Source organism: Tachysurus fulvidraco, chromosome 8 (assembly GCF_022655615.1).
Source record: "Tachysurus fulvidraco isolate hzauxx_2018 chromosome 8, HZAU_PFXX_2.0, whole genome shotgun sequence".
NCBI lineage: Eukaryota > Metazoa > Chordata > Actinopteri > Siluriformes > Bagridae > Tachysurus > Tachysurus fulvidraco.
The window spans coordinates 23,494,900-23,565,379 of record NC_062525.1 but is presented as its reverse complement, the minus strand read 5'-3'; the positions used below and the strand labels follow the sequence as shown (position 1 = coordinate 23,565,379).

The window sequence follows — 70,480 nt, the reverse complement described above, 5'->3', positions numbered from 1 at the left end:
TCGATTCCCGCCTCCCCGTGCCTCGGGGGTTTCCTCCGGGTACTCCAGTTTCCTGCCCCGGTCCAAAGACATGCATGGTAGGTTGATTGGCGTCTCTGAAAAAAATGTCTGTAGTGTGTGAATGTGTGTGTGTGTGAGTGAATGAGAGTGTGTGTGTGCCCTGCGATGGGTTGGCACTCCGTCCAGGGTGTATCCTGCCTCGATGCCCAATGCCGCCTGAGATAGGGACAGGCTTCCCGTGACCCGAGAAGTTCGGATAAAGCGGTAGAAAATGAATGAATGAATGGTTTCAAACATAATGGATGCTCTGTTAGCCTGCTCTCCACATTAGGGAGCAAATATCCCATAACAATAAGCATAAAGGAATTCCGATTAGCACCGTCCTGAATTTCCATATCACTGGTCAAATCCAAACAATTTTGATCAATGGAATGAATGGAATGTGGCGACAGGCTTTCACTCTTCACTCCGACGATTCATTCATTGTCAGTGATTTGAAGTAAGGGTCAGACGTCGGAGCGTCGCACCAATCGGGTCTCACAATAGCAAAATTCCAAGCGCATTCCATGGCTCAGTGGAAATGCCTTTTGACTGTTGTCCCATTCTGCCAATTGGAATCAGGTGGATGGGGAAAGTCGAGCGTCTTGGCCTGTGCTACTCAGGAAGGTTATGGGTGACGTCAAATAAGGACATGGTGGCTAAGTGGTTAACACATTTGCCCCACAATTTTGGTGTTGGGCTTTTGATTCCCATCCCTGCTTTGTGTGTGGAGTTTGCTCTTCATGTTCCTTACTTTTTTTTGTAGCTTTATTTCGTTTCTTAATCGAACTGGAGGTCCAGAATGATGAGCTCAAAATAATCTGACTAGAATCGTGGCTGTTTAGTCAGATTAATAATTTCATCTAACTGTGTAGTCGTATATGTATGTAATTCGTGTTTGTGCTCAAGTTTCCATCAGTGAATTTCCCGGTTTCCTTCCAGAATAATTTTCCTCTTGGTTCCTTTTTCCTTTCTCGCCACCTTCACCTCTGACTCGCTCGTTAGCCGTCGATCTACTGTATAACGTTCGTTATGAAAAGTGCTACACAAACAAAATGTAATAAAACAACACATACTAGTTTTAGCCCATTTATTTAATACTCGATGGCTTTATGATCCTTCATTACAGTGTTATAGATTTTCACAGTTACTCAGTACAATAGAAAAATTAGCACCTCTGACCTCCCTATAATAGTTTGTCTTGGCAGGACATCATGAAGTATGAAGCTACAAGAAGCTACAAAAATCAGTTAGTACACATGTGGAATACACTGTAGTGCTGTTTATTTTCCCCTTCAATCTCCGTCAAATCTCCTGGCGGTTCCCACAACGGGACTCCGACTTAAGAGATCAGGAAGCCTCCGTCTATCGGCAGGAACGCTCCGTTAGTCATGGCGCTCTTGTCACAGAGCAGAAACAGTATGGCGTGGACCACATCCTCCACTTCTGTAATAACAAAACAACATAAATTGCTTGATTTATCTTAATAGATATTATGTATAACAGAAAAAAAAACTTATTTATAATAAATAATATTAAGTGTTTTGTATATAACTACATGAACCTGACCCAAGTCATATAACCCACCAGCAAATTTGCCCATCGGGATACGCGAGATCATGGCGTTAGCTTTTACCGGGTCACTCCATCCTATTTTTGCCATGTCTGTCAACACCACAGTAGGGTTTACAGAGTTCACTCTGATCTGCACAAATTTTACCATAAAAAAACAACAACAAGAATTTAGAAACATACACACACACATACACACACACACACACACTATTTACAGAAACCCAACAGCATCCTTTCGCATTACAGCAGTAATACAGGTAATAAAATTCAGCAATCCAAAACACACACCACAAACGTATTACTGGGTTAACTAAGGGATTTTACTCTTTTTACCTAAAGCCAGAAAATTTCCTTCTGCTTTGGGCTTGAGTCAGCACTGAACTACATCGTGATTAATTTTCCCACTTCACAGTAGTGATTAACGGCTCATATGAAAGCAAAAACTTCTCTCTTTTCTTTTTACCTAACCTTCTCAGATTATATAGTATAATTTTATTGTGTGTCCTATTATAAAACAAACATATATATATATATATGGGTTTTTCGCAGTGGAGTAACTAACGAGATGTGAGTGTATTAATGAGGTAACGGCGACTCACCTTGTACGGCGCCAGCTCCAGAGCCATCACTTTTGTCAGCATGTCCAGTGCTCCTTTGGTTGCACCTTAATGAACAGTGAGAAAATATCCATGTCAGTATATTCAGATATATTTTAAGAACGAGGCAACAGAAAGTGACAAGTTTAAAAGTAAAACGAATAAACCTATTATTTCATTTGAATGTGCTGTTCCCTTTCCGTTTCGTTTCAGACTGCGCTGTTCCCTTTCCGTTTTGTTTCAGACTGCGCTGTTCCCTGTCCGTTTCGTTTCAGACTGCGCTGTTCCCTTTCCGTTTTGTTTGAGTGCGCTGTTCCCTGTCCGTTTTGTTTGAGTGCGCTGTTCCCTTTCCGTTTTGTTTCAGACTGCGCTGTTCCCTTTCCATTTTGTTTCAGACTGCGCTGTTCCCTGTCCGTTTTGTTTTAGTGTGCTGTTCCCTTTCCATTTTGTTTCAGACTGCGCTGTTCCCTTTCCATTTTGTTTCAGACTGCGCTGTTCCCTTTCCGTTTTGTTTCAGACTGCGCTGTTCCCTGTCCGTTTTGTTTCAGACTGCGCTGTTCCCTTTCCGTTTTGTTTGAGTGCGCTGTTCCCTTTCCGTTTTGTTTCAGACTGCGCTGTTCCCTTTCCGTTTTGTTTGAGTGCGCTGTTCCCTTTCCGTTTTGTTTCAGACTGCGCTGTTCCCTTTCCGTTTTGTTTGAGTGCGCTGTTCCCTTTCCGTTTTGTTTCAGACTGCGCTGTTCCCTTTCCATTTTGTTTCAGACTGCGCTGTTCCCTGTCCGTTTTGTTTGAGTGCGCTGTTCCCTTTCCGTTTTGTTTGAGTGCGCTGTTCCTTTTCCGTTTTGTTTCAGACTGCGCTGTTCCTTTTCCGTTTTGTTTCAGACTGCGCTGTTCCCTTTCCGTTTTGTTTGAGTGCGCTGTTCCCTTTCCGTTTTGTTTGAGTGCGCTGTTCCTTTTCCGTTTTGTTTCAGACTGCGCTGTTCCCTTTCCGTTTTGTTTCAGACTGCGCTGTTCCCTTTCCGTTTTGTTTCAGACTGCGCTGTTCCCTTTCCATTTTGTTTCAGACTGCACTGTTCCTTTTTCGGTTTTGTTTCTGAGTGCTCTGTTGTGTTTTCTGGTGTGCTGTTGTTTGTCTGGTTTCTGTTAATATGTTTCGAGACTTATCACAAGTTAAACTTCTCTGATAGTGAGCAGACACTTACTCAAACCCAAGGACCAGCACGGAGCCAAGCTTAAAATAAGTGTCTGTCTAAATAAATGTAAGTGACTGTGGTGTTGGTGTAAAGAGGCTAAAACACAGAGCCCCTCAAAGTTATTACTCAAAACCTGCCTGTTGCCTTAAATATCACTAACCTGAGTTGAGTATTAAATATGCTGAGTTGCCAGCGTATTAGACACACTAATATATTGCACCTAATAAAGCCCAGATAAAGAAATCATAAAATATAAGTAGAAGCCATAACACTCATAAAACTGCACTATAAACTCCAACGAGAACAGACACTATAGATTAAAGATACAAAGTCCTAACGATGTGAGGTGAAGCCTCCGGTTCTTCGTTCAAGACTTCATTAAATCTGCTGTATTTCTATTATATATTTTTATACATTTTTCTCCTTTCTTACCTGTATAGTTAAATCCTATTTTTATTGGAATTCTATTCTTATTCATTTATCACAGACAGAGGAAAAACCTTTTTTTTTACTCACAGTACACTGCATGGTCTTTAAAGGCACGTTGTGAAGCTTGGCTGGAGATGTTCACGATGGAGCCTCCACTTCCCCTGGCTTTCATTCCTTTGGCCACAATCTATATTTAAAGGCCAAGTACAGTCAAAATGCCATTTTTTATGAGAAAGTATTTCTTCTGTTTCTTTTTTCTTTTCTTATTTTCCCCCCTTACTTGAGCAACATGTAGGGCTGCTTTCACGTTCACACCAAAAGACCTGCAATTATAGATGAAGCACAAAAAAGGAGCAAGTGTGAGATTGTGGAATGGATATTTATGTGAAAGTATGGAAGTGACAATGTCTTTACACATCAAAGCTGTCCTGCGTGATCTCGAGGAAGGATTCCAGCCTGGCGCAGCCTGCGTTGTTCACCAGCAGGTCGACAGGACCCACGTCTTTCAGTGCACGCTCAGTAGCATCCCAATCCGCCAGGTCCACACACACAGGCTTAATGGAAGAACACTGCAGATTTGGGGATGAGGAGAAGATGAAGGTATCAAAAATCAGTGAAGATATTACAACAGGATTCACAAAGAGGTTTCCTGATGACTAGATAGATATATAGATAGATAGATAGACAGAATGATAGACAGACATATAGATAGACAGACATATAGATAGATAGATAGATAGATAGATAGATAGATAGATAGATAGATAGATAGATAGATAGATAGACATACAGATAGATGGATGGATAGATAGATAGACAGACAGACAGACAGATAGATAAATATACAGAATGATAGACAGAATGATAGATAGATAGAAACAGGGCATAAATATATCTCCTATATTTTTTTTATTTAAATGCGTACACTAACCTCTTATTTATTTATTAATTATTATTATTATTATTATTATTATTATTATTATTATTATTATTATTATTATGCAGAATATGAGGTTCTCGATTTTCTAAGTTTAAGTGCAGGAGGAGGAAAAGATTTCCGGATCCGTTTTTAATGAAATAAAATATTAATAATTAGCAGGTAAAAGTACCTCGTGCACGAGCGTATCCAGGTCGGCCTGTGTGCGCGTGACCGCTACAACTTCCGCGCCCCCGCGCGCTAAAGCCAGAGCTGTGGCTCGTCCTATTCCTGTCAGTGCGAGTCATTAAAGGGCATTAAAGCGGTTGTACACATGAAGGAAACGATTCGGTTTAGAAAACTCGTCGTCTGTATAACTGTCCCTGTCTTTAATAGGGGAAAAACATAAGTACCCTTTCCGGCTCCCGTGACGAGCGCGCGCTTGCCGGTGAACGTGATCTCCATGGCTACGGGGAAATCAGGGGGAAACAGAAGTTAGCATGCTAGCATTTATTAGCTGTTTAAAAAGCATGAAAGTGTCTCGGATGTACCTTCTTCCTCGTGGCAGTGGATTTCAGCTGAGAGCAAGGTTTATACAGGGGGGGAGGGGCGTTAGGAAGAGGGAGGGAGGAAGAAAACAGCAGGGTGGGGTGGGTCATGTCTAGGGGAAGTTCAAGGGTAACTTGAGGGTAAAAGTGCTTGTGCTTACAGTGGACTAAACCACTGAAATTCACTCCAGGTTAAAGGTTTACTCGGATTTCTAACCGACCTGTTATCAGGGTTGCTCTTTTTTTGTGCAGTGAATATACACAGGGTTTTACGGTGATCGTCAGGCACTTGGGTTAATCAGCCATAACATTCATGCCTTTGTGTAGGTTCTACTTGTGCCACCAAGTGATCCGACGAGTCCTTAAGATCTCTGAAGGTGTGGTGTGGGATCTGGTACCAAGATGTAAGCAGCAGATCCTTCAATCCTGCACATCACAAGGCAGGGGCGTCTGCGGATCAGACTTATTTGTCCAGCACAACAAACAGATGTTTGATTGGATTGAGATTTTTGGAATTTGGAGGCCACGTCAAACGCACATGCACATGAACTATATCCACATGATGGATATGATAATGATGATGTTGTTCATCAGACCAGACCACCATCTTCCATTGCTCCATGATCCAGTTCTGGGGTCAGCATGGACTTTATCGCAGCTACACTTCCCCATACACAGCAAGCTGTGGTGCACTTTATGTCCTGCACTTTTATATCATAGTCAGCATTAAAACTTTCAGTAGCTTTTCCGTGGGATCGGACTAGACATGCTAGCATTCTCTCGCCCTTTGCATCAGCAAGCCTGGGCTGCCTATGACCCTGTTACTGAATCACCCTTAATGCCCTTTTGGTAGGTAATCCTTGTCTCTGATCCTTACACTTCCCAATTTTACCTGCTTCCAAAATACATCAACCGTGAGAACTGACTCAATGCCTGAATCTCAATTCTATCCTTTCCATATAGTTTATATCTTTAACGATATACAACAGATGAGCTACACTGTATGGCCAAAAGTTCATGACACCCATCACACCTATAAGTGGTTCTTCTCCAAACAACAAAGGTGGAAGCATGCAGTTGTACAGATTGTCTTAGCATCACAACTGGGACTAAGAGGCCCAAACTAGTCCAGCATGACAATGCCCCTGTGCACAAAGCACAGAGCTCCATGAAGACACGATACACCCCATCCGGAATACCCAAGACTCCTCAACCCAGCACAAATGAATGACACAAATCCCTACGGCCATGTTGGAAACGCTCAGGTGTCCACAAACCTTCAGCGGTATAATGTATACTAACTGATCCCCCCAAAAAACCTGCAATAAATAAAGACTTTCAAAAAAAATTCATAACGGTTTATTTACACGAGAAGAGACAGACAAGATAAGAGGCAAACAGCAGCAGTATATGGCAGCAGCTTGGCATTGCTTAATCCTCTTCTGTTCACACATTTTTGTCATCACTAACTAAGAAAGTAAAATACCCCAGTCTTTTTTTTTTTTTTGGCAAGTTCACATGAATCACTGACCAGCAATGAAAAGCCATGTTTGTGCAGAAGCATCATTAAAAATGTAGAAAAAAAAATACATATATTTTGGCAGCTTTTTTTTTGGAATATGTTAGTGTTAAGGCATCATTTAGTGCAACCATTAAAATGCACAGTAGACATTTGTCTTTTTACCTTTAGGACAGCTGATGTGTATGAATCCGTACTTGGACTTAACCTTGCAAGTGACGACTCGATTCATTCGTGTTATCATCACAGTAAAAATCTATTTCAGATATCCTGTAGCTTTCTCTTCCAGGAGCCCGTGGATTAAAGTCCTGTCTAAACCGCAACTGTAATACAGTAAATTTTTTTGTTTCAGAGCCTTTCTGGAGGTGACACCTGATTCCCAAAGAGATTAAACTGATATTTCCTCTTGCATGGCATGCTTACAAGAACATCTCATTTCAGCAAATAAAAGCTTTGAGCCGGCACGAATTAAAAAAAAACAACAACAAAATAACAGATAGTGATAAGCTTGGGGGAAAAATACTAAAAATGTTAATGTATATTCTTTTGGCATTTCTTATACTCCTCAGATCAGACTTTAGGACATCGAAATAAGTGACCATTTTAAATATATATATATATATATATATAAACGGTCACTTATTTATTTTATCAGCCTGGTAGTCAGATGTATTAATGCATGAAAGTCGCATTTTAGGATCGAGAGTTCAGACAAGACCGGAGATATTTGCTTTGTCTCCAGAAGATTGCGTTGAGGTCAGCGATGACTGCTACGGTGACACCATTCAGTCTCAGGATAAAGTAAGCAGTGAACGGTTTTAAATCTGAAAAAGGGGAGAAAAAAAAAAAAAAAATCCGTAAGTGAAACGTAAATCAAGGAAGTGATGTTGATGCAAATTACACCACACCGTTTGTTGATACGGTGAACATTCTTCTTAGTGAACTTGTAGAATGTTACCGTGAAGGGTCTTCGGTCAAGGAGAACGCTCCGGCGACGGGTATCACGTTCCTCCTGTTCTCGAAACCGCCGTAGCTCAGGGTGACCTATGGAGGGGAGCGAACGCAGACGTGAGCAGACCGTAAAGAAACCCACAGTGAAAGATTACACGGCTTTGTGTCGAGTTCTGCAAGGTCACGCAAGATAACGTGCATTTATGGAAGGAGATAGAGCGAGATATAGTTCTGAGTATTGTATCTTTTACAACACAGTAAGGGATGTGATAGCTGTAAGTCTATATACGTAAAGGTTAATGGAACACCGAGTGCCATTGTGATACAAGGGCCACATACTGGACGTCATTAATCTTCTAGCATCTACTGTACTACTCTTGAAATCAGCTTCTATCATACGTCATTCCCTCGAGTCTCTGTGTGGTGTGAGAATAAGAAGAAAAGAGTAAGAGAGACCTGTTTGAGGATGTCCTCAGCAGGCATCCTCTGCAGGTTCTCCAGATGTGAGTGGAAGAGGTCGGTGTGTACCAGAGGAACCTCCAGCAGCGCTTCGATGATGTAACCGATCGTGCAGTCATCCGGGAGACGGATCTTCTCTGCTGTAGTGATGAAGTTCCCCAGACTGTGACAAAGAAACAACAGCGATGCTGATAATTACGCCTAGCTTCTTAAAAAGGAATGCCTGCTCATTCATGGGAGTTTGCGCAGAAGGTCAAAGAATCCATATAAGTGCCTGTGCCTGCTGTGGCCTGACAGGAGTGGAATCTGATGTGGTCTTCAGCTGAGCCTCGAACTGTGCAAAGGATTCAGCTTGATCCTGTCTAGTTGTCGTTCTTTGACCTCTTTCATCGACAAGGTGTTTCTGCGGCTCACTGGGTGCTTTTGGTCTTACAGCATTCTGTATAGACTCTAGTTGTGCTTCAAATTTGCAGCAGTTTCTAACTAACCCAGCTAGCAGTTCACCGACAACCATGCCACGGTTTTCCACATTCTGGTGTTACTTAACATTAACTGAAGCCATTCGACCTGCAGCTGTAAGATTTTTGTTAGCACTGTGCTGCTGCCACACGACTGACTGACAATGATGCGAATGAGCATGTGTTCCTAGTGGCCAGTGAGTGTTAATACACATACCTTGCCCATGGACTCATCTTGAGCGCGAGGCCTCGACTGATACAGAAACCGGCGCCACCGGTAGCAAACCAGAACTTGACAGAGGTCTGGAACAGAAAGCGTATGAATGTTGACAACTCGTTACTCATCAACAGCTCAATAACACCACTGATTCGAACACCACGTTTCCCTCGATCCCACAGAAACAAACCTGTCTACTTGTTACCCAGTTACACCCAGTACATAAAAACAAATAAAATCAATGAACTCGTATTTGTCCTGTGCTTCAGTTCAGGCTGAATATTTTAAGATTTGTGTGAATTCGTTCCAGAGATCTGGAAGAGAGTTGGAATTCCTCACCGATCCATCGCTCCTGACCCTCTCGGGAGCCTCTATGGGGTGATCGAGACTCGGCCGGCCCAGGTACACATCCTGCGTGTGGGAATAGGTTGAGAGCAGCTGCAGTAGACTCGGCAGGATGACGTAATTATCGTCGTCCACGTGACAGAACCATCTAGAAAGTGCAATAGAGGTTAGATATACGGTTATACATTTTTTTTTTTTACACCCAATAGGTGCAGTTTCGAACAGGCACAACGACCTCAGTGGGTCCTATGGATGGTCTAACTGGGCATTCACTAAATTCCAGGGGTTTTGTTACCACGATGTAAAGTGGGCGCGTTTCCAGAGGTCTTGGAAAAACGTCCTCTATAAAAAAAAAAAGAGCATACTACGAAGGACAAAACAGTCATACAGGTAGATTTATTTTAGAAAACAAATAAACAACCAAAAACTACGGTTATGTTTAGGGTTAGATTATCAAATAGGCCACGCCTACCCGATGATGCAATATCTGTTACGCTGTTCAGAAATCCCTGGAAATAAGTGCATCCCGGTCTAACTGCTCAGCAATATCCTGTCCTGGGGTCAGTTATTTTTAAACGTAGTTACTATTGCTAAATAAAAAGCCTTTATCTGTCACATATGCATTATCCCAGCTTGATAGGAAGTTGGGGTCAGAGTGCGTGACACAGCGCTTCTGTAGCAGTGAGGGTTAAGGACTCAGTGGTGGCAGATTGGTAGTGATGGGGCTGGAACCCCTGAATTTCTGCACGGTAACCCAGAGCCTTAACTGCTGAGCCACCAGTGCACAGGACAAAGACAAAAGAAGTACAGCTACAGAAATCGCATCCCACTGATGTCGCATGGACTCAGTTGTTATGCTTCTATAGTTCTAAGCCTATAATCAGACTTCTAAGTAACGGCAGAGGAGAGTTCATTTTGAGAAGCCTTGCTTTACTGTACAACACGTTAAGTCCGTTCTATTCGCCTCGAGTGGTCTTATTCCCAAAAAGTTTCCCAGTATCCATGAAGATCAGTATGTCATTCTTCTCCTGTTCTTATTTATACCCAGGACCAAGCCGCTACACCAAGCTAACTCTGACACCCAACCTGTTTATTACGGTGATTCCAAAAACCCAACTTTTTTTGTGACTCGATGAACTTGTCGTACTCCACAGACATCTTGCAGCACAGCGCCTGGCGTGTGTGAGCGGCTGAGCAGTTGGTGTTGATGACGTTGCCTCCTTCGATGGACGAACGAAAGAAAAAAGGGGAAAGAAAACACAGGGATGAATCCAGGAGAGGAGTAAAAATCATGACTGGATTCATTTGGGAGTTTAAAAAAGCAGCTCCGTGTGCTGTACTTTACCTGCTTTCTTCTTCAGCTCTTTATCCTCACCATCGGTGAAGATGAATGTCTGAAAAAGACAGAACGATAGAGTTTAAAAACACATGGACCTGGGAGATTGGAGCCACTGGTATAGTCACATTTACGGCATTTTTGGCACACGCCCTTATGCAGAGCGACTTACGTTTGATTGTGTATTATACATCTGAGCAGTGGCAGTTTGGTGGACTTTGGGATTCAAACTCACAACCTTCTGATTGGTAGTCGACTTATTGGTAGCCACGGAGCGACCACATCCCCATTATTATTCATTGATTATTGTCATGATAAACAGTACGTTGTTTATCGTTCATATTCCTCTTCGGATAGATCGTTTCGGTTCTAAAAACCAAAGCTGGCGTTGGTGTGGGTGTGAAACCTGGAACTGGAGACTCCTTCCATTCCATACACCTTACAGAAACTTATCTTCCCAGAAAATGTCTCTGCATCAACAAAGAATGAGCACAGTAATATGAAACTGGTGGTTCTCTGTGCTTCTGGAAGGTCAGGACAGCACTGTGGTGCGACACTGAGATACCCCACATCAAATGCTAGACTACACACTGCTTCAGACGCCGAAAGAAGAAAAGCTTCTTTCAGAGTGCCTCGTTTTGACACTTTTACACTCGACGTGATTCAGTTCCTGAAAATTAATGCCGTTATATAAATCTTGGATGCTTCTAACGTCGAGAGCTTCTTTGGATGAAAGCTGAGATTAAAGGATTTTTTTAAACCTGGATAGGTTCGTGTATGTGGCTTTATGCAGCCAAACGAACGCACCGACTCTCTGAGACGGGGGGAAAAATCTGTGAAAAGATCCTTTGTGTGATTTAACCGGGAGCCATAATCTGATTGCGAAACAGTTCTCTCTGGGTACTGCTGTTTCTCAATGCTTACGTCAATTTTATGTGGAGCCAAAGTAGAAACGGAGAATTAACTAAGGACTGGCAGATTGTGGAGTCGTCATTTAGGTGATTATGAATAGCGGGTTCAGTCTGCAGTAAATCAACCAGGTCAAACGTTCAGGAAAGCAGTGCCTCAGCTGGTGATTTGGACAAAAAACAAACACACCACCTTTTTTATAACTCCCCAGCAGGCATGTTGCCAAAGCTTTGCTTCTCATGCTCCCCTATGGCACTCCCTAACTGCACCTTTAAAACTGCAGGATTCATCGTGCTCCTGCCTCGCAGCCCCCGTTGAGTCATTTTATTAATTCAAATGAACAACAGAACGTGTGTTTTGAAAGCCCAGTGTTTTGCAAATCAGGAAAGGCATGCAGGGATACAAAGACAGGCGAAGGAATAACGTTTTGTTCCAGACTCCAAACGAACCCGACTCCTACTCTCGGCTCCTACCAGCTCATGGAAATGGAATGTCACATTGCAGACTCCACGGCTTTTGTAGGTTTTGTATTAACATCGGTCTAATTCTACCAGGTTTAAAATGGTAGTCGAGTGTGTCCTACCTGCTCGCTGGATTCTGACACCCAGGTCTGAAAAAGCAGCTCCAGACGTGATTTGTGATACTTCCTGGTGGTTTTGACTGCAATAAAAATGTCTTTCATTGCTAAAGGTTCCTTGGCTCGTGAACTGTGGAAGTCAGCACTGACTGAGTCTCTTTGGGATTTGTCACTGCTGGGCTTGGAGTTACTAGCACCTTTGTAGTACGTGGTGTTTTCTCCCCTTGTAGGCCTGGTATGGGGCAGAGGTCGAGGCAGCTTGCCCTGCCGCTGTGGCGTTTGGAGGGTTGGGATCAACAGCAGCACGACAGCACAGAAAGCCGAAGAGGCCAGGAAACAACGCCTGTTCGTGCCGACCGGAGGCAAATGCATTCTTCCTGAGCTCAGCCGCCTGGGCTCAGCCACCTCTCCTCTCCTACACCCATCTTCAGTGGAATGAGCTGCAGTCTGCTCAAAACGGAATGGAGAAAAAAGCAAAATGTTAAAAAAAATGACTATTACAGAGAAGTATGACGTCAAAAAACAGTAGCGTGTGCCATCCATGGGAGTGATTACTGGATTTCTGCTTCAACTGCTTACAGATGTGCACACTGGAAGCTGAACCAGCCTTGAGTTCTTATAAGCCAAGATATAGTGCCACGTTCATCTAAAAGGCGACTAGGACAGACTACTCCTTAACCCCAGGTACACAAGTGACATCAAACAACATGGCACATCTGGCCAAGAGCATCAAACAAAGCAGTTTAGTTTTGCTAACAAAAGATGGACATGGAGTTGTGCTTCTGGTGTAAATGCACAATACGGTGGTACTAAGTAGAGGTTAGGGTCCTTACTCGGGGGATCTTTAGTTTTCTACCAGATCTCTTCTCAGGAACTTTTATCTTGCCGTGGTTCTAAAAATGTCCCATGTTTGCCTTACACTCTGTATCTCAGATGTACGGCGGTCATTTTTATTCCTTTACTAAAGGACCTCGTAGATCGATATCTAAGCCGAGCTGAATCTCGACCTCATAAAGCACAAGACGTCTACATCTTGGAACTTCATTGTTTATCAGCTCCACAACTTCTACACTAGAAGCTTGCTTTTTGGAGCAAATAGGCGGAGCTTTAGGCAGTTTGTCATTTGAATAAACCCCGCCCATTTTTATAACGAAGCCCCACCCCCATGATCTTAGGTATGAAAGGACAGACGAGACGCTTATCTAAACATAAACAGGCATTCTGGACAGGAACTCGGTTTTCACTTAATACATCTTCCAACCTATTTGTTGTATTTTTTAAGATTTAATAATTTTCTACATATTTTTCATGTTATTTATAGAATAAAGCAATAATACTCTACTAAATATACCGAATAAACTCCATGCTAGCATACAACCCTGACATTCTGGGAAGAATATTGCAGAAGAATATAAATTATAGAAGAAATACATTATTATTATTATTTAATTAATTACGTTATAATAAGAGTCTAAGTTTAATGTTGAGCAACAAATTTCATCAACAGAGCCAAAAAAACCCACACAAAACCCCTCACTGTCCGTTTTTGGGCGAAGGTTCAATCCTAAATCGATATCTAGTGCACTAGATATAGAGCATAACTCCTCTAGTATCTACCCTACGAAGTGCACTAAAATAGGGAGAATGGATCGATTTGGAATTCAGCCAAAGTCAATAATCCTTTTCACTCCACAGACTTTCTTTTCGCTTAAACCAGCTAGCAACTAGCTTATATTTATAAACCATAGACTGACCAGATCAAAGTGAAGGAGAGGAAGAAAAACAGATATAAATAAATTTCTGAAAAGAGTTCAACTTACCGCGAAACGGTATATGTGTAGAAGCAGTTTTCTTCCTCAGGTCTGTCTTCATCCTGACGAAATAAAAACACTTGGAGAAGTGAAAGAAACCAGTAAACTTACTGTTTTTGTCCGCACCAAACAGTGAGAACAAACTTATATCTTTAACTTCAATTCACGCATCAACGAATAAACCCCTCAAGAGCTACACAAAGTCCGGGATTCATCTTTGTGGCTGTTAAATGCCCTATGTGTCGTGTAGCTCACTATGTGCGCCTTTACTAGATTGTAGCGGTAATACATTTACCGACGCTTTATTTACCGTATTTACTGCAAACACGACCGTAGAACCAGTAGGCGGGACAAACAGACACAGTGTCAATCATTCGATGCATCAGCCAATGATATAAGACTACATTTGGAATCAGGGTCAAGGTTAGCCAATCCTATTCCAGATACTAAACATCAATATACCACAAATATAATATTAATGATAATATTCATTATTATGTAGTATTCTAAAAATAGAAGAGGATATTTATTTATTTATTTATTTGTTTGTTTATAATTGAGCTGAAAAGAAATACTTATACATAAAATACATACTCATCAATTACTATAAATGATCAAAAATATAATATTAATGTTAATATTCATTATTATGTAGTAATCTACAAATAGAAGAGGATATTTATGTTTTTATTTATTTTTTATAAAAATATAAATAAATAAATAAATATATATATATATATATAAATATATATATATATATATATATATATATATATATATATATATATATAATAAATATAATCATTAATTATCATAAATAATGAATGGAAGCTTGAGGTGGGCTTAAATGCAGGTAGAAGCAGAATGATCATATTCAGTCATATTAAAATGTAAGTAAATCAAATGAAACACATGAAAGCAATGTTGCAAGTTCTTTCGTGTGAGTTGTTTTACCTTTAATGCTATCTATAAAAAACCTCATCTTTGTATCCAGCACCATAAAGCATACAAATACTAGTTTGTAATTAGAAGCAGCTCCGGCAGGGGGCGGTGTCGGACACGTTTGCTATATTTGATCAAGAGTCAAGAGAGAGTCAAGAAGCTTTTATTGTCATTTCAACCATATATAGCTGTTGCAGTACATAGCGAAATGAGACAACGTTTCTCCAGGATCATGGTGTTACATAAAAACAAAGACAGGGCTAAGGACTTAAGGACCACATAAAGTGCAGCTGTGCAACCTGGTGCAAACAGTGCAGGACAAGACAGACAAGACAGTGCAGGACAAAAGACAGTGCAGGACAAAGACAGTGCAGGCAAAACTTTACAAGACAATACAAAAAGTACAAAAAAGACAATACACAAAAGACAATAAACAGTAACAGAAACAGCGCCGACCGACCAGTGTAAATACTGTATGTGAATACTGAATGTTCAAACAATATTTCGTGCAGTAACATTAGAATGAACACAGTTTCTTAGCAGCAGGTCCTTGGGATAATATATAGAATTGTGCAAAAAACAGCAAATGACTGAAATATTGTATAGTATGTGCAAAATGGCTGAGATATTGTACAATATGTGTAAAAACGAACGGCTGAAATGTTGGACAGTTTGTGCAAAACAGCAGAAAAGTGTGCAAAGCAGCATGTAAACAGTTTGATGTGTCAGTGTGTGTGTTTTGTGAGGGTCTGTGCAGTCCGTACAGATGATGTGTAAAATGCAGTATAGAAACAAATATGACATGATTTCCACTCATTTTTGATAAGCTGTAATAGCTGCTGTGGACATAACAAATATACCCCCAAAAACAAATCACACGTAGAAAGAGAATAGATGCATTTTTACTTTTGTTGGGTTTTTACCTCTGTAGTGGTTCAAGATAATACCTTCAAATTTTAGAAGCTTATGATCAAGCATCATGGATGCACTGTTTACACTTTATTAGCTTTAATTCCAGGTATTTAGCAGCTGTGGAGTATTTTTAAACTAGTTGATCCTTCAGCATGAGTATTTGTTAGTGTTTGTTTTAGTTCACATTTAAAAAGTTATTATTATTCTTATTTTTTTATACCAATAATCATATAACAGCATTTTTAAACTCAGTTGTTACTCGGTATCGACTGAAAGATATGGGCAACTTTATGGAGATTAACATTGGTTAAATGGCTGATAGACTAAACATAGTGCTAGAAATTGCATCGTTCGTTCATCTGTATGAAGGATTTTATCCTGCTCAAGGTCATAGTGGATCCAGAGTGTTTCCCAGGAACTCGGGGATATTCCATCCTCTCTGTCTGCTAAATAAATTTCAGATTGAAATATAGAATTCACCCAAAGACACTTTTAGGCACTGTGTCTGTCTACTACGTAAGACCAAATGGTGCAGTTCCAATTAGGGAATAAAATAGAGCACACACAGACACACACACACACACACACACACACACACACACACACACACACACACACACACACACACACACACACACACACACACACACACACATTGGTATGGCTTTATGGCTGACGCAAAAATAGCCTCTCTTTTAGACTCAATGGGGATGCCACTGTCTAGTCCATCTGCTCTTGTCAGTCACATTTCAAAACAAGATGGCAGACAGAGGGAACTGGGTTTTAACACTCTCGGGCAAGTATTTGGACTTTTTTTTTTAAAATATGGCCATGTGAAATGTTTGATTTCGTCTTATTCACGGACCGAATACATGTGGTACCTAGACGTCTGTTCCAACTTCAGTATGACTTCATAGAGCTACATACTGTAAACCTACATTAATGTGTGACCTGTTTTAGAATTCATAGACTTTACATGTATACAACATTTACTGTGAGTTTATTGAGGCACTTTTCGTGAAAATCAAGACCTTTATTTTCTACATGATGTCTGTGTAAAGTATGAAACTGGGTTCGTGACAAAGAGAGAAAAAGAGAGAGAGAGGACTTTCCATCTTGTGCTTGTATAAGCTTCGATCACAATCTAAAACATTCTGTCCAGTGAATAAACCTAAATGAAGCATTATTCCATGTCTCTGCAGTGTGTACAACCTTCTTGCTGGTGGTCCAAGCGGACATCTTAGTGCACGCCCCAGCGGGCCAACTGTTTGTGTATGAACTAGAGAGAGAAATCTACCAGAATGAGTTTGAACCCTTCCACCACTATGGTAAGCTGCATTGGGAAATCAAATGACATAATCAGCTGAGTTTATTCTATTAATATTTCCACACTAGCTAACATTAACCAGCTAGTGATACTGTCTGCTTTGGATCGCATCTTAATTTGAATACGAAGCCGAATCCCACCCGACACCTTTAAGTGGGGCTTACAGGATTTCCAGGAGGGTTGTCGGAACATCACATGACTCTCTATAAGTTCCTGCCTGTATCCCTACATCGTCTCCCTCTGTGTAACCAGGACGTATGCATAATGACCCCTTGATGTTCAAGTGCAACAAGCAGCAGTTTCCAGACCTGCCCCACTGGCTGCGCTTCACACAACGTCATCTGTACGACAACGGCTTCCTGTACGGCACACCGCTGCCCCAGGACCTGGGCAAGAACATCATAGAGGTATGAAAACTTCAACTGAACTAAATGTTGAATTCACTATTTCATATTACTGATGCCTGTCTTGTTTTTCCACAGATTTATGTGACAAATAAACGAAGTTATGATACTGTAAAGGACCGTCTTATTATAAACGTTGGGCCTGCAGGTAAAAAAAACTACAAACCACACATCTATTGTAAAAGGGGATAGAAAGTGTGTGGATTCATTCATTTCCTACCGCTTATCCGAACTACTCGGGTCATGGGGAGCCTGTGCCTATCTCAGGCGTCATCGGGCATCGAGGCAGGATACACCCTGGACGGAGTGCCAACCTATCGCAGGGCACACACACACTCTCATTCACTCACACACTACGGACAATTTTCCAGAGATGCCAGTCAACCTACCATGCATGTCTTTGGACCATTGGAGGAAACCAGAGTACCCAGAGGAAACCCCCGAGGCACGGGGAGAACATGCAAACTCCATACACACAAGGCGGAGGCGGGAATCGAACCCCCAACCCTGGAGCTGTGAGGCGAACGTGCTACCCACTAAGCCACCGTGCCCCCCAAAGTCAGTGGAGTTTGTGGAAAATACATTTTCATGACGTTTTTTTAATCTTTAAAAACATAGAATCACATAAATGTCATAAAAGCATTCATAAATATGGCCTTTAAATAAAATAAGCAAACCCTTCCGCTCTCCGAACCGGACCGATCTATCCTGACGTCCCAATCGTGGTTGGAGCTGCTCGCTGCTGATGAAGACGAGTCACATGGACAGTCTGGAGATCCGTGAGATTACTGTGGATGATACCACCGAGAAACCATGGCGTATAGTTTTGGACTGTACTCGATACAAAACCACAGACAGATTTCATGTTAAGACTAAAATGAATTTCCCCACATAGTAAACAGTTCTAGAAAGTCATATGGAATATACATTTATAATCACACTCACTTTTGAGACTGGTTCCTCTGAAGGTTCCTTCCTCATATCGTCTCAGGGTGTTTTTCCTCATCACCGTCGTCGCCTCAGGCTTACTCATTAAGGATGAATTTAAAGTTCTATCCTAAAACCTTTATTATGTTTTTGCTTCCAGTTAAACGGATGCCTTACCAGGCTGAGTTCTTCATCGGTCTGAGAGAGATCGAGAAGGTCTTACCGCATGACATTAAGGAAGAGATAAAGCAGGACATCCAGATGATCTGGGGAACAGATCGGCTCGAATATGTGAACATTACCTCTGCTCTGGACCGTGGTGGACGTGTCCCTCTGCCTCTGCCAGGACACTATGAGGGGTGAGTTGTTTAAAAGTGTCAAACAATTAATGCTCTCGCTCGAATAGGTCATGGTTTCTATAGTAACAGTTCATTCGTAAAGACGTTTATGGAAGACGATCTACATCGTCATCAAGGCTTACAATGTGTAAAGGTGTGTGTGTGTGTGTGTGTGTGTGTGTCAGTGTATATGTGAAGCTGGGGTCAGATCAACCCTTCTCCACATGTCTGCTGAGGCTGCAGACAGCAGATCATCGGCGAGAGTGTGAGGCTGGAGGGAAGATCAGCGGAGATTGCAGTTCTTGCAGTGTCCCTGCTAACTGTGTGACCTGGTGTAAGTCAGCTCTGGTAAGTTTTTACACCATCACTAAGTTGTGAGCAGAGAGCTCTGATAAACAGGTTAAGATTTTGTATCACTGATATCACTGAGGGGGGGGGGACGGGGACGGTGGCACAGTGGCTTAGTGGTTGGCACGTTCGCCTCACACCTCCAGGGTTGGGGGTTCGATTTCCGCCTCCGCCTTGTGTGTATTTTTTGCATGTTTGCATGTTCTCCCCGTGCCTCGGGGGTTTCCTCCGGGTACTCCGGTTTCCTCCCCGGTCCAAAGACATGCATGGTAGGTTGATTGGCATCTCTGGAACATTGTCCGTAGTGTGTGAGTATGTGAGTGAATGAGAGTGTGTGTGTGCCCTGCGATGGGTTGGCACTCCGTCCAGGGTGTATCCTGCCTCGATGCCCGATGACGCCTGAGATAGGCACAGGCTCCCCGTGACCCGAGGTAGTTCTGATAAGCGGTAGAAAATGAATGAATGAATGATACAGTATCACTGAAGTCACAGTTTAAGTGTAAACTCCCAGGATTATGTGGTTGCTTTTGAACACGGTGTACGAACTCTTACGTGTAGCTTGTAAAAGAGTGAACAGTGAAAGTAAAGATCATGGACATTTTCTGTGAAGGTTTAGAAGGCATCTTTCCGTAAGACTCGTATATTTGAGTTGCGTGGCAGTGCCATGGGTTGTGATGCCATCTCACTGATCAGGGTTCTGTCCTGGAATCACATTACTGTTCGTGTGAGTCTCTGTATGTTTCTCCGTGTCTGCTTAGATTTCTCTGGTTTCCTCTGGATTCTCCAGATGGCTATGTTAAAAATGGCTCCTGTCTGTCTGTCAGTGTGACTGAACATCTGTCTGTCTGTCTGTCTGTCTGTCTGTCTGTCTGTGTGACTGAACATCTGTCTGTCTGTCTGTCTGTCTGTGTGACTGTCTTTCTGTCTGTCTGTCTGTGTGACTGTCTTTCTGTCTGTCTGTGTGACTGTGTGACTGAATGTCTGTCTGTCTGTCTGTCTGTCTGTCTGTGACTGTCTGTCTGTGTGACTAAATGTCTGTCTGTCTGTCTGTGTGACTGTGTGACTGAATGTATGTCTGTCTGTCTGTCTGTCTGTGACTGTCTGTCTGTGTGACTAAATGTCTGTCTGTCTGTGTGACTGTGTGACTGAATGTCTGTCTGTCTGTCTGTCTGTCTGTCTGTGATACTGTCTGTCTGTATGTCTGTCTCTCTGTCTGTGATACTGTCTGTCTGTATGTCTGTCTGTCTGCCTGTCTGTGACTGTCTGTCTGTGTGACTAAATGTCTGTCTGTCTGTGTGACTGTGTGATTGAATGTCTTTCTGTCTGTCTGTCTGTGTGGTTGTCTGTGCGTCTGTCTGTGACTGTCTGTCTGTGTGACTGTCTGTCTGTCTGTCTGAGTGACTGTCTGTCTGTCTGTCTGTGTGACTGTCTGTCTGTCTGTGTGACTGTCTGTGTGTCTGTGTGTCTGTGTGTCTGTCTGTCTGTCTGTCTGTGTGACTGTCTGTCTGTCTGTCTGTCTGTCTGTCTGTCTGTCTGTCTGTCTGTGTGGCTGTCTGTCTGTGTGGCTGTCTGTCTGTCTGTCTGTGACTGTCTGTCTGTGTGACTGTCTGTGTGACTGTCTGTCTGTCTGTGTGACTGAATGTCTGTCTGTCAGTCTGTGTGGCTGTCTGTCTGTATATTTATCTGTATGTCTGTGTCTGTGTGTTTATACAGTATATGTGTGTGTCTGTGTGTCTCTCGCTGTGTGCATGTGTGTGTGTGTGTGTGTGTGTGTGTGTGTGTGTGTGTGTGTGTGTGTGTCTATGTGTTCTGGTGTTCCACCCAGGTTGCATTCCCACCTCATTCCTCAGTATTCCCAGGACAGTCTAATGATCTATAAAAGTAAAATACCAGACAGAAATGATCCTGAATGAAGTCAGAGTGGGATGAAATGCTTAGTTCTGTACTCAAGACTACTGTTTATACTCTTCAACATCATGAGCGCAATCATACACACACACACACACACACACACACACACACACACACACACACACACACACACACACACACACACACACACACACACACACACACTCAAAGTCATTCATTTATTTTCCTCAGATTAATTCCTCCATGCCTGCGCCTCCTCCGCCACCGACCGTAGGCTCAGGAATTCTGGCCTGGGGAGGAGAGTTTATCCCACCTGAGTCTCCACCTGAGAGAGACTTTATCCCTGACTACATCGTTACAGTTATTGTGCCCTTCGTTCTTGCCATCCTCCTCTGCCTCCTTCTAGCTTACGTGATGTGCTGCAGGAGAGAAGGAGCGTAAGTTCTTTTCATTCCTGAGCTGGAAAATACTTCTGAAATAAACAACGTTTCCGAGTTTACACAGACTTAATATTTCACTGCTCTGTTTTCTTTCCTTTTTCCAGTCAGAAACGGGATGCCATGACTCCAGAGTACGTACACCACACGTCGTTATTAGTTTTCATTATACACCCACTGTCCGCTTTATTAGGAACACCTTCGCATTAAAAAAAACATTCATGATACAGATACAGGCCAAGAACTATACTTAATGTTCATGAAGAAAGAGTCTGATCATAGTGAGCCATTGCCATATAACTGGCTGATTAGATAACTTCATGGATGTTTTTGACGAGTTTAAAAGTTCTATCAGTATTTACTCGGATTCAGAGCAGGTGCTTGAGCTGATTTGATCAGTTGTCCGTTCAGTTATCAGTTTCTTGTGTTATTGTTGTTCTTAATTTTTCTTTTTCTCTTCCCTTCCATATTTATTTTCTCACATCACTCTGTAATCTGTACCGCTCAGGCTCCAGCTTTATCATCACCACACCATCCATGATAACAGCAGTGAGCTGAGGACCATGGCAGGAAGCCGCAGTAGTGTGCCACAGCCCCTGTCTACACTGCCTATGTTCAACACCCGAACCGGGGATAGGGCACCTCCGGAGTATCCCTCAGACAGCGTCCATATCCCTCTAATCATGGCCCAGCAGTAAGTGTTTACTGATTTTTTGAATATTTGTGCTGTTTTAACTGAAGGTGTAACTCACCCATGTGACAGCAGAGGGCGCTTCTGGACCTTCATACTGCCTAAGATGTAGAAGATCCTAATTAACTTTTCATTCTTCTTATCTTCAATTTTATGTAAATTTTTTTTTGTCAAATTTTTTTCAGTTTGCTCTTTTTTTTTCTTTTTATCAATTCTGCTCAAGCATCTAAATGACTTCTGATGGAGGAAACGTGCAACACAGTGGAACCTTCCTTACCTTCTGTGATCCATAAATGTTCAGATGTAATATTTATTTATAACGTCTCTCACTTTTTCTTCTTTTTCTTCTATTTTTTTTTTTTAAATGTTTCTATAGGGAGCCTAATGTTGACACACTGCCCAGGTAATCCATATCTTTCTTCTTCTTCTTTTTTTTTCTTCTTTTTCTTCTTCTTATTTTTAAACTTTCATTTAATTTCATTTCAAATCTTAATGAATGATCCAGTTGTATAACTATAAATATAAAGCTCTTTTTTTCTGCTTTCTTAGGAAATGAAAATCTGGCTCTTGGGAACCGAATGAAGGATCACGATTTGCTGGAGAGTTTTTTTTCCCTGCTTGCTCTGATTTTATTCCTCTGCCATTATAGAGAAGTTGCAATACCATGTGGCTTTAAGTGCACCAAGTGCCTCTTTTAGAAGTGTATTTCTAATATTAGAAATCTGTGTTTCATGTATTTCTTATATTCCTATAGGAAATATATATGAATAGATACCAGTAGAATGTGACTCCTTTTTTATATTTCCCCATGACAAAGACGTGTCCTACCGTACGTCCACCCAAACGTGCAAATATGTCAGTCAGTCAGTCCAGTAAACCGAATATTATTCGGCTAATCGAATCTACGCAGTAAAGATTAAGCTTAATTTTACAGGAAGGCGATGGCAAGAAGATGACATGCCGAACATTCCTTTGACCACTTTAAAACATGCTTTATTTCAGCATCCAAAATAATTAAAAACATCTCGAAATATTATACATGTACAAAATAAGTACAGATCCTCTGTTTGGAACCATTAAAGTGTCTGGTTGTGGTTTTCTTTCTGTGCCAACGTATTTAACGGAAAAGAAAACAAAACAAAACCCAAAAAGAAGGAAAAAACGCAATTGAAGTGAAAAAAGAAAAACAATTGACAGTCGGGGGGCCATGTGCAGACACAAATAAAGATTTTTCCCAAAGATTACGCGGAACCTGGGAATCAAATGTCCGGCAATCGGTCCACTTACTTCATTCACCTACATCGAACAATCGCATTCAGCTTTTATTTTTTCTTCAGCCGACAATATAATGAGAGAAGACATTGCATCATAATGACAACAAGATGAAATAGCACCAAACAGGTCCCATAAAGCACAAGAGACAGAAATAATTATAAAAAAAATGAAAATCATTTTCTGTTCTTTGGGTCAAACACATATACACCACAGTTAGGACCTGGAGATTAAAGTAGCACCTTTTTCACAAATGTTACTAGTGGTATTAGTTTGTTTATGCACTTTTTTTTTGGGTGGTTATAACCTGACTTAGTGTCCCCCAAACACCCATAGGTAACATGATTTGGTTGTCCTGAGGTAGCCATTACAAGTTTGAGCCTAGAGCCTGTGTGACACAGTGATGGGACGCCGACATCTTTTCCTCTTTTGGCTGGAAGAACAAGACATTGTCTTAATTGTCATTTTTCAGATTTATTCAACACCAGAAAATGGTACATTAGAACTTGTGTTTTTTTTCATTGTCCTTCTGCAGTGGCAAAAAAATAAAATAAAAAAAAAAACGGCAAAAAAGTCATTCTCATGCCCTTTGGGTTGTTCGCTCGATCTTTGGAGAAGGGGGAGGGGGGGTGATCTTACACTTTAGTTTAAGTACAGGTATATATTATTTTCTTGTTGCCAAATGACTCACAAAAAAAAATCTCTCTAAGTGTCCATGATGTTGACGCTGATTGGCAATTAGTGGTCCTCGAAATTATTTTCTTAAAAAAAGAAAAAAAAGAAAAGCAGAACGTCTCGAGATCACAACAAGCATCGTCCTCAAGGATGTTAAAGTGTAAGCACGTGGACTGATTGCAGCCGAATGGGTGGTTTTTTTTTTAATGCATAGAAAAAAGATTTGGAGATGATTGCTAGAAACAAAACAACAACATTTTTAATGTCCAGATTTATCTTTTTACAAGAAGCAGACTGAGCCAACTTCTATGCCGAATTCCTGATTGGGAGCACCAATGTCCATAGGAGCAATGTCAATGATGGGAAGACGAGTTGTTTTCGTTGTCTTGTATTCGATGACTGTCTTGCCCCAAGTGCCAGTGTGCGACTGTGGAGACAGGAAGGAGGAATCAGTCCATTAACGTCAAGATCCAGAGCATCAAGAGACAATTAATAACGTATATAAGCAACAATTTTACTTATTATGCCCTTAAGTTTAAAAAGGTGCAGGAGGACGAAACTAGTAAATAAACTAACAGAAACAAAGGTAAAGAATTCATTCACTCATTTTCTACCGCTTATCGGAACTTCTCGGGTCACGGGGAGCCTGTGCCTATCTCAGGCGTCATCGGGCATCGAGGCAGGATACACCCTGGACGGAGTGCCAACCCATCACAAGGCACACACACACTCTCATTCACTCACACACACACACACTACGGACAATTTTCCAGAGATGCCAATCAACCTACCATGCATGTCTTTGGACCGGGGGAGGAAACCGGAGTACCCGGAGGAAACCCCCGAGGCAAGGGGAGAACATGCAAACTCCACACACACAAGGTGGGAATCGAACCCCCAACCCTGGAGGTGTGAGGCGAACGTGCTAACCACTAAGCTACCGTGTCCCCCCCATGGTAAATAATAATAAATAAAAATTAATAGCCGAAATAAAGGAAAAACCCGTACAGCTCAGCTATGTGTCGGCTAAAACAAGAAGCGATAGAAGCAACGTGAGACTGTAAGAAAACAAGAACACTATGCTGAGAGAAAAGAGCCACTTCTCACCGTGCAGCCGTCCTCGGTGACTGTATACGTGGAACGACTGTTGCCCTCGGCCCTGATCTCGGCATCGTTGGATCCCTGCAGGAGCAGAGCCTTCTTCAGGTTGCCTGAGGTCTCGTCCATGTAGGCAATGCTGTTCTTGCAGTGGTATGTGATGTTCTGAGATGCCTTGTTGGACATCAGGCGCATGAAGGTCATCTGGATGCTCACATCCTCAGAGTCTGCACCCTCGCTGCCATACTGGAACTGCGGATGAGACAGAGAGCTTGGTTTAATCCATTCGCTTGGAAGGCAAGGGTAATGGTTAATGGTTAAAATTAAAGGTAAAGGTTTGAGACGGGGTTCGTAAGCTGCTCATGTCATCATTATGCAAGATTACCAACATACCCTGATGCTCGTCAAACAAATGAACTTTCATTAATTAAGATAGAAGCATGTTGTTGGGGATAATAGAGCTTGCTGCCTTCCATATTTCCTCACACAAGTTCTGAACTATAATAAACATTCGATTCAAATACAACTTGACATCTTCAAACCTTTCAGACACACCCGTCATCTTGTTCTTCTTATTTCATTCCATTATTTCTCTCTATTCATCTATTATTATTTTTTCCTCTGCAGGCTTTTGCTTTAACATCTTGGCCTACATCATCGTCCCCTACCTGGAAGCCATCAGGCATGGACTCTCCAAACCAGACGTGCTTCTTCTCACGGATGTTCTTGCTGATGAACCAGTTCTTCAGAGGAATGCTGGCACGAGTCGGGTTGACGCAGGTCTCACCAGTCTCCATGTTGCAGAAGACTTTGATGGCATCCAGTGGAGATCCCTGGTTGGGATCCACCCAGTAAGAACCTTAAGCAAACAGAAGATTGTAGAGAAGAGTTGGAGATTGAAGACTAAGTTCTTATTTAGAAGTTGGTTGTGTAGGCAATTATAATGACAATGAATGTTTCAACAGTTCCTTAGTAAGTTTCTTGACAAATTTTTTAAGAAATGACATTTAATTTCTCTAGATATCTCCTGACTCACCGCTCTTCCACTCGGGATGACACATCCTGAGGTCACGGCACATGCGAGCAGGGTTTGTCTTGGTTCCCTCTGGGCTGAGGATGTTCTCGATCTTCTGGCTGATAGTCTTGAGGGAGGAGTCTACCTCAGCATCACGGTCCTGCACACTAGCTTCATCAGCTCTGTAGCCATGGTATGGGTCAGCTGCCTTCTCAGGCTGGGGCATGATGGGGAATGGCTCACCAATGCCTGCAGGACCAGGAGGACCTGGGGGCCCGGGAAGACCAGGGGCACCCTATAAAAAAACAATCTTGTGGGTCAGGACTTCAGCAAAGACTAGATGCATAGAGGAATGTGGAAAAACTTAAAAAAGAGATTAAGCCACTCACAGCAGCTCCCATCTCTCCAGTGCGTCCACGAGGTCCAGGAGGTCCAACAGGTCCAGGAATACCATTCATACCATCCTTACCATGAGCACCAGTAGAGCCAGCAGGTCCCTATAACAAGAATGGCAGTAGCAGTCAGCACCGAAATGACCAGCTAACTGGCACATCATTATTTCCTAAGAATCTCTTTAATGAATTAAATGGCAGATTTAGCATCAAAGACGTACACGAGGTCCAGCAGGGCCAGTAGGTCCAGCAGGTCCTGGCTCACCAGGATGGCCCTAAAGGTGCACAAAAAAAATAAGAAATGTATTATTTTTTGAGTGAAAAAGATTTTCTATGAAGGTTCATTTAGCCTCTCTGCTTGGGCTGACCGTCTCTCTCTCTCTCTCTCTCTCTCTCTCTCTCTCTCTCTCTCTCTCTCTCTCTCTCTCTCTCTCTCTCTCTCACACACACACACACACACACACACACACACACACACACACACACACACACACACACACACACACACACACACACACACTAAATTTGACAAGGTCACTCACAGCAGGTCCAGGCAATCCAGACATGCCACTGAAGCCACGGTGTCCCTTCATGCCTCTTTCTCCTGTCTCTCCAGCCTCACCTTTGTCTCCACGAGGACCAGCAGGGCCCTAGAGATAAACATAAGTACATGTATGTATCAAACTACTGAGAAAAGGGTTTTTTTTGAGATGCAAAAGACAGAAGCTATGGTGCACTCACCAGGGCACCACGTGCACCAGCGGGACCTGAAATACCGGCAGGACCAGCAGGACCCTAGAGAGAGAGAGAGAGAGAGAGAGAGAGAGAGAGAGAGAGAGAGAGAGAGAGAGAGAGAGAGAGAGAGACACTTGATTAAACTATTCAATGTTCAATGTTACTAATGATAACATTAATATCAATATTTAAAGTATATACTTATTTTAGCTGTAAGTCGATGACTAGATAAACCTTCTAAATAATACCTATATCTATATAAAATTCCCAGATGTGAAAGTAAAATAAATAAATAAATATTAAATAAGCTCTTGGAACTCACAGTCTCTCCACGATCTCCAGGCTTGCCAGATGATCCAACAGGTCCAGGAGGTCCAGGGAGTCCAGGAGCTCCTGGAGCTCCAGGATGTCCAGACTCACCACGGTCTCCCTGAGGTAAACAGAAAAATTGCAAAAATGAGGTACTGGAATGGCTTCATGATGCTTACTGTATACGCACACATGCAGAATCATTGCAAATAATTCATTATCTTTCTTGGAGTATCGATTTTTTTTTACAGTGCATAATGCAGGGTTCTTTTAAAGGAAGGGTATCATTCAGTTTAAACTATGGCACTACACGAATAAATACAAGCTTAATGATACTGCTGCAAAGACACTATAAATCACCTTGGGGCCAGGAGCACCATCACGGCCAGGGGCACCATCATGACCAACGCTACCCTGTAACAGCACACAGGAAAAGGAAGTTCATTTATCTAAATATCACCATGACAACCCACAAAACAGGCTGTTATTGTACAAAATAAGTCCAATACTAGCTTTTCATATTTTTCAGGTACCGGTGTTTTTCTAGTAATAGAACATGCATGTGCAAATCTATATACCTCACGGCCAGCTTCACCGGGACCTCCGCTCAGACCAGGGGGTCCCATTGGGCCAGGAGGTCCACGCTCACCTGCTGGACCAGTAACACCCTGTTTTCCTGGCTCTCCCTAAATTGAGGATACACAATCAGTTTAAGGAAAATTCATTTCAGAAAAGATGTAGACTAGATTAGAAATTAAATTAAGGCCTAAAGTTTTAAGTGACTCTTAGTTAGTGCCAGACTTACAGATGGGCCAGAAGGACCTGGCATGCCTCTCTCTCCTCTTTGTCCAGGGCCACCAGCAATACCACCACCTCCATTTATACCCTGAGGTCCAGGGGCACCAGGGGGACCCTAGAGACAAAACAAATCAAATGGCAATTGTGATGCTGTGTTGGACAGAGGATGAGAATATTTCATTTCTTTGTTTAAATGAAATGATTTGTTCCACACCATGTTACAAAGACAAAAGGGTTTTAACTAGTTTTAGCTTTTTTTTTTTTTCACCCATTGTCAATGTCCATTATTACAAAATATACAATTCAATTCAATCTGAGTAGACGGGAGTGAAGGAGTTACATACGGGAGGTCCGTCAGCACCGGCAGACCCTCTCTCTCCGGAAGGTCCTGGGGCTCCAACACCACCAACCTCACCAGGGCGACCAGGTGCTCCCTTCTCACCACGAGCACCACGTGGTCCCTCTTTACCACCTGGGCCAGTGGGACCAGGAGGTCCAGCAACACCCTAGGAAGAACAGATACATGAGCAGATCATTTAAATGTAATGTAAAACATTTATGTTTTAATGCTAATATGTTACAAGCTTATAATTATGCATTCTTCAGGTACAACCACACTGAGGAAGATGAAAATGTTTGTGATGAAGTAACTTACAGATGGGCCAGGAGGTCCAACTCTACCAGCAGCACCAGGGAATCCAGTAGCACCCTACAAAGAATAAAGTTGTAAACACTCCTCGATCCATATAAACTTGTTAGCATATAAGCAATTCATATATAACACTATATCTAGTTGTTTAAAACAGGTCCTTACAGGAGGTCCAGCACCACCACGAGCACCTTTGGGTCCAGTAGCACCAGGTGGGCCCTTGATAAAGAAAAAAGAATAAACGCATTTAGATATGTTTCTACATTTACACCTGTCCGTTTGTCTGATCATACACATGCTCATGATATCAGTTTTCAACTCAATACCTGATGACCGGCAGGACCGACAGGTCCGGGAGGTCCAGGAGCTCCAGCATCACCTTTAGGTCCAGAGTCACCATGCTCACCCTTGGCTCCAGGCTGACCAGCTGCACCCTGTGTCAAGGTAAAAAGCAAGAACTTGTATTTCTCTCTCTCTATACTGGACTTTGCCTGAAAAAATAATTGACCGCATTTCTTATTAAATGAGAGAAAATAGAAAACTCACAGGAGGTCCAGCAAATCCAGCAGGTCCAGGAGATCCGGGCTCACCACGGTCACCCTGGGTAGAGAAAATAACACGATTACCATCACCATTAGCTAGCTATGCAATTTTGTTCTAATATATTACCAGTTCTGGAAGAGTTGTTATGTGAAGATGTGTTAATATATATATTTATATATAATTTGACATGTCTGTCTTTAAAATATCAAATATGGCCGTTTAAATTTTGTCAAAATTGTTTCTGATTTAATCTACTGGACATTTTGGGTTTCAGTGAAAACATTCACTGTACATGTTACAGACAGTGAAAAGCAACTACTGTGTCTTACTTTACTTTCTTATGGACCCTGATGCTATTACAGTATCATACTACAGCTGTTTGCTTCTGGATAGATTGTCAGTCTGATGTCATCCAGCATTAACATTCTCAGTCACCTGAAGAACAATTATTCTTCTGTTAATGGACAAAAGTATTTTTTTTGTGACCAAAAAAAAAAGCATGTGAACACACATATGTGTTGGAAGAACACAACAGTATAGAATGTCTTTGTGTGCTGTACAGTAGTAGTGTTACGATTTTTCCTTCACTAAAATCTAAAACCTGCTCCAACATGACACTGCTCCTGTGCACCGAGCAAACTCCATGGAGTGTTTGGGATGTGGTAGCCTAGTGGTTAAGGTGTTGCGCTACTGAATGGAAGGATGTGAGTTCTAATTAGAGTCTTCACGGGTTCACTTTGCTCCGAAAACCCGTGGTCCGACCTGAGTGGGTTCGGGTCTAAAAGTTTCACGTGTACCTCGGACACGAGTCGGTTATAATAATAGCGACATCGGGTCTCGGGTAATTTAAAATGAATGTGTTTTTACCGAACGTCTCGGGTCGGGTCTCGGGTCTTTCTTAAAAAAAAAATAATTATGCACGTCGGGTTTGGGTAAAAAGTGATTCGGGTCACTTCGGTCAGGTACATTTCTTTAGACCCAAGAAGACCTTTAGTTCAAATACCAGGCCAATCTGGGGTCCTTAACCCTCAATCACTCATAAAAAATGTAAGCCACTGTGGATAAGGGTGTCTGCCAAATGCTGTAAATGTAATGCAAATGTTTGTTAAGGTTCTACTCTAAAGACTTGAGTGTCCTGCACAGAGCCCTGATGCTGTCTCAACCCAGCTGAACACCTTTGGGATGAACTGGAACAAAGAAGGAACCCATGACCTCATTCTAACATCAGGGTCTGATCTCACTAATGATCATGAATCCATACAGTCATGTGCCAACATCTAGTGGAATCTAGATCTAGTGGAAGTTCTAGAAGCAAATATGGGTGTGATGGTCAGGTGTCCTATTCGTTCTTCTTAAGCCAGATAGACATTAGACAATAGACATTGTCAATCCTGAAACATAAGCTATCATCAACGAAACCCCTACATCCATGTAGTATAATGATGAACCATTTCCAAGATCTCTGGATTTGGATTTTGAACAAAACCAAGGTTGACTAAGCAAGTCTGCTGAACACGATAGCGCGTGAATTACTGAAATGTTTCTTGTAGTTCACCAATATGGAAAATCATCTGCACACCACCTAGTTTCTACCACATCATATAGTGATAGTGTATGTTCACTGTTTATTTGTTGTGTGTTTTGTGCAGATTTTATTGACAACCCACTGATGTGAGTCACATTTGTAGAATAGCAATAAATAACTCACAGGTCCACCACGAGGTCCAGTAGATCCAGGAGGTCCTACGGGTCCAGGCTCACCCTGCAGCAGGACAGGATATGCATGTCATTTCCATAGTCCATATTGTCACTTAATTTCCATGTATTTTTATTTCAATGGTTATTCTGTTTGCATTCAATTACCGTGACGTGGTCACAGATTTTAGAACTTCAATAATGTGCTTTTTATTTAAATAATATTGTCCTATATAATAAAATGGGTTGGAATGGGATTATTGACCTTTACAGTTAAGTGAGAACATCTATAATCAAATGCACACAATCAAATAATCTAATAATCCAAATATAGTTGGGAAGTCGTGGCCTAATGGTTAGAGAGTCTGACTTTCAACCCTAAGGTTGTGGGTTCGAGTCTCGGGCCGGCCACGAATGAGGTGCCCTTGAGCAAGGCACCAAGCCCCCCCAAGCGCTCCCCGGGCGCCGCTGTGTGTGTGTGTTCCCTGCTGTGTGTGTGTTCACTGCTGTGTGTGTGTGTTCACTGCTGTGTGTGTGTTCACTGCTGTGTGTGTGTGTGCACTGCTGTGTGTGTGTGTGCACTGCTGTGTGTGTGTGCACTGCTGTGTGTGTGTGCACTTTGGATGGTTTAAACACAGAGAACAAATTCTGAGTATGGGTCCCCGTACTTAGCCATATGTCACGTCACGTCATATAGTTTCTAACTGACACACCATCTGATAAAAAAGAAACCCAATTAGCTTTGCTAACCTTTTCTCCAGAAGTACCAGAAGGTCCAGGGGAACCAATTGCACCAGTCAAACCACGCACACCATCCTTACCAGGAGCACCATCAGGGCCCTTAGGTCCACCATCTCCCTATCAATGGAAGACAAAACTAGTAAAGGCATAATTATACATCATTCTTTAATCATAAGGGAAAGGTTCTATCTATCTATCTATCTATCTATCTATCTATCTATCTATCTATCTATCTATCTATCTATCTATCTATCTATCTATCTATCTATCTGTATTACATTAGGGCTTGGTTAAAATGCTATATCCTATATATCGTATATATAATTTACAAGTAACTATTAGCTAAATAGAATACAACAGGTGCTACTCTAGCATTTGAGACAGTGTCTATCCTTGTCATGGATTAACTTATAACATGTAGCTGTCGATTCCAAAGCTACAGATTACAGTTACTGTGTTCATAAAGCCATCAGAGGGGATAATATGAAAAGGTGATGTTAGTGCTCACTCTATCTCCTCTTGCGCCTGGAAGTCCGCTAGAGCCACGCTCTCCGGGCATTCCCTGTGGACCAGCACCACCCACACCACCAGGAGCTCCAGCAGCACCAGGATCTCCCTAAAAACACACACATGTCCACACATACATCCTTCCACAAATGTACGCAGAATATATTTCTGTTTCTTAGAAAGCTACAAGCTATACAAAACCTACCCTAGCACCATCGTTACCAGGACTTCCAGGAGAGCCACGAGAGCCGGTGGGGCCAACAGCGCCTGGGGTACCACGCTCACCAGGAAGACCTCTATCACCCTGAAGTGAAAGGATTTACATTTAAGCACCAAATACTCGTAGAATAATTGCGGATTCTTAATAATTCTCTGGAGGGAAAAAGTGCCAATAGTGATACTTACTCTGGGACCAGGAGGTCCATGAACACCAGCCTCACCAGGCAAGCCCTATACAGAGAAATAAACAGTATTTAACAGTTAATACTACAGGGCTTACTATGATAATGTAAGATAATCCCTTGGTTGTGTATGTTAGCCCTATATTTAACAGAAACGCAAGAACGTAACAGACAAAAGGTCTGACACTTACATTATATTAAGTCATGAATTTTACATTTCCACCACACTGTGCTGGCACTCACCTGATCACCAGCCTTGCCAGTCTCACCAGTGCTACCCTGAGGTCCAGGAAGTCCCTGTAAAAGTAATAAAAACATGACAGTGACTGACTGTGATCTTAATGAATTATTAATAAAAATTTCAGTAATGCTAACGCATCAGGGGTTGTTCTGTTGTGTGGGTCAACCGTTACCTGGAATCCAGGACCACCAGCAGGTCCTTGTTCTCCTTTCTCTCCAGAAGGTCCCTGTACCAAGAAACATTGGAAATAATCAGAATAAAGCTTTATGATGAATTGTTAGGTAATTAACATGATGAAATGCTAAATAATGTGTAATGAGCAACATACAGCAGGTCCACTAGGTCCAGGAGCACCAACATCACCATCTTTTCCAGGGGCACCCTTTAAAAAAATCAATCAAAATTTACTCAAGTTTATATTGACTTTAAAATAGCAAATGGTATGAAAAGCAGTCTATGGGATTAAAATTAGCTCAGGTAAACAAAGTAAGACAAAAGAGTACACACCACAGAACCAGTAGGTCCTTCAACTCCTCTCTCACCAGGCTTACCAGGCTCACCCTAAGAAAGGATAAAATTGTAAATCTTTCTCTCGTTTATTTTTTATTTTTTTGCTTTACATAAATTTCCAGGCTCCAAATTTACTAACTTCAAATGAAGTATAACTCATTGAGTTGCCAGAATGTACTCATTTTTATCATTAACATTAAGCAACAACTTGGATGCTGATGGTTTGATAGTATAATAGTTGTTTTTTCTTTCCGTACATCAGCTCCCTTAGGTCCAGGGAATCCCATCACACCAGGAAGACCACGAGATCCAGCAGGGCCGGGAGCCCCAGAAGCACCATCCTGACCAGCAGCACCCTGTAAAAGAATAGACTATGCTTAAATCCTGTGGAAACAACCCAGCACTAAGTGTGTGCAAAATATTACCCATTGCCCTATGTGACATATCGTTACCATGAGTAAATTTTGATGCTGACAGACTGAACTGTATTATACTAATTTATGAACTTGACTTACAGCAGGTCCAGCTTTGCCATCAGGTCCAGGAGCACCAGGGGAACCAGTCACACCCTTAATAGGAGACACAGGAGAGTAAGATAAGACTAGAAATGTGGACATATTCATCAAGATTAAAAAAAGGACAAGGATCATGCCTTGGATCCAGGAAGTCCAGGCTCTCCAGGTCGTCCAGACTCTCCGGTGGCTCCCTGAGCTCCAGCAGGTCCGTTGGGTCCAAGCTCACCAGGGGCTCCCTACAATGAAAGAATATATATACTTATAGATATCCATCTTTATACTCACTGGATTGTGGCTGATCTAATCCAGCACCATGGACAGCTCGAAAGATTCACATTTACATACATGTTGTGAGAAAATTTTAGAGGATTTTTGATGTCATTAGAATGATGTTCTGAGAATAACAGTGACCCGATATATAATAAAACAATTTTTTTTAAACCATACAGGCACTTTAAGTCACTTCATTATGAAACAAGGGACAGAGTGAGAAAGTCAGAAATTCTGACCATTTCATATTGTATAATGGGCTTAGTATAGCAGCTGCCTCGTTAGCAATATGATGATGTTTAACCACTTATAACTGGTACGTGACTGATAAATAAATAGAACATTATGCATTTGAAAGACTTGCCTTGGGGCCTGGTCCACCTTCAGCACCAGGGAAACCACGGTTGCCAGGGGCACCCTGTTTGAAGGCCAAAAAAAAAATATTAATAATAAGAATTCGAAAAATAAATAGGAAAGAAACAAAGAACATTGTGTGTGCAATTTTTTTATATGTATGAATATGCATTAAATGGTAAAAATATTTATTTTAGAATGACGTTCAGGTAAAAAAGTTCTGATCGAAGGATGGTTTATGTACCTGTGAAGGTGAATTTTGAATATTAGCTTTAAACCTTTAGTTATAAATGATGCATGTTGGTGATTTTTGTGGGTCAACCAAGTATGTCTGTCTTTGTATTTCCCTTTGTGTTTTTGTAACAAATAAGTCCTGATTATTTCTAAGGGATCTGTCAAGGGAAAAGTGCTCAAAACACAAATATATTTTGTGTTTTGAGCTATTTTAAACTTACACGAGCTCCAGGAGGTCCAAGAGGTCCAGGACCACCAGGCTCACCACGAGCTCCTCTCTTACCCTCATCACCAGGAGGTCCAGAAAGACCCTGAGGTCCAACTGGTCCCTGTATAACAGAACATAGAGAATCAGAAGAAGTTTTAGACACCATCAGCTGTCATGTACAGTACATCTCTTGGTAAAGGTTAAGCATACTCACAGGCTCTCCCTTTGGACCAGGCTCTCCTTTGTTTCCTGGGGCACCAGCATCACCCTGTGTTCAGCAAAAACAAAGTAACATCAGAACTTATTAATCTTCTCTAATGTGAAATGATAAATATACAAAATATTATACAGAATCAGGTCCATCTTTAAATTAGCTTGATTTAAAACGTCATAGTGGCTATAGGTGTTTGATGTTCAGACAAACGTTCTACGTACGTTGAGACCCTTAGGTCCAACAGCTCCGAGAGGGCCAGCAGGTCCAGCAGGTCCACGAGTACCAGGGAAACCAGGGGCACCAGTAATACCAGCAGCACCCTACAGATGTTCAGATGTCAAATGAGAAGCAAATTTTCAGTGAAGAATCTTTACATAGACTTTGACATTAAATCTTGAATGTAAAGTGATGGTTAAATCGTGCTCTATCATAATGTCTAATCATAATGATACGATTCAATTACTTACAGGAGAACCCTTGTTTCCAGCGCTACCATCAGTACCAGGAGGACCCTGGAAAAAAGAAGCAGAAAAGTTAAGTTCAGACTCAAATCCCTTCATTTGAATTAGAACAAACAAACAAATAAATAAATAAATATAGTGACTCACTGGGGGTCCAGCAGCTCCAGCAGGTCCGGGGTTACCAGGCTCACCACGGGCTCCCTGAGGTCCCTCTGAGCCACGGCCTCCAGCGGGGCCAGTCTCTCCCTGCAGGGGGGGGAAGAGGTTAATGTAGATGCCCTTGCTCTGTGATCCACATGAAACCAAATGCAAGTTCCTACACCAATGCAGCTGATATGAGGGGCAATATAGAGGCTAAGCTATGAGAAGTTAAAATGTGTGTCTTGTATACTGTAGGAAAAAATAAACAAAATTAAAAACGACTAAAAAGTGTCTCTAAAGAGAAAAATACTTTAGGTGGAATTCTGCTTATTATGTATTTCTTAGTATAGGAACAGGAATATAAATACAACAAATGAGTACCGCAGATATAATGGCCATGATGAGTGTGTGTGTGTGCGTGCGTGTGTGTGTGTGTGTCTGTCATGGAGAGGCTTAAGACCTACCTTAGCTCCAGCAGCTCCAGGGAATCCAGGAGGACCAGAAGGACCAGTGGGTCCCTAAAAGAGAAAATCCAACCAAATCACTTCTCCATCCAACTCCCACCACATGCTTCAACTCACTCAAGCTTAAAACATTTAGATTTTTCATGTGATCTTGCGGAAGTGGAAAAAAAGCCACCGTGCTTACGCTACAATGCTTTATTACTTAGTATCTCTGTTGTATTTAATAAGAGGAATACTTAAGGTAACACTTACAGGAGATCCAGCAGGTCCAGAGTTGCCATCGTTACCACGAGCCCCCTAGAGCCAGCAAACAGGACAGATATATATATATCATTAAAACTGTTTTACCTACAAACCACCAGATTAAGCAGTGAAATATCTGAATTATCTGAGGAAGAAATATTCCTTTAAATGTAGGAATACAGTACGCTGTAGCTTCCTGTGCATTAATTAATTACTGAGCTCCAAAGATTTACTCAGCATTGGCAGATTATCACCTCAAGATCTGGTCCTCTGATTTCCTATTATTTATAATGCGCTAGACATGAAGCTTATGTGTAACGAAATACTTTCAAATTCTTTGTAATCTGTAATGCAAATTAAAGGGAAGGGAAGCCCAAGATACTTACAGAAGGTCCAGCAGCTCCAGGACGTCCTCTCTCACCAGGCAGACCACGAGGGCCCTAGAAAATAACAAGAACGAAAAACATCTTTCAATCTTTTACTCTTTAAAACTGGTCCATGTCTCTGTTTAGCTGACAATATTAACAACAAAACAAAACCCGGACTCACCATAACACCAGCGACGCCGTTCTCACCGGGGGAACCAGGCTCTCCCTGCAAATACACACAATTTCTTTGAATTCTACAGAAATAAATCCAACTAAGATCAAACGGTTAGTTTAAATGGTTTATCTACTTCTTACTGTAAATGTTCGCAAAGTTTCAAGAGAGAATCGTACCTTAGGTCCAGCAGGGCCAGAATCTCCCTTAGCTCCATCTAGACCATTGAAACCCTAAAGACGGACGGAGGGATAAAAAGACGTCACAGAGGGTTTAAAGGGTAAATAACAGCGATTTCATGCACTTTATACAGTGTACTCACTCTGTGTCCCTTGATGCCAGGAAGTCCTGGGGTTCCAGGGAAACCGCGAGCTCCCTGTGTGTTTATGAAAGAGAGAGAGTGAGAGAGAGAGAGAGAGAGAGAGAGAGAGAGAGAGAGAGAGAGAGAGAGAGAGAGAGAGAGAGAGAGATTTCCCTTAGTGATCAAACTGAAGAACAGAATTTATAAAATCAGGGTTTTGATTGATTTGTATTAATAATTAATGCGATGTGAAAACGAAAAATTGCAGTCAGGTATACGGACCTGAGCACCAGCGGCACCACGCTCACCGGGGCGACCAGATTTGCCGGCCTCACCCTAAAAAAAACGGAGAAAAATCTCGACATGTAATAAAACAGAACAAAAATACACTGGATACATTTACACACAAAATCTGAAGAACGCGGTTCATCACATTATGAACAATTCTGTTAGATTAAAATACAATATAGACTCACATCATCTCCGTTCTTTCCGGGAGGTCCAGGGGACCCACGAGGACCCATCGGACCCTGAGGACAATAAAATCAGAAGATGTATGAACTACATGTTTACATATTCTGTATATATATAAATATATATTCAGTTATGATGACAATAAACACAAATATGTAAAGGAAGTGACATCATCAGGAGAAGGAAGTGATATGATGTCACAGGATGTAAATACTCACAGGAGAGCCAGGCTCACCAGGTTCACCTGGAGGACCAGTGAATCCTTGAGGACCCTGAGGAAATGTAAGAGGGACAATGAGGAGAGAAAATCATCAGCGACGGTAATTCACTAGCTGTAAATCTGTTCTTTATAATAATGGTCTTAGTCCATAATAGTGCAGGTTTTAGGATTTGTGGATTTCTCTTAGACACTGGAAATAAAACTTACAGGAGAACCTGAAGATCCAGGAGGTCCACGGGGTCCCATTGGTCCCTAAAGGAGAGACAGGGAGAGAAAGAGAATTATGGAAAAAGGTCACAGTCTTTATGTGTTCATGTATAATTCTATAGTAAGTTTCATCCATCAAGGATAAAAATAAACAAGAGATGTTTGAAATCAGCATATGGAAGAGAAGAGAAGAGAAGAGAAGAGAAGAGAAGAGAAGAGAAGAGAAGAGAAGAGAAGAGAAGAGAAGAGATGAGAAGAGAAGACGAAAGGAGAGATGAAAATAGGAAAAGAGAAAAAGTGAGAAGAGAAGATAAAAGAAGAACAGATGAGATAAGAGAAGTGACAAGAAATGCAGAAAGAGAAGAGAAGAGAAGAAAGGAGAGATGAAAAGAAGAAGAGAGGAGAAGAGAAGAAGCAAGAAGAGAAGAAAGGAGAGATGAAAATAGGAGAAGAGAAAAAGTGAGAAGAGAAGATAAAAGAAGAACAGAGGAGATAAGAGAAGGGAGAAGAAATGCAGAAAGAGAAGAGAAGAGAAGAGAAGAAGAAAGGACAGATGAAAAGAAGAAGAGAGGACAGGAGAAGAAGCAAGAAGAGAAGAAAGGAGAGATGAAAATAGGAAAAGAGAAAAAGAGAGAAGATAAAAGATGAACAGAGGAGATGAGAGAAGTGAGAAGCAATACAGAAAGAGAAGAGAACAGAAGAGAAGAGAAGAGAAGAGAAGAGAAGAGAAGAGAAGAGAAGAGAAGAGAAGAGAAGAGAAGAGAAGAGAAGAGAAGAGACTCATACTGGTGGTCCAGGAAAAGCTTGTCCGCCGCTGGATTTCTCACTACCATAAGACAGCTGGGGCAGGTTATACTGTTAAAAACAAACAAAAGGTTATTAGCAATAATAAATCATCCATCACACCTTTAATAAAACTCTTTTCTTCTACTCTATCATTTAGTTTGATCACCAGATTAAAGGGATTTTTTTTAACATTTCTTTTGCTGTATTTCTCACTCACAGCGTCAGCATCACGGTTCTTTATATTATTCTCATAATCACAGCTTTCTCTAGTTCCAGTTTGTTGTCATGGGTTAAAGCTGCTCTCCATCTGACTGGCGCTGATTTAAACGGTCTGACGTTACAGAATCGCTTAGCAACAACAAAATCACAGCGTCTTTCCCACTAACCCAATGCTGTGAGGAGTTTGTCTTTGAGCCTTTGTGTCTTAAACAGGTCTAGATTTGCTTTCGACAGCATTATATGTGGAACTATTATAAAGTGATGCACTCACTCCACCCAGACCAGGGGGTCCAGGAGGGCCGGGAGGTCCAGGAAGTCCGTTCTCTCCGGGAATGCCGTCGTTGCCGGGTTGTCCGACGGGACCCTGTCAAACCACAGCACCATTTATATTAGAATTCTATAAATAGATGAAATGCTTAGTAACAGTCAGTCAAACTCAGATTAACCACAGGATGAAACTAAATAGGAAAATGTAATTTATATATATTTATTTACACATTTATATATATAGGAATAATTAGGAATTCCAAATGAATTCTGTTTAAATATTGTAAACGTATAACAGAAGGTTATAAAGGATGAATAAAATACATCTGGGATATGGGATTCATTTAAAAAGGTTCGAAATCACACTTCAAATTTATATCCGATTTTATTTGCGAGGTCAAAGAGGTCAAAGTTCACACAGGTCAGGTCATTTCTTCACTCTGTATAACCTACAGAACGGACGGTTTATAGAAACAACTGATTCTGTGTTTCATGGATAAAGTATTTACTGCATAGCTTCGATCGTTTGACGTAAATAATATACAAATAAAATGAATTCAAGTAACACGTCCAAGACGAACGGTTGAAATAAATGCAACCTCAAAGCAACGAGACAAAGACAAAAGGAAGAGACAGAGATGGAATGTGTGCTTACCGGGTCACCCTTAGGTCCGGGGTCACCCTTGTCTCTAGTAGGCTACAAATACACAGATATATTTATATAATTATAACTGCAATATTTTTCAGAAGCAATAACATACTGTCAACAATATAGATTTCGTTTTGTCTTAAAGTGAAAGTTTTTGTATTTTTTGTACACAATTACTTATACACACACACACACACACACACACACACACACACACACACACACACACACACACACACACACACACACACACACACACACACTCATATATGTGTGTAAAGAGTAAGCTGGTATTGTTACTGACCCCAGAGATCTGTGGAGATTCGGTGCCTGGGAAATGAATACAAATCAAAATTAGTGATTTGAATGTCTTTTTTTTTGGACACATATTCTTTATGATTATGTCTTTTTGTTTTGTTTGTTTTTTTGCTTATATGTATATATTGGCAGATATATTGCCCCAAGATAACGAATGATCTCTTTGATCATGAAAAAAATGCTCCACTGTGTTCCTAAAATTCATCATGAATATGTGAATAATCTGCCAAATACTGATCATTCCAAATGTAATCTTAATCCAGTGTGTGAAAATAGATCCGCAGTAGCGCCCTCCCAGACCGTGCACCTTTCCAGCAGGACGGCCATCGGAGGAGAGACACCTCACTTGCTTTTTTAATATCTCCGGGCTCAGGTAAAGCGACAAGTCTGCTAGAGGGCGACATAAAACTAGCACGTCTGCGAGAGAGTGAATGGTGATGTGGCAAATATACCGTCGATGCAAATAGGGCAGCATTCGCCATCGGGGATTTCTGGGTTGGCGCAGTCCGTTATGTCCTCGCAGATCACCTCGTCGCACATGACAGTGCCGCTGTCGCACACGCAAATCCGGCATGGCTCAGGTTTCCATACGTCCTTGTCATTGTACGACTGGCCTTCTAATTGGCAGCTATTATATATGCCTAGGAATGAAAGACCCAGAGGAACACGTGAGTTATGAGCATTTCATTTAGGTTCCTCAATGATTCCTGATATTCTGAATAATACCTTAAAAATATTTCACCTGGAGTTAAAATATTTCATTTTAGTTACGAACGATCTGTATTCAGGATATATTTACATAGAGAATGGAACCTGGCTAATAAATGAGGATATTTGGTATTCATTTGGTATTCATTACTAAACTTTTATATGTTAATCTATTCATCTATAACGTCCATGTGTCTTTCTATGCAACTCTACACCGTTCCAGTTAATCCGTTTGAATGATTTAGACATTTTCACAAACACTAATTGTTTTTTTTCCTCTCACACACACTGACCAGACATTGAAATGTTGAATGGATTTAAAATGAACTGGAAATATATATATTATGTCTGTTTGGGAAAAAAAAATGCATTTTTTTTAAATTCACTTCTACTAAAACAATGCTGTATTTTAAATATTTTTTATGTCAATGTCATGACTTTTCTGGCTTAGGCTAAATTAAAATGTCAACTGAGGTCTAGTTCAGAAAAATAACCCACAATATTCGTTCAATGGGCGTGAACTTGTCGCTACAGACACCACGCCCCCTGAGGGAAAAAAATCCGCCTTCGTGCAATACACAAACCGGCCACAAGGCGCCGCCATTGACTAACATTAGTCATAACAGACCTCAACGCCCAGACTACATCATCGATTAAACCCTGTTAACTTTTCTCTCGACATTACAGACCAATCACTGATTTCCATCGACTTTAAAATTTTGTTCTTATGTTTAAAATGTACCACGTTTATCCTTAGAACAGATCAGCATCTGTTTGATTGAGATTTCCACCCGGTTTGCGCTTCAAAACTTGTCCAGATGTTTCACATCTGTCTCACGCTCCATAAATTTCGCCCTCTTTGTCAGGCAAAAAAAAAACAAAAAAAAAACCGACGTTTGAAAAAAATAAATAAATAAATAGAATCGCTAAAATGAGTGCATCTACATGTTTTTTTTTAATTTGGAACTTATTATTATTATTATTATTATTATTATTATTATTATTATTATTATTATTATTATTATTTATCCTCATTTGGTACAAGGATTACTAATTGGAGCTTTGCGTAAAGATGCGGCAAGTTTGTAAATGCAAATGCAAAATGCAATGTAATTTTAAACGTGAATGCAACTTTTTAATCTTCTCCTTTTGTCAAACATCTTTAAAACAAACAAAAAAAAATCACAATCACGGTACTCACTGTCATCCTCGCCTTGTCCTCTCACCACGAGAACCGTGGCCGCGAGCAACAACCCTAACCGGATATCCACAAAGCTGAACATGTCTAAATGTTAGACATGTAGACTCTTTGAGGCGAGAGTGTTGTGTCTTTAGTTCCTGCAGGCGCCGATCATACACGTCGAGGTTATAAGTCCAAACCCAGACCCCAACACACACACACACTCCCTACTGCCCAAACACACACCTCATCCTGGCTTTTATATTCCCAGCAGTGTTAGGGAGGTGCTCAACATCCTAAGCATGTTCAACAGAGAGAGAGAGAGAGAGAGAGAGAGAGAGAGAGAGAGAGAGAGAGAGAGAGAGAGAGAGAGAGGGAGACAGACCCCCTCCTTCACCAAGAAAGAATAAAACCATGTCTAGAGAACTCAATTGTAGGACAACGTGGAAGTTTTGAGTGGTTTTGAGTGATGAGGTGGACGATTTTTACCAGGATTTAACATGGCGTAGATGAACACATGTGCATCTTCATGATATGTTACACAGCCCAAAAACAGTGGATGCAAACTAACAGGGAACTTTATTACATATTACATATTAGTCATGTTGTTGCTTTATTTGTATTTTTTTTTTTTTTACCTTTATTTAATTTATTGGACATGGAATTTTTTTTTACTTCTGAAAGCCATTCTTTTTTTTTTGGGGGGGGGGGGGGGGTTACATTCAAATAGTAATAAGTAGCAAAACATGCTGTTAAAAGATTGCGTGTCATTACACAGGCTTGTGTTTAAGGGGGATTCGTTTAATTCATGACTTTCTTCTGGTATTTGATTGAAGCAGGTTTTGACCCTACTATTTACTTGCTAATGAATGTTTTTATCAAAAAAGGGTGGTCTGAACGGCAGAAGCCGGGCTGCAGGGTTTGCGTAACGAAGAATCTTAATAAACTTTAGTTTTATGTTTAACAAAATAAAAATAATCTGTCTTTTTTGCTTCCCTTTTTTATAGTAGCACAAGTCAGGATGGCATCTACAGTACGAGAATCATCTTCCTCCTCTTTATTTCTAAGTTTCATTATTTTTCTGGAGTCATTTAGGGTTCATTCAGAGAAATATCAATATGAAGTCAAATAAATCGTATTTGAACATGGGGTATGTCAGCATCTTAGTGATTTGAAGCATTTATGTTAAACGTGCAACATGTAAGAAAATGTTGCATGTGTGTGTGTGTGTGTGTGTGTGAGAGAGAGAGAGAGAGAGAGAGAGAGAGAGAGAGAGACTTGGCATTATTTGAAAGTATGCGTTGTGTCATGGACACGTTGCAAGTTCAGAGCCTGATGAGAAGCGTTCATACAGTATTGTGTGCTGTCTTTGATTAGTCTTTGATTGTCAGTCTTATGGACCGAAGAATAATGTTCTTCACATGAGGAAGGTCTAATCGAACCTCAGCAGAACACAGGGATCAGTTGAGGGCTAAAGATCACTCTCGAAGGGTCTTATAAAGGGTCTACTTTCCAGACATGTTCAACCTACGTGGCACAAATAATAAGATATGATGATTTATTTTATTTATCTTTATTCCCATTCACATCAGATTATTTGCTGTCTTAATCTGGACTATTTGGGATGTAACTACATTGGACATAGGCACAGTGATAAAGAAGCAAAGCTGTGGCTGATTTTTTTTTTGGCCCAGACTGTTTTGGCGGGTCAGAGGGCTGATTATTTTCAGGCATGTCATGAACACATCATCAGCTGTGTTTGAGAAGGTTGTGGGTCAGATACATTTGCAGGTGTAGTGAACGTTAATGAGGTGGACCGAGAACATTGGTCGGCCGATCGATGTACAAGCTACGCAAAAAGACGGGTGATAGAACAGTGGTTTTAGTGTCGTATTGGTTTGAATTATAAGGCTTCAACTTTTCTGATGAAGGGGAATCCAGAGGAAGTACAGCATGAAATTAGTAGGGCATTAAAAACTTCATGTAATACTTCAAAACTGAGAAATTATTCATGCAACTGCTTATATGTGTAATGTTGTGTAGACAGACAGACAGACAGACAGACAGACAGACAGATTGATAGATAGATAGAACATTAACGTACGTGTATATACTGTAGATAGATGGTTATATATCTTACATATAACGTAGTAAAGCAATAAATCCACACAGTTGCTCAAACTAGTGTGAAGATTAGCATCAGAAATTATTTGTGTTTAATTGAATTAATCAGGGGGGCACGGTGGCTTAGTGGTTAGCACGTTCGCCTCACACCTCCAGGGTCGGGGTTCGATTCCCGCCTCCGCCTTGTGTGTGTGGAGTTTGCATGTTCTCCCCGTGCCTCGGGGGTTTCCTCCGGGTACTCCGGTTTCCTCCCCCGGTCCAAAGGCATGCATGGTAGGTTGATTGGCATCTCTGGAAAATTGTCCGTAGTGTGAGTGTGTGAGTGAATGAGAGTGTGTGTGTGCCCTGTGATGGGTTGGCACTCCGTCCAGGGTGTATCCTGCCTCGATGCCCGATGACGCCTGAGATAGGCACAGGCTCCCCGTGACCCGAGTAGTTCGGATAAGCGGAAGAAAAAGAATGAATGAATGAATGAATTAATCAGCTTAAGCAATAAAAAAGATACTTGGTAGACATTCACAGTGGTTACACGACATAGTGTAAGAACCTAATGTGACATAATCCTAAATATCTGAGAAACAAAAGAGGAAGGAAGTAAAGCATCATGGAGAACTATTTTAAATACGTCAGCCATGTGACCTGAGGTGTGATTGTAGATCTGAAAAAGTGAAGAACTCGGAGAACTCGCGGCATCTTTCTCAGCATATCATAAAGGTCAGAAATGGCACAGCACCCCTGGAGCAGATTGGGTTAGGGGCCGTGCTCAAGGGCCCCGCGATGGCAGGTGGCAGCTTGGCAGTGCTGGGGCTTGAATCCCAATCGTCATCCCAGAATGTTAACCACTTGACCCACAACATACAAGAAACAATACAGAAGCTATAGAGCAAGTCTACAATATAAATATAGTAGAATCTGGCAATAAATGTTTTGTTAGAGTATTGAATGTAAGACACATTCACGGTGTTATATTCGTATGAACACAGTATTTTATTACAGACCTGACTCTTTATAGCATGGTAGATTTAGCAGTGGTGATCAGTACAGTATGTACAAGCTGTAAACTCACTGTAAAACTCCAGATCGATCTACATTATAATTCTCATTTATACAGTAATGAAGAGTTTACTTGCATCATTTAGCACGCATGTTTCATGCTCAGAACCGAAAGCCCTCAAGCAACAACACATACAGGGTTTTCTCCCTGCGCAGTGTGTCCAGATTCCAGACTGGTTCTGGTTTCCATTTTGAATTCCACAAGGAGAAAAGATTTTCATGGATTTCATTTTGGCTATTTATTTTCACCTGGCTCTGAGAGAAAACCTGGTTCTCTGTTAACAAGCGAAATCATGTTTCTGTGTAGCGTTGAGAATCCTTCAGAAATGTTTACAAGCTTCAGGACAAGAACTCACCTTAAGGAACTTAGATAGATAGATAGATAGATAGATAGAACTCTCAGATTTGAATTCTCAGAGAGTGTTAAGCTTGTATATTGTTGTAGCATGAGCGGCAAATATATTTATCTCGGTTATACAACTGAGCATTAAGGGCCTTTCTCAGGGGCCCAGAAGTTGGAGCTTGGTGGCTCTGGGATCTGAACTCACAACCTTTCACTCAGTTGTCCGGGGCCTTAACCACTAAGCTACCACTTCTCTATCTTCTCACGTTCACTTCCATGTCTCTTCTCATATCCCAACTTCCTAGAAACATGGGGTCAGGGCACAGGGTGAGATATACTGTAATACAGCACCACTGGAGCAGAGACACATGTGGTGCTGGGGTTTAAACCCCCATCCTTCTAAAGAACAACCCACAAATTGGGTATTTAGAGAGTAGGATAATGCAGAGAGGAACCAGTCTTTTATGGAAGCTAGGAACAAAACACAAGACATAGACACACTGGGCTGAGGGAGCCAGCTTGGGACATTTAATCTTAGTCTCATGACAAATAAAGAGATAAGTTTTTCAGGTAGTAGTTTATTGGTAGTGTAAGTTAACAAGTAAGCTTTGTGAAGCGTTCTGACCCAAACAGTTTAAAAAGTTTCCAAAGAACAAACGCATTACATTCCCCTGGTTTAATTCTGTCTAGCTTAAATCCGGCTTTCCCAAAACCATTCTTCTTCTTTGATGTGTATTATTGTGTAAATGAAAGTTCTGTGGTGGAAGAACACAGCTACTACTGTTCGCTAACATGCAACAACTTTTTCAAAAGGACTTTAATAAAATCGCTCTGGACAGATAAAATTACTGCATTTATATTTCTAAAAGTGAACACGTTTACCAAATCGAGAGATATCACCAGGTGTGTTAGTGCTAGAGCTAGCATTGTGTTAAAAATCGTGCTGCGCAGTCCAAGACGAGTCGGCTACAGAATTAGATGGAGACAAGACTGAAATTAAAAACTGCCCTCAAATTAGCAGAGTTCATTCTGATTTGTGTAGTTTTAAAAGGAGTTAAAAAAAAAATCAGGAGGTTATATCATTAACTGCCCTGTCTGCTGCCCCTCCCCCACTCATAAACAAAATGTTCATGGGGCAGTAAGATTTGTTCCCTAGTAGGTCTCTGCTAGTGCATCCCATTACAGTTTACCTTTTTTTTAAACTATATAATGACAATATAAAATTTCAGAATAAAAATAACAAAGTTTATATTTAGAATTGGGGGACACGGTGGCTTAGTGGTTAGCACGCTCGCCTCACACCTCCAGGGTTTGGGGGTCCGATTCCCACCTCTGCCTTGTGTGTGTGGAGTTTGCATGTTCTCCCCGTGCCTCGGGGGTTTCCTCCGGGTACTCCGGTTTCCTCCCCCGGTCCAAAGACATGCATGGTAGGTTGATTGGCGTCTCTGGGAAATTGTCCATAGTGTGTGATTGTGTGAGTGAATGAGAGTGTGTGTGTGTGCCCTGTGATGGGTTGGCATTCCATCCAGGGTGTGTCCTGCCTTGATGCCCGATGACGCCTGAGATACCGCACAGGCTCCCCGTGACCCGAGTAGTTCGGATAAGCGGTAGAAAATGAATGAATGAATTAATGAATATTTAGAATTTAGATTTTTTCTTAATGAGCAAGCCAGAGTCAACTCTCTGAGACAATGTTAGGTAGAAACCTTGAGAGGAACTGATCTCAGAAGGGAACCTCATCCTCATCTTGGTGATTATAATAAAAATTTCCCTTTAGGAAAAAAAAAGAGCATTGATTAGTTCATTTTTACCGCTGTTATGACAGTAAAACAGTGAGGATAAAGCATCAGTTACTTCCCTCAGTACATTTTCACATTCAGGGTTTTGTCTCACTGCAGGAAGTGGAAATGTGGAAATACAGTAAAGACTTGCCCGGGTTTAAATAGAACTTGCAATTTTCTGTGCTTTTTGTCCGTGCAGGAGCGGCAGTAATGTGGGGCTTTGTGGTTTGTGTCTGGGTGAGTTCAGACTGGTGGTTTGGGTGGACACTTGTTGGACCAGTGCACCATGAGAAAGACAAGCGCACTGGTGTTTTAGGGACGGGGCCCCTGAATACTGTTACCCAGCCATGACAATACACAAATCATACGGAAGTGGGATTATGGGTATTATAGTGAAATATTATCAAAAGCAATTGGTTATAGCTGTCAAAATATCATTCATTCATTCATTCATTCATTCATTCATTCATTCATTCATTCATTCTCTACCGCTTACCCGAACTTCTCGGGTCACGGGGAGCCTGTGCCTGTCTCAGGCGTCATTGGGCATCGAGGCAAGACACACCCTGGATGGAATGCCAACCCATCACAGGGCACACACTCTCATTCACTCACACACTACGGACAATTTTCCAGAGTTGCCAGTCAACCTACCATGCATGTCTTTGGACCGGGGGAGGAAACCGGAGTACCCGGAAGAAACCCCCGAGGCACGAGGAGAACATGCAAACTCCACACACACAAGGCGAAGGCGGGAATTGAACCCCCAACCCTGGAGGTGTGAGGCAAACGTGCTAACCACTAAGCCACCGTGTCCCCCTTATAATAATAATAATAATAATAATAATAATAATAATAATAATAATAATAATAATAATAATGCTCTACAAGTGTGGTGCCTTTCTATGGTGGTGCAGTAGGTTGAGTTGCCACTCCACCTCGTGTGTCTATGTGGCTTTTCTTTCCTCCTAAAAACACGGTGGCTTAAGTGTTATAAACTGCCTCTAGGTGTAAATGAGTGCGGTTGTGTGCAAGGGACTGGCATCCCAATAAAGCTTAGGCAGGAGGAGGCCCCTGATTCACTCCCACCCTGACCATGATAAAGCAATTACAGATAATGACTCATTTTCATCGATTGGATTCCATCAAAAAAGACTACGATGTATCTAGCATTCCATCCTGTCTTATCCTTCTAAGTTTAGAACTTGTTAAAAACCTCAGGTGTAATCTCTGCCACATAACCTCTTCCCGTCTCTCTCAGCAGTGTCCTGGTTTTATCTCAGTTGTACCAGATGACTAGGTGCGGCTCTTGCTCTGTTTTATGAGACTCTCTTTCAAATCCAGCAGCTGCACTGGTACCTACAATTAGAGAAGCCTGAAACTCCCCCATTTTCCAATCCTGAAAGACGTAGAATTACATAGAAAGTGGTGAGTTTCATCACAGACAGCAACAAACAAGATATTTTTCTAGCTTGGAACGACGTGTCAGGATGGGCATGCTACAAGCTAACGTGTTCTGTATTACACACCTGGTGACCAGACAAAACTTAGATGAAATATTAATACCATACGAGCTTTAAGTGTTTCCATCCCATTTCTCAGGGTACTCTGTTTTACAGGATATTTTGATTCCATGAAATTGGAAAGTATTTTGTTTGCGCTTATGTTTTGACGTGCTCAGACTTTGAGGATTAGTAAAAAGTGTCAAGAAAGTCACGGTCTTTCCAAAACCTTCAATTTAGACAGTGGTAGACTTCCAAACTATTTTTCCGTTTCTAAAAGTATTGCATTCGTTTCTAACCTATTATACACGGCAGATTTGGATTTATTTATACATAATATGTATTTAACTGACTTGGTGTTAACTACCTGTAGAATGAACTGGGTTGAGAAAAATGCAAGCACTCCTCCTACCTGATACGGTAAGTGCAGTGATTATGTTGGCCTGAAGCTTTGAAAATTGAACATTCTTTCTGACCCCCCCAATCCCCCCCCCCTCCCCCCCGACCCCACCCCGGTGCTAGGCTTCTACCTCTTGGGTGTGTCTGTTAGGCAAATCTAGTTTATTCTTAGCAGGACTAGATCTTATAATGCTTTAACATTAACATGCAAATAAGCAAGTAATAAGCAGTAATAAACCACACAATTCATGACTTTTAAATGTGCATGAACAGAACATCAGTATTATAGATTGCGAGCACGAGATCGAGAAGCCTTTTTGCTGCCTCTTGTGCCATCGTGTCTGAGTTTTCATCGTCACACGTGGCAGACGTGATGATGTAGCATTGTTGCCACTGGGTTTTGACGTAGTTTACTTCACAGTTGAGTCACAAGGTCTGCACTATTTTTGCTAATAGATTCGAGTTAGATTCTTCTGAGCACCGTTGAAAACATTTCATGTTTGTGGTAAAAGCTGCAAGGATTCTTCACTCCCTGAGCATCTGGTGCTTCTTGCGTGTTCCTACTTGCAGATCTGGGAGAGAAGGCTCGCGTTGTTGCTGAAGAAATCCATGCCAAACCCCCCAAGCTTTTGCTTTGTCCTTCCCCCTTTTTATTTTCTTCCTTTCTACTTCCCTCCTTGCTCTTGGGATTCTATCAATCACCATATGGCTCCTTTATCTCTGCAAGGCTCGACTTATATACTAAAGGACTATACTCAAGTAACTAAACTAACAAATGGCCATGTAGAAATTCCCTGATAATAATTCCATACAATTAAATCAGTTGAATCAGTGAACGGTTTTGTAAACCGTTAGTTGCAGGCATTCAGCTTGATGTGTGATTTTAAAGAGCTTGTTTGGTATTTGCCAAAAAATAAGGGGAAAAAGTTTAACCTTGAGCTCTGCAGTCTGTCTGAAAATGTTCCTCAGTGAAGTAAGTACAAAAGTCTGTGCCTGACTAATGCTTTCCTGACATCACTCCAGCTTTTCCTGCATGAATGTTTGACTTAACACAGTAAACGGTATTCCAGCACTTTGCTCTAGGTTTTCCTGTAGATTCCTGCAAGATGCTCCTGCAGCAGTATTATTAATATATACGTTAACAAAGGGTTTATCCTGTGGTTTAAAGTATAAAGTACACTGCCCCATTCACGTTTTGAAGTATATAGAGAAATGAGCTTGATCTCTGTGAGGCATAGCCAATTAAACCGAATAGCTGTAAACCACATAACATCTACACATTTTCTTAGTCTATCATCTCTTCCTTTTATCATTGTGGGATGCAAATTTCTTTTTTTAGTCACATATTCATTACAGCACAGTGAAATTCTTTCTTCACATATACAAGCTTCGGAGGTTGGGGTCAGAGTGCAGGGTCAGCCATGATACAGCACCCCTGGAGAAGGGAGGGTTAAGGGGGTTGCTTAAGGGCTCAACGGTGGCAGCTTGTCATTGCTGGGGCTTAAACCTCTATCCTCTGACCAATGAACCAGAGCTTTAACCACTTCAGCCACCATGTTCTCAAGGAATATTACGTGATCCATCAAGACCATTCATTCATTTATTCATTCACTTAAGGATTCCTTGTGGATCCAGTGCTAATCCAAGGAACAGTGAATTCATAAGGCAGGGACACACCCCGAATGTGATGCCAGTCCATTACAGTGCACACTGTACCCACACACACAAACAATCCATAACTAGGGTCAATTTGGTGTTGCCAGTTAGCCTTCATTCATGGCTTTGGTAGGTGGGAGGAATCCAGAGAACCCAGCGGAAACCCATTTGGTATTCAAAACACCACACTAACTGTTACCTGATTAAACTTGACACTGAAGATGCCCACTGTGCCACCATTCCACCCCAGAACTGATTCAGTGGGGATGCGTGGAATGGGCATAACCCCTGAGGCTAAATTAACGTTCACATTTGAGATACTATGAGAAGAATTGCCCTCCCAAAATCATTGTGGGATAAGTGCACTCTTACTTTCAAACTCTGCAAGCAAGCGAAGGCCCTGACTCATCCCTCATTCTTTGTGTGGCTGGACTTGATTACAGGGTGTTGGGCTGCTTGTGTCTTTTGAATACTTGGCAGCAACTTAATGACATGGCTTATCAAGCCTCTGTCTTTAGAGAGAGAGAGAGAGAGAGAGAGAGAGAGAGTCACTGTCCAGCTCGAACAAACCAATCATTTTCCCCAAACTGGGACCTTTTGCTGTCTCAGTAACACACGCTGATATCATGTAGTGAGATTTTGGGCTAAGGTTCTGGATGAGACCTAAGGTTCATACAGAACATCTGTACCTAGATAAAATTGAATCTACTGTCTAGTTGGATGTTAAAGTTCCTCCTAAGGAGATTACAATCTGTTCATCTTTTCATACCACGTCACCAGTGGACACGCTGGGATGTGTATGCCTGAAGCAAAAGGAGATGCTAAGCATAGAACTCCCCTTAGAATTGGCTCCTCCCATTTCAGAAAGCATGCCATGGGGGAAACAAGGGCGATGTTTCCTTGGATGATCTTTCTGAGTTTGCTTTTCAACCATGCAGCGTGAAACATTTTTGCAAGCCATGTTTTAACATAAACAGGAACACAGAACATGCATGAAGACATCATATTTGTACTAATACATATCTGGTGTGTGAGGCTGTCCATGTTGGACATTTTTTGACCTGGGATCTGTTTTTAAAGATACAACAACAACCTCAGGAAGAATGTTTTTTAGTAAGGGAGCTTACAACGTTTGGTGTTTCTATGAGTCGCTATGTTACTGTAGGTTCACACTGTGATGTTTTTTTTCTCTTCATTTTACTTCCCTAATCATACAGATGTGTCTCCAAGGTCCTATCCCTTATTTACTTCCCACCCCTCAGCACCAGCCCCCTCCACTTTACCAAGACGCCCATGTTGACGGCGAGAGAGAGAGAGAGAGAGAGAGAGAGAGAGAGAGAATGGAAAAAGTGACTGAATTCTTCCCAGACTTCTGATAATGTGCATATGGTGGGTGGAAGCCACCATGTTACCGTTTCAGCAAAAAAGAAAGAACACAAAGGCAACAAAAAAAACTGTTTCAATTCAGTTTATCTTCTTAGATTCACAATTAAAGAGATTTTTAACGTTCAGTTTAGTCAGAGGCTAGTGTCAACCTTAGTTGTCTGAAATGGGGGAAGGTGTCACGGTGAAAAAGTTCAAACTAGTGAAAAACGATGATCCACTTGTGTGTCCAAGGGGCCGAGGGGTGTGGCCTAAATGGGGCTCAGATTTCAAGTTGTTTTGTGTGAAAGCAGCTCAGACCATAAAACAGGCTACCAAGCTTGCTACATATATTCTTTATATTATTATTTTTTTTTTTACCTCAATACTCCACTGAAATAAAATACAAGCTTATTTTTAAGCACTGGGTTTCTACAGTATCTCGCCTGATTCCTTTTAGTATTAAGATACCTAATAGTTATTTGGGTTAGACACAATGTCAATAAATGTCAATAAATTTAAAAACGTTTTTTTTTTTCAATTAAAGAAGTCTTTTATTACGATATTAGTAGTACGCACATGATGAACTTTGTTTCATGCCTCGTAGAAGTGTTCAGTGCTCTTTTTAATCTTGACATAATTTCCAGTCTCTCTGGCAGGCATTTCATTTTAAATCCTTTGCCCAGGAAAACATCTGGAAAAAGTTCTCTTCAGACTCCATGTTTCTCTATTCTGCTTGCTGGTTATATGTAGGTCTCTCTTTACTTGTTTTATTTTGTAGTTTTATTTTAAATTGTTTTTGCTCTCTGTCCATTTTTTTATTCCTGAATCTGCTGGATATACAGCTGGTCACTGACATGCAAGAACTGACAAAGATTGCAATTATAAAAACGTGTTGTTTTTATGGTTGTACTCTTATTATGTCGGTATCAATTCTTAATAAACTTCATGACCAGGTGTAATATTTTTAATTGTTAAAAGTCTGTGGGGTGTGTGAGAGAGCACAGTGGGGGAACTTAGCTCAGCATAGAGGTCTGGAAATCTCATCAGTCATCCCCTGACGCCACCGCACAGGCACTCATAAATACTGCTGCAGGCCGGTGCATGGACTATAAGGACAGAGAGTGAGAGGGAGAGAAAGAGAGAGAGAGAGAGAGAGAGAGGGATGGAAAAAGTGGAGCAGAGTGGAAGGAAAGACTAAGAACAAGAGATCAGGTGGTACGAAAATGTGGTGGCTAAAGTAAAAAGAGAATGAGAGTTTGTAGCCTACTTGCTTATATGCAGACAGAAAAATAAAGAAAGAGACTGGACAAAGCTTAAGGAGAAAGCTGACCTGAATAGTTTCGGTCTGACTCAGACACTAGTCAGATTGCAGAGCTGCAGAAATCTCCAGCTTTACGGAAAAAAAAAAAGATGAAGTAGTGATCGTATGTTTTTCCACATATGAGTATGTCATTAACACATGACCACATGAAGAATGGGTGAAAGTACATTTCAGCATGTTATGTGAAGAATTTGACAGAAAAAAATAAGAAAATGTAACATTTATTTAGAAATAAATTGTTTATGTGTAAAAAAAAAAGATAGAAGAGAAAAACAGAAAAAATTCAAAATGCAATATTTATGTAGAAATTAATTTATCATGTTTAAAAAAAAAATTAAAAAACTAATCACGAGATAGCTTTACATTAGCTCTGAGTTAGCCAGCTGTTCATAAGCTACTTTAAGGTTGCTAGCTCCCTAGCTGAGCATTATCCTGCTGCAAAGAAATTAGCTTGAATATTTTCATTTTTTGAAACATTACTTTCATTGGCAGAAGCACATGATAACAATTTATGACAATAGCAACTAGCAAATGTTGTCTTCCTACCTTAAAGCCTCACCAGATTCCAGCTAAAAATACATACTGTAATATGCATAAAAAACAATAAGCTAGCTAATCTAGTTAAGTTACCAGAGAAGCTGAATTAACTGATTTATGTCATGATATTTTGACCACCATATTTTAGTTTATAAATTGATTTAATGAGAGAATTAAATTGTCAGTATGCTAGCATCATATAGTAGCGACTCTGAGCTTACTGATTGTCTTTAAAAAACCAACAACATTCTACCAGTTTTTTTTTTTTTTGCATCCTGATAGTTATCTTGACTCAGCAGGTTCAGGTGTATACTTTCTGTATTTCCGATGCCTGTGATAAGTATCAATAGTCATCAACACTGGGAACCTGGTGGGCCAAAGAGCTTTGGCATCAGTCACCATGTAACTCTGTTAGTAATTCTTTACACAGAGAGAAAAATATCACATTGCACAGCCAGATCCTCCAAAGGAATCCCCATCCCTCAAGATGCACGAGGCCTGCCAGAGAACATCATTAACAGCAAGTCGGATTCGATTCCTTCACTCCTGTCACCATCCCAGGTTGTGCTCGTGTTTTGTTCTGTTGAGCACATCAGGTAGGTTCATCTGAACCTCTGGCAGCCCCACGCTCTGCACAACAGTGCTGCCGAACCAAAGATCACAATCTAGAGTATAGTGTGGATGCTGAGACAGCCAATCAAAATTTGAGGCAAACCAGAAACATCCCGCCCACAGAGACAGCTCGGTAATCTACACAGAATTGTTGTTGTAGGATGAGATAGGATAGGATAAACACTATCTGCTATATGCAACTCCAAAATGATTGGCACCCTTAACGAGAAACAATTTGAGGAACTAAACACATACCAGCCTCCGTAAACTAGAAACACCTGTACCCATGCTCATCCATGCACTTATCCAAACAGACCTTCATCTGTGGCAGCAGCATTAGCCATAAAGTCACACAGATACAAGTCAGGAGCCTCAGTTAATGTTTATGTTAAACATCAGAAAGAGGGAAATGTGATCTCGGTGACTTTGACCATTGCATTGTTATCGATGCCAGATGAGGGTTTGAGTATTTCAAAAATTGTTGATCCACCACTTGAGTTTAACCGTTTGGTAATCGTCTTCTCTGAGAAGAAGTGAACTATTTAATCACTTGGTTTAATTTAGTCCGATCTGAAGAGAGTCAGTTTTTTCACTGTGAGACGTGAACAATCACTTGGTGCATCTCAGAGAGCAATAATGGGTTTGATATCACTATTTACTTTGAATAAAAGCTAACCCTACTAACTAAAAATGACAAATCCCCGAGTGTCCTTTCATGTGAGCTTCATAATATTCAACACTATAGAGTGAGACGACAAAGAAATTCAGTGCTGAACATGGACACATCCAAAACAGGCACAAATTCCTTTTTTTTTTTTTGGCCTCTGGGGAAGTGGGGGGTGGCGGCTATACAATTAAATTAAAATAAATAATTTTTATTTAAATGTATTTAAACATGCCTTTTTAAATCATTACAATGCTAAACCAATGAGAACCCTGAGCTTGTTTCTTTACAACGAGACGGTTCCATCTGGGGTAATAGGAGACAAGGACACCCGAAGTGTGTCGCTTATGTCCAGTTTATTCCGTTGTTTTGTTTTGGTTGCCGTCACTGCAGAAAACCCCGCTTCACACAGATAGCATGTCGGAAATGGCGATATGGATTTAAGTGCTGTGGTGACAATCTCACGGTATTCCGCCATGACTTTAATCCAGAACACCGGCAGAGTTTCTAACTTTCTAACGACGTCTGTTTCCTGCTCATTTTTGCTAATTTGTGGGTTAAATTTGAGCAAACACAATATACACGTACACCAAGCACTGTTAAACATGACAAAGTACCGGTCGCAGCCGCTCAGCTCCAGACGTCACCTAAACCCGGCCCGAGATCATGATATTTTGTGCATGCGCGGTATTGGTGCGGCTTTAGGTAACGTCTCTCAGCTCCCGGTTAACCTCTCGTCCATGGAAAGTTGCACAAATACGAAAGAAATACACCACAGTAAATAAAATGGAAATAATTTAATGTTCCTTGGGCGGCCTGGTACCATTTGGTCCACGGACCGATGCCGGTCCGCGGCCCGGGGGTTGGGGACCACTGCTCTACAGTATTTCCATCAACAGCTTGATTTCGGTGTCAGTTTGGCATCAACAACTTGACTCCATGGTGTGGTAATGGTGTGTGGAATTGCATGGAGAAATCTGTCAAATAGAAATTCCCATTAAGCTCAATTAGGGATATAATCCCAAAGCACCAGTGATAGCTAATACCCAGTGTACAACATGTTGAGCGATCATTAAGCAATAGCAGTGCTAATTCAGCTAGATTCCAGGATAAATTTACCTCAAATCTTGTTTGCTTCTGTCAGGTGGTTAAGAATATCTTTTAGATCTATTTTCCAACAAGATACTGTACCAAGCCTGTACTCGATGAAATCTATTGCTTGAAAATAGGAGAATTGAAAGATAAAATTTAATTATCAAATAAACACCTTCTTACAAAAGGCTTACCATCATAAGGATTCTACAATTTAGCAAGCAAATAACAGAGCAGAACACCCTAAAAACGTATTTATTAGTATGTTTCCATTATATAGAGGCTCCATACAAGTGACTATGGAAAGGATGACCAATCCGATTCGAGGATTCAGAACTGCTTTGGTTTGGAAATAACAGAAAACAGGTTATTTTCTGGGGAAAGGTAAGCAGCCATGAGGAGTCGTACCAGAGCCGTAGACCGAGACTACCGAAGACAACGCCAGAGGTCCACAGGAGGTCTTTCCTACCAGTGGCCACCAAACTCTATAACCCCTTCCACTCCAGTAGGGAACAGAGCTGACACAATGAACACTGACTGTATTACCGTCCATTATAAACACTATCCCAATTTTACAACAATTACAATATGTGAAACCATGTGCAATATCAGTATGTGCAGTGTGTTTTAGCAGCTTTTTGTTCTTTTATATACATTTTGTATGTACAGAATATTTCATTTTATTTATTTTTCTTATAATCTGCCATAAGAATTTCTTTCGGAATTAATAAAGTTCTATCTGATCTTATCCTAAAGCTTTCTTATGATTTTGGGAGGCTTTCACCCTGGCAGTTGGACCATGAAGCTCACAGCTGTAATGTACAGTAAATGCTGTAACCGGAGATCTGGACGGAATCTACAGGAGGTGGTGTGAGTTCAGTTGCATACTCGGGTCTGCACTTGTTCAGGAAGTGTCGATGACGACGTCGTTAGTTTTCACAACAAACGTGTAGCACGTGACGCAGGGGAACAGTTTGGGAAACCGAAGAAGGAGAATTGCACCAAAATAAAAACAAATAGATATGGTGAGTCGAATTGTCAATATGGTTGTGTTCTCCATGTGCCTTTGACATGATGTAAGATGGTACAGGGTTTATAGAATCAAGTCGCCAATCACACTACAGCATACCTAAACCTGTGTGAAGACCACCTCAGACAAGGGAGTCAATCAAATACTGTATCCACCCCAAAAAAGAAAGCCAGCCAGGTTTGGGTTGTAGGGATCATCCCCACCCTTCTCAACCCCACCACTATCCACCAAATTATGGTGAGTTTAACATCCTCAGTTTCATTCCTTCCTCCAGTGGAAGAAAAACAGGACTGATGAGGACAGCGGTATGGTAGCACTTCAAATAAAATCACTGATATGTACTAAACAGTAGGCAGTTGTGTTTATGCAACAAACACCGGAGGTGGTACTTTACTCGGCCGTGTGGGATTTGCTGAATCCTGCATCTTCTTAATCTTTATTGCCTCTTTTCCACCGGAAAGAACCGGGTGCTGGTTCAGAGCTAGCACTGGTGCTGGTTCAAAGTTGGTTCCACTGGCGAACCTTCTAAGAACCGGTTTGACTTTCCACCGGCTAGAGAGCCATCACAGCGCCGAGTGTGACGTCACTGTATACGTGTCACGTGTCCCAGCGACGTTAGCGCAGCAGCGGCAAACACAAACACAACAACAATGGCGGATGTTGCTTTACTGTTAATGCTCATGACTTTGTGAACCTACATTAACACCCAAACGCAGCGAATAAAACGTGTTCATGCAGCTCCGTGTAATCTGTATAAACGGAGGTTGTAATCGATAAAGTACATAACGTTATTTTATCATTAACACAGAAAAGAATTTAGCCTTAGCATGTAGCTACCTACTATCATGTGTGCTGATAATGTATCATATCGCGGTAAAGTAAAAGTGTATTAAACATTAGTATACTTAAGGTACGTTATCAAATGCGCTAACAGTAGCCCCGCCCACAGCTCCTGACACAAGCGGTTCTTAAGTCTAGACCAGCAACGTTTTGGTGCTACTTAAGAACCACTTTTCCTAGTTCGAAGCCGGTGCTTTGGCGGTCGAAACAGAAAGAACTGGTTCTAAATTAGGCTCTGGCTCCGAACCTGCACTCGAACTGTCTCGGTGGAAAAGGGGCAAAAGTGCAACACTGTTGGTTCTTTAACATCTACTTCAGTTTATCACTAAACACAATGAGTCAGGATTCATCTACAACTAAGCAGAATACCTTATGCTTGTCCATATTTCTGCAAAGCTCAAGACTTTTTCTAAAGTGTTGTAGACTCTCTGTAGATTCTCTCTCTCTCTGCATCTGCCCTGGCCTCCCAGTGCACTTGAGAACCGAGCAAAAACAGTGACTTAAACAGAAAAGAATGCACAGTGGTCTCTTCTCCCTCCCTAACTCTGAAACTCATGCTCCTTCTCCTGCTCTTGCTCTCTCCTACCCATAGCTGAGACTGGATTAAGAGTTAACAAACTAAAGTTCTACTTTAACGTTCCCTCCATCTCTCCATCCCTTTCTCCTTCTTGTTGGAGCAAATGTCGTGTGTCGCCACGTACGATGGTGTACATGTACTGTAAGGAACTAAACGGCCTTGTAAAAGGAAGCTGATAAGATGTTGGCACAGTTTAGGGAATATGTTAATAATGTTAAAAATGTTTCTTCTGGTTTTGTACAGAAAAAATGAAACGTGCACTTTGGTTGCTTTCTATGTCTAGAAAAGAAACCTGTTTTATGTTTTCTTTTGGAAAGCGCAACCGATCATTTGCTCAGACCACGATGCCCACGCTATCCATCTCTCTTCGAGGTCAGACCTGTTCAGACGTCTCAGAGACAGAGACAGAGACAGAGACGGAAGTCATTTTTACTTGTCGTCATGGAGATTTTTTTTTCCCCCACACCAACGGCTTCCAGATGGCAACCGACGTAAAATCTTCAAATCTTTGACAACGAACACCAACTAAACTTGTCATTGTTGTAATATATAACAAAAACACAGGTCATAATCAAGTCCCAGTATATACTGTATGTGAGGAATTGAACACTTTGGGATTTTGTGCGGTTGTAGTTTAGAATTATATTCAGTGATGTGGAACATAGAGACAATTTAGAGACATCCATTCCCTTCTTAGCATCTCTCTCTCTCTCTCTCTCTCTCTCTCTCTCTCTCTCTCTCTCTCTCTCTCTCTCTCTGTGTGTGTCTGTCTTTCTTTCTTTCTCTCTCTCTCTCTCTTTCTATTACCATTAGCTTCTTTTTATTCTTTTGCTGTTAACACAAAAAAACAAAAAAAAGTTGTTGTTTTTTTTTCACCTGAAATCTCTCCTATGCTGAAAATGTTTACTCATTACTCTCAACCTGGGCAGCCGTTTCAGAAAATGAATCCGCTCCTTCCGACCAATCAGAATCGAGGATTCTACAACACTGTGAACGTGTACATCTGAGCCGAAGTGCACAAGATCACTATAATACAGAGAGAATGCCATGATACCATATAATATAATACCACTGGCTGAAATTATAGAGTGGACATGGTTAATGTGAGTCACAAACCTAGAGCACACAACACACACACACACACACACACACATAGACATACACACACTCACTCTCATACATACACACCCAGTGTTACTGAGACACAACGGAGCTCCCAAAATATCACCAATGAGACCTTGTTTTTTCTCTCCAGGCATTTAGAACGGGAACAGGGACAATAAAACCTTACTGAAATAAACATCTGAAATTAAAGAGTGTAAAACCAGGCAAGGCCGGAAAAAAAGCACGCAGCTCGCATCCGTCCAGATTTAAACAACTAGCTACAAAAATTGTGAAGTCTTTAACAGGAAAAATCGGTCATCGATCTTTACCGAGATTTATGAAATTCTTCAAACTCAAACAAACAGATTTCTCAAACTCCAACAGATAGATTGAAATTTCTACCGTTGATCATTTTATCCATTAAAAATAAAGAAGAAATGATTGTTATTGAAGATGGTTTTTGATCAGATTTGCTCGAAGGGCATCATGGTGGAGACAAACGGATGAAAAATCCCAATGAGTTCATAATAATGACTATTAATGATGAGTATGTCTGTGGGATGATTTACGTTTTTTACTGAGGAAAAGACGACAAAGAATGTTGTACTTTCAGACAGGGAGGTGGAAAGAGAGAGAGAGAGAGAGAGAGAGAGAGAGAGAGAGAGAGAGAGAGAGAGAGAGAGAGATATGCCATTATTGGTAAAAGTTAGAATGAAGTTTATAAACAAACTGAACTAAATCATTTCACTGATAATATTTGGCAGGATTCATTCATCTGCATCTCAACAAACCTTTACACGTGATAAAAATTAAGATGTGATGAACCCTAACATGTGATGCACGTGATGGATCCTAACACGTGATGAACTCTAACACGTGATGAACCCTAACACGTGATGAACTCTAACATGTGATGCACGTGATGGATCCTAACACGTGATGAACTCTAACACGTGATGAACCCTAACACGTGATGAACTCTAACATGTGATGAACTCTAACATGTGATGAACTCTAACACGTGATGAACCCTAACATGTGATGCACGTGATGGATCCTAACACGTGATGAACTCTAACACGTGATGAACCCTAACACGTGATGAACTCTAACATGTGATGAACTCTAACATGTGATGAACTCTAACACGTGATGAACTCTAACATGTGATGAACTCTAACACGTGGTGAACTCTAACACGTGATGAACTCTAACACGTGGTGAACTCTAACATGTGATGAACTCTAACACGTGATGAACTCTAACACGTGATGAACTCTAACATGTGATGAACTCTAACATGTGATGAACTCTAACACGTGATGAACTCTAACATGTGATGAACTCTAACATGTGATGAACTCTAACATGTGATGAACTCTAACACGTGATGAACTCTAACATGTGATGAACTCTAACATGAAGAAGCCTAACATGTGATAAACCCTAACATGTGATGCACGTGATGGACCCTACCACGTGATGGACCCTACCACGTGATGAACCGTCACATGTGATGGACCCTAACACATGATGGACCCTAACACGTGATGGACCCTAACACGTGATGAACCGTCACACGTGACGGACCCTAATTCATGATGAACCCTAACTTGTGATGAACCGTAACACGTGATGAACCATAACACGTGACGGACCCTAACACGTGATGAACCTTAACATGTGATGGACCCTAACATGTGATGGACCCTAACACGTGATGAACTCTAGCATCTTCACAAGCCTAACACGTGATGGACCCTAACGTGATGCACGTGATGGACCCTAACACGTGATGGACCCTAACACGTGATGGACCCTAACACGTGATGAACCTTAACATGTGATGGACCCTAACACGTGATGGACCCTAACACGTGATGAACTCTAGCATCTTCACAAGCCTAACACGTGATGGACCCTAACGTGATGCACGTGATGGACCCTAACACCTGATGGACCCTAAAATGTGATGAACCCTAACACGTGATGGACCCTAACATGTGATGAACCCTAATAAGTGATGAACCTTAACACGTGATGGACCCTAACATGTGATGGACCCTAACATGTGATGAACTCTAACATGTGATGAACCCTAACACGTGATGGACCCTAAGACGTGATGGACCCTAAGACGTGATGAACCCTAACATGTGATGGACCCTAAGACGTGATGAACCCTAACACATGTCTACTACAGAACACAGATTTCAGACTCGAACGTCTTCTGTGCTTAAAGCGTCCACATTTTCTGCCAAATGCTTTTAGCAGGCTTCTTTTCTGCAAGCTGTAATCGTTGACTGAACTCTTGGGGCTGTTAAAACATGGTGACTAAAGCAGATGCTTCAGCGAGATATAACTAGCATGAACATTGTCTACGGAGAATTCCAACTGAAGCAAACTAGTATTTTTAGCCACTTATTTGAAACAGCTCTCTCACTCATTCACACTCACTAATACACATAACACATCCCATAACTAGTACTTGTGCTCCAGTACATCTGATCACACACACATTATCATTTAGTCCTAATTCCTCTCTAGTTGCTTCACTTTTTCTACCCAACCCAAGGCATCCAGAGATTGTACCAGCTCCAGTTGTGTTCCACTTCATGAAGATTTCAGACCTTCAGTGAGAAGATACCAAATCCATGTGGTCTTTGAGGACAACGACCTCCTCATCAATACACAATTATCAGACTGTATCTGACTGTAGAAAGGACATTATTCATAACATCACTCTCTGGTGTTTATAACAGTTTATAATCACACCCTACAGTGTCACCCAAATGAGGATGAGGTTCTATTTTGAGTCTGGTTCCTCTCAAGGTTTCTTTCTCTTCCTCAACTAATGGACTTATTCATTCACTCACTTTTTGTACTACGTCTATGGTGACCTAAATGAAATGTTTTTATGATGATGATGATGATAATGATGATGCATTGATTAGTACAAACAGATTTTGCAAATAAAAAAAAATCTCCATTTGGTTTAATAATTTAATAATATTCATGATGATGATGATGAGCTGCTTATTATTTTCCGTCTTGCACAGTGCAGGTTTTTAGTCCAATCAGTCAGGAGCCACACGTGACTCCACCTATCTGCTGATCTCAGCTTTCAGTAGACTCTGTAGATGGCTTTTGATTGGTTGGTATGAAATCCTTCGCTCACATTGGTTCTGTCCTGATATATTATACACTTCTTCCTTAATTCATGTTAAAATCATGTATGATTTTATAATTAAATTATTATATGCTTATATTAAATTATAATTATAATTATTTATAATTAAATAATGTAATTCATGTTATATATTTAAAATAAAATCCTATCTTCCACCATATTGCATTGCAACCTTGAAAAAATAAAAAATTTACACTTTGAAAAAACAACAACAAAAAAAAACTTGTCTAAACATCTATTCAAATAGGAATGATATTCAGTTATGCAAATATGGATATACATATATATTTATCCTTTTATATCATATCCTTTAGATAGATACTGTAGACAGACAGATAGATAGATAGATAGATAGATAGATAGATAGATAGATAGATAGATAGATAGATAGATAGATAGATAGATAGATACTTTATTGATCCTGCAGAAAATTTAAGTATCCAATAGTAACATACAATGTATGTTTTTTTTTTTTAGATATAGTACATGTTAATATCCAGAAAGTCTTAGGACTTCCAGAAAGGCCTTTAATGAGAACTTTAATCCAAAATCTCACAGATTTGAGTCTTTAGACTGTAAACTGGCAATTTTTGTCATATATTGGAGTCGACAGTTCTGAAGACCATGACGTACAGTAGAAGATTGATTTTAATGAATTGGGAAGTATTAAAGACAGATCTCTGTGTACTGTATTAGAGAAACCCCACACTGGGCATGTAAGTAATGACTTTGGATGTACAAACGTTAAAGCGCCTGCGGTTACTACTTAAGTCAATCGTTGGAGAGAAAAGGCGAGTGTTGCAGTAATCCAGAACCACCACTAACATCAAACACGTGAAGACGTTTAGGAAGGTAAAGACACGGCCTCATTATGAGCCTGTCATGCAGAGCTAAACATTTTAAATTACACACACAGTGTAGCTCTCGTAAAACTCCTATAGCATAGTAAAAAAAAGGGACATAGCAAAGTTAATGTACACAGTAAATGCTGAAAATCTGCCAAGGTTAATTTGCCTCGGGTTAACTGTAACCCTTGCAGACAGGAGTCTATAAAGATGCCTGGGTAAATTGGTAAGTAATCAGGACCTCACAGGAGATAAGGAGTCCTGTGGAGAACCTGCAGTTAAACTAAATCGCACTTTTTATTCCTAGTCTGTAAGCTGTGGAATAGGTTAAAAAGTAAAGTCGCTTGATGAGCGAATTAAATGCTTTCTCTTTAAATATTGGAACAAAATGGATTTTCTTGACTTCTCGATTTCTAAACACGCAGTGACTCTGGTCCTGGTGGAAGAAACTCGTAACACTGAAAATGCTAAATAAAACAAAGCAATTTTACACCAGAACTTTAGGTCAAAGGAGCGGGTCGTCATGTTTCAGAGATGCCTTCTGTTGGTCAGAGAAGGAACCACAGCCCTGCCCTGATGCTCGTGGACGAGTGGAGCAGATTAGAGCAAGAGGGAAGGGGGAAAAAATGGCTACGTGGAATGCATTGGCTTTGGATTATGATAAAAGCTTTTGGATTGTACTTTTTGGTGATGCAGGGAGGAAAAGATGTTACATGTCGAGTTCATGTATAGACCGATGGCATGCTCTTTAAAGACACCATGCCAAGCTACAAAACATCAGACAGAAACAATAAATAAATAAATAGATAGATAGATAGATAGATAGATAGATAGATAGATAGATAGATAGATAGATAGATAGATAGATAGATAGATAGATAAATAAATAAAATCTCCGGTGAGACGGTGATAAAGTGCTACGCCTTCATGTTTCACTGATCTCAGACTCCACCCTCATCCCTGTATGTCCAGATGGGAAGCAGAAGTTTGTATCATTGCAGGAAATACCAAGACAAAGTCTGTAGAGAAGTCATGTGAGCTTAAACAACAGAAAGATAGAAGGAGAGGGGGGTAAAAGTGGGAACAATCAGACATGCCAGTAATTCTTTACAATAGAAATTCACTTTTTTTTTTGCAAAATAATAAAAAAATAAATACAAATAAAAATTACAATTATTTACTGATATAATACATGCACCAAAATCCCACAATTCATTTTTCGGAAGATGTTGTAGCTTTGAAAGTGTTTGCTTATGGTTAGTTTTTTATGCTGCAAGATGGAACCCAAAGAAAAAAAAAGGAGAGAGAGAGAGAGAGAGAGAGAGAGAGAGAGAGAGAGAGAGAGAGAGAGAGAGAGACAGACAGAGGGGTGGAGCCATGTTTTAGCTCATGCATGTTATTACATAGTGGCTGGAGCCATGCAAATGTTCTCTCTTCTGATTGGCTGAAGCCCCATGCCCATGTTTAGTTGGCTAAATTCTCAGCCCAGAGGCTATAATTTTCTTTCCCCCTTCACATTATAGAAAACCCACCCAAACACACTGTTTGCAAATATTCCTACCGATCTCTGTCTACATTTAAGCTTTCAGTTTAGATTGCAGCCTAATGTATATGCCAGGAGAGAGAGAGAGAGAGAGAGAGAGAGAGAGAGAGAGAGAGAGAGAGAGAGAGAGAGAGAGAGAAGAAGAAGAAAAGTATTACATTCCTTTGTTCTGGTTTATCTTTCAAGCAGTAGAGTGTGAGCTTTCAGTTTAGATTACAGCCTAATATATATAGCATGTCAGCTTTAGGTAAAGGTAGAGAGAGAGAGAGAGAGAGAGAGAGAGAGAGAGAGAGAGAGAGAGAGAGAGAGAGAGAGAGAGAGAGAATAGGGAGAGAATAGGGAGAGAAAGAGAGAAAATGTGTGTGTGTGTTAGTGAAAGAGAGAGAGAGAGAGAATGGAGAGAGAGAAAAAGAGAGAGAGAGAATGTGTTTGTGTGTTAGTGAGTGTGAGAGAGAGAGAGAGAGAGAGAGAGAGAGAGAGAGAGAGAGAGATACAGAGACAGAGAGAGAGAGAAAAAAAAGAGAGAGAGAGAGAGAGAGAGATTAATGATTGGCCAATAGCAAGGGCCCAGAGCTAGACTTTGTAAGATGAATGGATAAACACATGAGCTGCATGTAGCTTAATATTCTCAGTTTAAAGCTGCTGATAATAAACTGGCATAACCTTAAGTAATTAAATAATTAATAGTAGGAACAGAATTAAATAAAGTGTACATTAGAGAAATTACTGGTGTTATAATGATGGTCATTAAATAAATAAAGATAATATATCAGGCTATAAACAGTCACTCCATACCAGCCTGCCTTGAAGGTAATAATTGTTTAATAAATCCCAGTGTTTAGAATTAGCGGTTTCTATAGAAACTCTATAGAAATAATTAGATTGAGCGCATTAATATAATACATATTTATTACATCCCATCATGCATTGCAGTGGCTGGTGGCTAAATGATGGAATACCTGTAATCCGCCGTTGCGTGACGTTTATTGTCTAGGGTGTGGTTTAGACACCTATAGGGCCTTGTGACCTTTCCTGACCCGAGAGTTATGCTATACTCAGTGCTTTGACTGACTCTGACTCTGACTCTGACTCTATGACATTGTGCTTGTCTGTACCTGCCTGCTGTTGGGGGTAAAACCACCCACTATTCCCTAAATACCATTTTTCTTTATTTTCTCTTCTTTCTCTTCAAGATTTACAGAAAATATAATAACATAAAAAAAAGTTGAAAAACACATAAATGAAAAAAATAGATTAAAATCAATGTCAGAATAATAATCTAGCCCAGCGGTTTAGCGCAGACGCTCAGCTCAGGCTAGCAGGCTGTTGTCAGTGAAAAATGTATATGTAAATACTTCTATAATCCAAATATCAGAGAGATATAATTTCTTATTAGGTTATCAAAAAGAAACACACAAATACAAATCATGCTGCTGATTTAAATACTCTTGTCTCATGGACATGTCTGATTCTTTCCATTTTCTCAATTTTCAGACAGAAAATTGTCCATTTCATTTTCTTTGCTTTTTTAAACAGAGCCTTTTTTGTTTACAAAGCCAATGTCCAGCTCTATTTATTTATGCTTGTTCATTTGTTGTTATTTGTATACCTGTTTGAATTGCTCTGTCTGTCTGTCTTTCACTCTTTCTCTTTCTGTCTGTCTGTCTGTCTGTCTGTCTTTCACTCTCTTTCACTCTATCTATATCTGTCTATCTGTCTCTGTCTTTCATTCTTTTTCTTCCTCTGTTTGTCTTTCACTCTTTCTCTGTCTGTCTGTCTGTCTGTCTGTCTGTCTGTCTGTCTGTCTGTCACTCTTTCTTTCTCTGTCTGTCTGCCTTTTTCTTTCTTTCTTTCTTTCTTTCTTTCTTTCTTTCTTTCTTTCTTTCTTTCTTTCTTTCTTTCTTTCTTTCTATCTGTCTGTCTTTCACTCTCTCTTTCTGTGTTTGTCTTTTATTCTTTCTTTCTCTGTATGTATGTCTGTCTTTGTCTGTCTTTCTGTCTGTCTTTCTCTCTCTGTCTGTCATTCTTTCTTTCTCTGTCTGTCTGCCTTTCTGTCTGTCTGCCTTTCTCCGTCTGTCTGCCTTTCTCCGTCTTTCTTTTTTTCTTTCTTTCTTTCTTTCTTTCTTTCTTTCTTTCTTTCTTTCTTTCTTTCTTTCTTTCTTTCTATTTGCCACATAGAACTTCAAGCGATGAAGCAGCTTTTCTCCAACTACAGGCTCCAACGTAACTAAGCAGTCAGCAGTATAGATATATAACGGATATAAACAAATCCTACACACTCCTGTTAAAAACTTTCTCCACACGGTGAAATCTGTGAAAGCGATTCAGAGAGATTTTAGGAAAAAACAGGAAAAAGTCAGTCGATCAGTAGAGGGGTTTAAAAGAATATCCAAACTATTAGAAACTTTATATATTAACTATATAACAAAAGACAGGGAAAAACAACAACAACAACTTTACCCACAGAGCAGCATGGTGGTGGTAGCATCATGCTTCAGACCAGGGCCTGTATTCATGAAGATTCTTAGTGTAAAGAGTTTCTCCTAGTGATGAAGAAAATTGTTATAAATGAGGGCATTTCCCCTTAAAATTAAAGAGAAGATTCTAGTAAAGATTAAAGTTCTTCATAAAGCATTTTAACCCTTTAAGATTAAGAGTTTCTTTATCAGAGGAGAAAAAAACTGAAAGCTGAAAGGTGAAGAGGGAGAAGAAATGCATTGTATACAATATTTAATAAAGTTTTACGCAGATGTGAAAATGCTGTAAACAAAGAATGCTTTCAGAGATATAAATAATGAGTGTTTATTTCTACCAATTTACAAAATGCAAAGTGAGCAAACAAAAGAAAAATCTAAATCAAATCAATATTTGGTGTTACTACCTTTTGCCTTCAAACCAGCATGAAGTGATGGCACGACCCCCACAGAGCCCTGATCTCAACATCATCGAGTGTGTCTGGGATTACATGAAGAGACAGAAGGATGTGAGAAAGCCAACATCTACAGAAGATCTGTGGTTGGTTCTCTAAGATTTTGAAAAAAAAATCTTCCAGTCGAGTTCCTTCAAAAACTGTGTGCAAGTGTACCTAGAAGAATTGCTGGTGTTTTGAAGGCAAAGGGCGGTCACACCGAATATTGATTTGATTTCGATTTTTTTTTCATTCACTGCATTTTGTTCATTTACAAATGTTGGACGCTTCCATTTTTGAAAGCATTCTTTGTTTACAGCATTTTTTCATACCTGCCTAAAACTTGAAACAGAGCCGAAATGCCATAACAGCAGAAATGATATCATTTGTCTGTATGACATTTCTGCTGTGTGTCAGAGATGTTTACATTTACATTACATTTATTACATTTATAACACACAGATGCTAGAACATCTGTAATATGATGGGTCACGAACGTAATCCCTACAATAAATACTCAAATATCTTAACATAGAGACAAAGTAAAGGTTTATAACAGAAAAATCAAACAGCCAATCACAGTCTGTAGAAGAATGTGTCACCTAGTAACAGGATTTAGCCCCGCCTCCTCTCTAAGAGTTTTTCTGAGATTGGGCCTGATGTTTGTTTTTTCTTTCTTTCTTTCTTTCTTTCTTTCTTTCTTTCTTTCTTTCTTTCTTTCTTTCTTTCTTTCTTATTAGTCTTAGATAATGTTGAGATTTTGCTAAATCTGTTACTATGGATACTATAAGAGTGCATATTACAATGTTTTGTCCGAGCTCATGGGAAATGAATCAACAGCAGTCCGAATGAAGCATTGATGTTTTTGAATTAATTATAAATGGTTAATTAATAGATATTTACGGTTCTGTTGTTTTTTCCACATCCGGATGGCTTTGCATTGTTCTAGCTCATCATAAACAGCACCACTTTCTAAAGCTTCAGCACACATGTTCCCTGTTTCAGGCATCTGGAATTGTTTAAGCAGCTGGAATTCACTATTTCGCAGTGCGAAGGCAACATCGGTAACAAACCATACAGCAGAAAATAGCCTTTAAATGTTGTTTGCTCGTCGTAACATGACTGTTATGGAGTGAATTAGAGGAGTAGGGTTAAGTAGCAGAAATCGATCGTTTTGGAATTTGAAAAATTTAAGTAATCAGTTGTTTTATTGGTGACTGAGTGGAAAAAAGTGGTAGACGAATGTAAAATCCCTTGAATCATTGTTGTGATCTCTCTCTCTCTCTCTCTCTCTCTCTCTCTCTCTCTCTCTCTCTCTCTCTCTCTCTCTCTGTCTGTATCTCTCTCTCTCTCTCTGTCTCTCTGTC

At 40.8% G+C, this 70,480-nt stretch overlaps 4 protein-coding genes across 8 annotated transcripts; 1 reads left to right on the top strand and 3 right to left on the bottom strand.

The window, feature by feature from the left end:
* Positions 1-1,115: 1,115 nt before the first annotated feature.
* Positions 1,116-5,381, bottom strand: dcxr (dicarbonyl/L-xylulose reductase). The gene is made up of 9 exons (XM_047817578.1): positions 5,297-5,381; positions 5,159-5,212; positions 4,939-5,036; positions 4,244-4,398; positions 4,110-4,152; positions 3,917-4,016; positions 2,214-2,278; positions 1,627-1,744; positions 1,116-1,485 (listed from the first exon to the last, which is right to left on the bottom strand). Exons 2-9 carry the CDS (start codon positions 5,208-5,210, stop codon positions 1,382-1,384), a joined length of 735 nt encoding a protein of 244 aa, XP_047673534.1. The 5' UTR covers positions 5,211-5,212; positions 5,297-5,381; the 3' UTR covers positions 1,116-1,381.
* A 1,255-nt stretch (positions 5,382-6,636) lies between these two features.
* On the bottom strand, positions 6,637-14,161 carry rfng (RFNG O-fucosylpeptide 3-beta-N-acetylglucosaminyltransferase). 2 transcript variants are annotated; one of them, XR_007143720.1, is made up of 10 exons: positions 13,885-14,161; positions 12,071-12,511; positions 10,588-10,636; positions 10,360-10,462; positions 9,237-9,390; positions 8,898-8,983; positions 8,220-8,385; positions 7,771-7,856; positions 7,465-7,636; positions 6,637-7,429 (listed from the first exon to the last, which is right to left on the bottom strand). XR_007143720.1 is itself a non-coding variant. In XM_027163298.2 (9 exons), the coding sequence occupies exons 2-9, from the start codon at positions 12,434-12,436 to the stop codon at positions 7,570-7,572; spliced, it is 1,077 nt and encodes a 358-aa protein (XP_027019099.2). In that variant the 5' UTR covers positions 12,437-12,511; positions 13,885-14,161; the 3' UTR covers positions 6,637-7,569. The 2 variants fall into 2 exon arrangements, 1 of the variants encoding a protein (XP_027019099.2); XM_027163298.2 differs by having other exon boundaries at positions 6,637-7,636.
* Positions 14,162-16,373: 2,212 nt separating this feature from the next.
* On the top strand, positions 16,374-23,504 carry sgca (sarcoglycan, alpha). Its single transcript, XM_047817243.1, has 11 exons — positions 16,374-16,525; positions 16,932-17,057; positions 17,309-17,463; positions 17,539-17,608; positions 18,548-18,746; positions 18,911-19,073; positions 21,177-21,382; positions 21,490-21,516; positions 21,891-22,076; positions 22,450-22,476; positions 22,623-23,504. The coding sequence occupies exons 1-11, from the start codon at positions 16,489-16,491 to the stop codon at positions 22,627-22,629; spliced, it is 1,203 nt and encodes a 400-aa protein (XP_047673199.1). The 5' UTR covers positions 16,374-16,488; the 3' UTR covers positions 22,630-23,504.
* A 299-nt stretch (positions 23,505-23,803) lies between these two features.
* Positions 23,804-42,869, bottom strand: col1a1b (collagen, type I, alpha 1b). Of its 4 annotated transcripts, XM_047817240.1 has the most exons (51): positions 42,649-42,869; positions 41,192-41,380; positions 40,726-40,751; positions 40,428-40,469; positions 39,777-39,869; positions 39,287-39,355; positions 38,501-38,545; positions 38,292-38,345; positions 38,076-38,129; positions 37,882-37,935; positions 37,621-37,674; positions 37,478-37,531; positions 37,308-37,352; positions 37,145-37,198; positions 36,768-36,812; positions 36,516-36,569; positions 36,058-36,156; positions 35,917-35,961; positions 35,671-35,769; positions 35,450-35,503; positions 35,249-35,356; positions 34,804-34,857; positions 34,307-34,405; positions 34,170-34,223; positions 33,912-34,010; positions 33,652-33,705; positions 33,473-33,526; positions 33,317-33,370; positions 33,147-33,200; positions 32,908-32,952; positions 32,708-32,806; positions 32,504-32,611; positions 32,005-32,112; positions 31,268-31,321; positions 29,563-29,616; positions 29,343-29,450; positions 29,182-29,235; positions 29,023-29,076; positions 28,712-28,873; positions 28,375-28,482; positions 28,148-28,255; positions 27,930-27,983; positions 27,583-27,690; positions 27,267-27,320; positions 27,068-27,175; positions 26,747-26,800; positions 26,523-26,630; positions 26,155-26,428; positions 25,787-25,977; positions 25,128-25,370; positions 23,804-24,447 (listed from the first exon to the last, which is right to left on the bottom strand). In XM_047817240.1, exons 1-51 carry the CDS (start codon positions 42,728-42,730, stop codon positions 24,301-24,303), a joined length of 4,344 nt encoding a protein of 1,447 aa, XP_047673196.1. In that variant the 5' UTR covers positions 42,731-42,869; the 3' UTR covers positions 23,804-24,300. The 4 variants fall into 4 exon arrangements, with proteins under 4 accessions (XP_047673196.1, XP_047673197.1, XP_027019098.2 ...); XM_047817241.1 differs by lacking the exons at positions 28,375-28,482; positions 28,712-28,873; XM_027163297.2 differs by lacking the exons at positions 29,182-29,235; positions 29,343-29,450.
* Between the last annotated feature and the right edge of the window lie 27,611 nt (positions 42,870-70,480).

What these genes read in the sequence shown, in the direction of transcription:
- dcxr (XM_047817578.1), bottom strand. Translation starts at nt 5,210, where the DNA reads ATGGAGATCACGTTCACCGGCAAGCGCGCGCTCGTCACGGGAGCCGGA. An exon ending in TGGATACGCTCGTGCACGAG is followed by an intron (nt 4,399 to 4,938) that starts GTACTTTTACCT and finishes CCAAATCTGCAG; the next exon opens with TGTTCTTCCATTAAGCCTGT. An exon ending in TGGAGCTGGCGCCGTACAAG is followed by an intron (nt 1,745 to 2,213) that starts GTGAGTCGCCGT and finishes AAATTTGTGCAG; the next exon opens with ATCAGAGTGAACTCTGTAAA.
- rfng (XM_027163298.2), bottom strand. Translation starts at nt 12,436, where the DNA reads ATGCATTTGCCTCCGGTCGGCACGAACAGGCGTTGTTTCCTGGCCTCT. An exon ending in GGGTCAGGAGCGATGGATCG is followed by an intron (nt 8,984 to 9,236) that starts GTGAGGAATTCC and finishes TTTCTGTTCCAG; the next exon opens with ACCTCTGTCAAGTTCTGGTT. An exon ending in AAGATGAGTCCATGGGCAAG is followed by an intron (nt 8,386 to 8,897) that starts GTATGTGTATTA and finishes TCTTTGTCACAG; the next exon opens with TCTGGGGAACTTCATCACTA.
- sgca (XM_047817243.1), top strand. Translation starts at nt 16,489, where the DNA reads ATGGCAGACAGAGGGAACTGGGTTTTAACACTCTCGG. An exon ending in TGAACCCTTCCACCACTATG is followed by an intron (nt 17,058 to 17,308) that starts GTAAGCTGCATT and finishes CTGTGTAACCAG; the next exon opens with GACGTATGCATAATGACCCC. An exon ending in CGGGATGCCATGACTCCAGA is followed by an intron (nt 21,517 to 21,890) that starts GTACGTACACCA and finishes TGTACCGCTCAG; the next exon opens with GCTCCAGCTTTATCATCACC.
- col1a1b (XM_047817240.1), bottom strand. Translation starts at nt 42,730, where the DNA reads ATGTTCAGCTTTGTGGATATCCGGTTAGGGTTGTTGCTCGCGGCCACG. An exon ending in ACGGCGTCGCTGGTGTTATG is followed by an intron (nt 37,199 to 37,307) that starts GTGAGTCCGGGT and finishes GTTATTTTCTAG; the next exon opens with GGCCCTCGTGGTCTGCCTGG. An exon ending in CTGGAGATCGTGGAGAGACT is followed by an intron (nt 27,321 to 27,582) that starts GTGAGTTCCAAG and finishes CTCTCTCTCTAG; the next exon opens with GGTCCTGCTGGTCCTGCCGG.